General features: G+C 41.3%; 2 protein-coding genes across 3 annotated transcripts; one reads left to right on the plus strand and one right to left on the minus strand.

Annotated features, from left to right (window-relative positions):
* Positions 1 to 23,382: 23,382 nt before the first annotated feature.
* Positions 23,383 to 41,142, plus strand: LOC108551500 (neurotrimin). Its single transcript, XM_017905697.1, has 5 exons — positions 23,383 to 23,598; positions 31,707 to 31,858; positions 36,970 to 37,180; positions 38,076 to 38,372; positions 39,733 to 41,142. The coding sequence occupies exons 1-5, from the start codon at positions 23,529 to 23,531 to the stop codon at positions 39,915 to 39,917; spliced, it is 915 nt and encodes a 304-aa protein (XP_017761186.1). The 5' UTR covers positions 23,383 to 23,528; the 3' UTR covers positions 39,918 to 41,142.
* A 6,165-nt stretch (positions 41,143 to 47,307) lies between these two features.
* Kdsr (3-ketodihydrosphingosine reductase) lies at positions 47,308 to 49,303 on the minus strand. Of its 2 annotated transcripts, XM_017905699.1 has the most exons (5): positions 49,283 to 49,303; positions 48,671 to 48,822; positions 47,951 to 48,380; positions 47,639 to 47,880; positions 47,308 to 47,567 (listed from the first exon to the last, which is right to left on the minus strand). In XM_017905699.1, the coding sequence occupies exons 2-5, from the start codon at positions 48,788 to 48,790 to the stop codon at positions 47,355 to 47,357; spliced, it is 1,005 nt and encodes a 334-aa protein (XP_017761188.1). In that variant the 5' UTR covers positions 48,791 to 48,822; positions 49,283 to 49,303; the 3' UTR covers positions 47,308 to 47,354. The 2 variants fall into 2 exon arrangements, with proteins under 2 accessions (XP_017761188.1, XP_017761187.1); XM_017905698.1 differs by lacking the exon at positions 49,283 to 49,303 and having other exon boundaries at positions 48,671 to 48,838.
* Positions 49,304 to 70,826: the final 21,523 nt, after the last annotated feature.

The raw sequence follows: 70,826 nt of genomic DNA on the forward strand, positions 1-70,826 counted from the left end.
CGAACTGCTTTCTAACGACTGTGTTAATTGTCGTGCAGCGGCCACCGGGAGCCACGGGCAAAGGGAATTCTGATGGAGTGCCTCTCGATCGGGTTAGGTGGAATAAAGGAGAGCTCGCTGTCCAATCGAGTCGAATTTTGGATATTTATGCGTGACCTCTTCTCAACCCGCAGAGCTGCGAAAGAGCGCAACAGCCGGGAAAAATTCATTTGCACAGGCTTAACGCCTCCTCGCGCCATTTCCCCGCAGCTGCTAAAAGGCTCGGTCGAAAAATTGTTCGACCGTTAACCGCGATACATTTTAAACGCGATGTTTCGAAATTTCCGCGTCAAAATTTCGAGAATCTCGAATAACCGGTATCGCTTTTGCCCATCGCCGTTATATTGAAATATTTTTCCTTTTTTCGCCGATGGTTTATCCGTTTCCAAATTCTTCGGCGATTTTCAAGCCGTAAAATTTGCATTCTCGATACTCGGAATACGACAAATTTTCTCGTCTTTCGTCTAGATTTATGGGGCTTTGTGTGGCTGAATTAGTATGGCAATTTAGCGTAATTTGGCTCCCGTTTTTATCTCTATTTAATGCTTCGTACTTGACGATTTTTTCGTTGCAGGGAAATGGCGATTTAAAAATTTTCGGACGAGATTTTTAACTTAAAGTCGACGATATTTTTTGAAGTAGTAAATAAGAAATCACGCGCGAATTAACACGCGTCGTTACGCGTTATTTTAAATTTTATATGTTAATTAGCACGGGTGTTTCGAATTTTATTAAATGGCGAATTTTATTAATTTTATTACATCATGGATTGTACGATTATAAAGAAAGCAGTCGCACTCGTTCAATCATACTCGCAGGTAGGACAGATCAGAGTACCAATCATACTGTGGCATTATGAGAAATACTAAAAAATGGTCTTGTTTCTATTTAAGAAATACTTGACACCTGAATAAATAACTTTGAAGAATTTGTTGAGCGAAAATAGCGTTGATTTAGTGAAACTGCAACGTTTTAAAACCACATATACGTATCAATTTAATTCTCTTGAAAAATTTTGAGAAAGATTTTTTTTATTACTTTAATCAATAATACAACATTCCTAAAATATGTGTCGAAATTTTCAGTGCAACTCGCGAAATATCAAGGACCTTATAGCGTGTTCATTGCGTGCAAGTATGCTAGTAAACGACGCGTTTTTCTCGAAACCACTTTTTTCAAATTGGCTCGAAGATATTTCAAAAACCAGGTTACCAATCCACTTGAAATTTAGCATAAATATATTATGATGCACGCACTAGTCGATGATCCTATAAAATAAGCAAAATAAATAATTGAAACAATTTTTCTACACATAAATAGACGTCAAATTTTTGCAAAAATTTCGATCTTCTTTTCAAGGTAGCCACATTTCAACAATTTTCAATTTTTCGATATTTTTTAAGGTTCATCGACTAACTATGTTTGTAGGAAGTTTATAGAAAATTGTTCGTATTTCTGTTTTAATTGATTCGAATTTCCCGCCAATTTTAGATCTCGTTCTCGAGGTGTTACATACACGCTGTTATAATTTCGAATCTCGACGTTTTTTAATAAATAAAAAAATATTATTTTAAATTCCTATACTTGATAAAACCTCGTGGTTTTTAAAGGGATCGAGTAAATACTTTCCTCGGAAGAATGTTCCCGAAAAATACGCAAATTTTCATCGTTTTACATCAGGGTCCCGCTTTAAGCTTCGTTTCACTGGAGAATTATCGACGGAATGGCTGTTTGCTTATTGATTTTGTAATTATTCCGAGGTTTCCGCGTTAGTCGTGTCCCAGGTATGGTAATGACGGGATCTATCGATCGCAGCACCGGAACAGCTTTTTACGCCAGGCCGTTTTTCTGACCGTTTGATAATCGATAAAACGATAGTTAGCTGTTTAAGTATCGGCAGCGTGTATCACTGATTAACCTAGTTTTTACTGCCAGCCGCGCATGGGGATTTGAGTAGTTTCAGGAAGGGTAGGTTGGAAATGGTTGATTCTTATTTGATGGTAGAACTACCTATCCGCGATGTGTATCAGACAATTATAATAATTATAGAAAATAGAAAATACCAAAGGCACTTATACCCTACTTTCATCTGTGGATCATGTGTATCGATTTACGTGAAAATAAATTAACATTTAGTAGGATAAATGATAAAAAATTATGGATTTTTAATATATTATTTAAACAAATTAATTCTTCTTAATTATTTATATATGGTTATATATCTCGTATAAAGAGCTATATTTTGCAAAAAGAAATTCGAATTTAACCCTTCCGGTTTTCGAGATATTCCTAAAAATATGCTTTCAACCCCTATATTTGAGGCCTAATTTCACCCTTCCGATATGTGCGATGGCCGATAAAAAAAAAATACGTGTCGAATATTTTTTCGAGAACTATCTCTCGTATAAATTTCATCGCAATCAGCGTGCACGGGTTGGATATGATCTCTTGTAAGTACTATGCGCGTTATTGAAATGTTAATTAAAATTGTGCGACGAAAATGGCGATGTTGTTCGAATGGACATCGATATTAACTTTCGTAATAATAGTCGCATATTCCCAGGGTAATTAGATAAATAAAAAGCCCGAGATAAGTCATTTTGATCCAAAAATGGTGCTTCTAGTGTCGATTCTTCGAGAAGCTTAGAGAAACTAATTGCTATGGTAATACACCTTAACTGCTGTGGAATTAAATCTAGTTTCGAGAATATTATTGTATCTGAAATTAGATACAAAACATCGAGAACGCGTGGGTGAAGTTATGAAATAATCTGACAAACGTGGAATTCGATATGGAAATCGCTATTGCTAATTAATACCTGATACGAAAGAAATTCTCGATTTCCGATACTAGTGAAAGCTGTAATAAATATTATAGTATAGCATTATTATTATATAGTATAGTATATTATAGCTATGCATTATCCTTTTGAAAATAAAATAAATAAATGAAATAATACTATACTATAGTATACTATACTATACGCGTGGGTGAAGTTATGAAATAATCTGACAAAATTAGTGGAATTCAATATGGAAATCACTATTGCTAATTAATACCTAATACGAAAGAAATTCTCGATTTCCGATGCTAGTGAAAGCTATAATAATAAGTATTATACTATAGTATATTATAGTTATGCATTATCCTTTTATAAATAAAATAAATAAATAAAATAATACTATACTATTATTGTTATATACTATAGTATAGTATTGTTTTATTTACAAAAGGTTCTATTCACACAGAAATGTGTCGCATTTAATAAAATTCGCCTTTAATAATATATGCGCGAGTGCCATCTAGTACGAATGTTTGGAACAATATTTAGAAGAGTGCATCAGAATTCCACAGTCATCACAGAATTATTGCGGTATTGCGAGCTGGGAAGGACCCTAGCAAAGGAAATAGTATTATATTAAGAGCGACGAGTGAACACCCTAATAAAATCCTGACAAAGGGCGAGAGAGAGAGAAGAAAGGTCTAAAAAGAGCGAACTAATTTATTACTTCAATGGTATATTATTTTACAGTTTATTAAGGAGTGGGTAGTGTGGGTAGCATGGGACAAGAATATCTTTCGCTGTTTTTAACGAGAGAGCAGTATATTTGTGCGAAAAATATTTAACACGTTAACGCTAGAACTACCGATCTTTAGTGGGCACCTAACCATAAAGTGCGCAGATTATAGTAATTAACAGCGTTACGATGAATATGAGTGAATATATCGATTACAGTTCTTCCTTACTATGAGTTCGTACCAATTTTATTCTTAAAGCAGGTGTATGTGTTCGGTGATTGCGAAAAGAAAAATCCTCGGACCAGTCATTCTGACCGGGTCGGTAGTTCTAGCGTTAAACTCTTAATTTGCCTACGATTTCTTATTCATCGTTTTAAAAATATCGTCGACGCTGTGACAGGAAGCCTTCGAATTACCATTTTCAAATATGCAAAGGGTTAATACGCGGTGGCGTTACTTTCGCCGTAGAATAACAATCGAAGGGAGGAAAAACGGAAGAACGATTCGTACACTCGGTATCCGACTACTTCTCCCGATGGCCGTGCTCCTTTTTACCCCCTCGCCTCAATTTGTCCGGGGATATTAATCGCGAGCGCGATAACGTCGTTGCTGTTGCTCCGTGCATGACAAACGAGACTGATATAGCACGCCTGCACGACCGGCACGTTGGACAGAGAGGCGTATTTATTCCACGTGTTCCGCCGGCTTTCTACAAATTAACTTTCCACGGAAATGGACACAGCGAGAGAAAAGGGGGGCAGGGGCGCGAAGACAAAGACTACGGGGGGTGGAGGAAGGGTAACGAGGTTGCAACAGAAGTGAGCAAGGGTTGGAAAAGGACTGCGTCAAAACACCGTGGCTGTCACGCGGCATCCAATTACCCTCGAATCACGTACGTTACCGTAACGTTCTTAATTATCCATCCGGTGGTGTGGGAAAGTTTCGTGATCCGTAGAAAAGTTGCAGCCGGACGACGAAAATTGCTCGTCGCGTCGAATTATCGAGTTTAACCCCCCTGGTAACCGGCGGTTCTCCCAACGGTTCACTTTTACCGTAATGGCTTCACGTTTTTGCCCGATCACCGCCGCTCGCCTCTGTCCGTTCCTCCGGCGACTCGGCCGTTGTAGTTTCCGGTGGTTCGATTTCGATGGGGTGAGTCGGAACGTGGTTTCGATGTTTTGACGTTGTTACAATGCGGTGAAAATGGAATATTCTTTTTCCCCGGGGTTTTTTTTCCTGTTTTTCTTCTCCCCCCTCAAGCCGCGATGTCATGCTGGGGGTAATAGTTTCTTTGTCAACGCGTGAAAACCTTTTAAGGGTATTTTATTGTGTTTTTTTTTTCCTCTTTGTTGTATCAAGGGTGCTGTTCGCGGTTTTATAATTGATCGCGATTTTTGGAGCAGGTAGACGTATTACTTTTTTTCTTTAATTTTGGAACTATCTAGTCGAAATGATTGTGTACCTGGAATTTTCATCTTTTATTTTTGCTATTAATAAAAGTGTGTACCTGATTTTAACAGTAGCTTCAGGGACGTGTTTTATTTATCTATTTGTATATTGTCAAATTGATAGGTAAAGAAAACGACATATTTTATTTTAAAAATGAAAAGGATTAGTTTAGTTTAAAAACAATTACAATTATACCTGATTGATGATATACCTGATTTAAATAGTAGCTTCATGCACATGTTTTATTTACCTATTTGTATATTGTCAAATTGATAAACGATATATTTTATTTTAAAAAAGAGAAAGATTAGTTTAATTTAAAAATAATTACAATATTAACAGACTTAACGTAAATTAATTACATCTGTTAATATATGTATAATTGAAGCACTCCATTTATATATTGGAGAATGAATATTATTGTATAATTGATAATTGTGTGTACCTGATTTTTATAGTAGTTTCAGGCACGTGTTTTATTTACCTATTTATATATTATCAAATTGATAAACGACATATTTTATTTCAAAAAAGAAAAGGATTAGTTTAGTTTAAAAATAATTACAATATTAACAGACTTAACGTAAATCAATTACGCCTGTTAATATATGTATAATTGGAACAACCCGTTTGTATATTGTATAACGAATATTATTGTATAATTAATATTGTATAATTGGATCAAATCGACTGGTCCCGTAAATCTAGTGTTAAGAAAATTATTGGTGGCTCGTATTGTGGTAGAATTGGAATTAATATATTTATTCATTTTCATCGTACCACTGTAATTACTATTGCCTATGCACGCTATGTTTAGGTACTCGTTAAAGATCGGTAATTCCAGTGTTAAGATTCCGTCGGTTTTAAATGTGCACTAGGTCTCGCAGGCAATAATGCAATCATTATTAATTGTAGATAAAAATAAAAATTTCCTGAAGCACGTGTCCCCTATTCTAACCTACAAATTACGTACACTGATTTAGAACGCGAATTAAAATTTAATATGACAAACGAGTGAGAAGGTTGTAATTTTTAATGTATATTGCTTAAACCAATTAATATTTTTCTTAAATTTCTACATTGCAATTCCCGTTTAAAAAGGTATATTTTGGGGATAAAATTTTGCCACTAGTCTCTTTGGTTGCGGAGTTTTTAATCCCTAACTTTGGGGGTTGTTTTCATCCCTTTAATATGGGCGATGGCCGATAAAAAAAATACCTGTGAAATATTTTTTTGTGGTATATCTGTCATATAAATTTCATCAAATTCGGTGTGTCCGAGTTGGATATATACCCTCGTTGGTTTGTAATGAGATTACTTTCTTTGTTAATTCCCAAAGGTCCCAAAATATTTTCTTTTTTTCACTATTACGATGAAAAAAATAATTATAGGGCTAATGCAATTAATTTATTAATATTAATGAAAAATATTTAAAATTGTCTTTTTTTTATTTTTTTCATTTTTCATTAACACCAAGTGAGATGCTCGAGGAATTTTTATACTAAATCTACCACAACCTCGAAAAAAATGATAGATGGAAAAATGAAGGGAGAAAAATTGATACAAAAATTGGAATATTGAAAGAAGTATCAGAAAATCAAATGACCAAAGCGATAACGTTTAATACGTATGTCTAAACCAGAAATTAAAAAATGGTTATTTAGGTTGTACTATAGTTAGTGTTAACGCGATACTCCTACGAGATTCATCGTTCACGATAAGAATAATTCTAGAGGGTAGTAATTTCTTTTTAAATATTTTTTTCTCTATTTTTAATACCAAGTGAGGTGTTCTAATAATTTTAACATGGTACTTGAATGAGCTCCATTATTCATAATTATAACAGAATAATTATAAACGTTTGTGAGAAAAGAATATATAAATTTTCTAAACCCTCGATGTGTCTTCTTCCGTTTGATAAATCATTTTTAATAAATTCTTCTTAAAATTTGAATATGGTATTCCCACAATCCAGATGGGACACTCTCTCTAGTTGATTCGCAAATTTGGTTTATAGACCTTCTTCTCGGAAACATTTTCAATTCGTTTCTTCATTAATTTAGGTATGGGAACAGGTATTCGCCATTTTGGGTTATAGGCTTTTCCAAAAACATTTCCAATTCTAAAGAATATCAGTTTCTTCGTTAATTCAGATATTTTAATATTAGATGTTTTCAATTCCAAAAAGAAAATACTAGTTTCTTCATTAATTTAGGTATTCGCCATTTTTGGTTATAGACTTTTCCAAAAACATTTCCAATTCTAAAGAATACTGGTTCCTTCGTTAATTCGGGTATTTTAATATCAGATGTTTTCAATTCCAAAAAGAAAACACTAGTTTCTTCATTAATTTAGGTATTCGCCATTTTTGGTTATAGACTTTTCCAAAAACATTTCCAATTCTAAAGAATACTGGTTCCTTCGTTAATTCGGGTATTTTAATATCAGATGTTTTCAATTCCAAAAAGAAAACACTAGTTTCTTCATTAATTTAGGTATTCGCCATTTTTGGTTATAGACTTTTCCAAAAACATTTCCAATTCTAAAGAATACTGGTTCCTTCGTTAATTCGGGTATTTTAATATCAGATGTTTTCAATTCCAAAAAGAAAACACTAGTTTCTTCATTAATTTAGGTATTCGCCATTTTTGGTTATAGACTTTTCCAAAAACATTTCCAATTCTAAAGAATATCCTAGTTTCTTCATTAATTCTGGTATTTTAATATCGGATATTTTCAATTCTAAAAAAGACACTAGTTTCTTCACTAATTTAGGTATGAAAACCTATTCGCCATTTTGGGCTATAGACTTTTCCAAAAACATTTCCAATTCTAAAGAATACCGATTTCTTTATTAATTCAGGTATTTTAATATCGGATGTTTCCATTCTTTTCCCAAAATTCTTGCAATTTTGACAGGACATAGGTAATTGCCAAGTATAATACCTCGAGCTTTTTACACTTCCGCGATAAATTAGTTGATGTTACAAGGAAAATGGCGTAACGCGGTGTTCGCGTTTCGGCGAACTTGCTTCTTCGAATCGAGGTTTATAAACTTACATAAACTCCGGCGTTATTAAGTTAAACGTATTGCGAGGCTTGTTTATATAAGTCTGATGAATCTATGGCGGTGTTTTCCGCGCCGCTGCGAGACCAGATAAAATGATTACCCCGGGATATAATCTTTGGATTTCTCCTTCTCGACAGCGGGCTCCGCTGAGGTGAAATATTTCGGTGGAAACCCTTTCACCATCACCTTATCGACTTCTCGTTGAGCCAGCAGATTTTCTATGAAAATTTTCATAAACGCCCAGTCATCCCGCTGATGCCTGCAATCTATCATCGTGTCTTTCATTTGATATCTTCCTCGATATGTGAATAATCACCCTGTTGATGAAATTGAATTTGTTTCGCGCCACTTTAAAGGCACAGCCCTGGTCGTATCCTTCCAGACAGATGCATAGAAAAGGACCTCGTATTTTTGCACGGTTCGATGTAAGATAAAAATATTACGCGAATGTAATAGGCAGCCAGAGATGTTTTATTCAAACTCATGATTAAAGTATGAGATATAAAAAGACCGATCATCGAATTAATCTTAATATAACCGGGGCTAGGAATAAATGGATCGTGTTTATGTTTGCTATTAATAAACCTAGATTTGCGAATCAATATTTCATTTATAGCACGACGGGGTAGGAAATACGTTGAAATGCAAAAATACACGCCCACTGTGTGCCCTCATATTTCATTCGCTGCTCAATGAGCTTATATTTATGACATTCTGCTCTTATCTTCGGTCACGAAGCTTACTATCAAAATTGGAGAAAATAGCTGCACTATTATTAGATCAACCGAGCAGCAATTTCGTTATCTTTCATACAAAATAGCAGCAATTACTTGTGAAATGACGAAAAATTCTGTGGAATTTTGGAAACTTTTTTAAATCTTAAAAATCGGATTTTTAATACGACGTGAAAAATTTTCGCGAAATCAAAAATATGAATTTATTTATATAACAACGTATGATAGTGATATTTGTATCACTAGAAAGAACTATCACCCTGCAACGTGTACTTCTATACAATATGCACACATAATAATCGCGAGTGTTGGTTTTATATGTGTGAATGAGAATGAGATTGAATAAATGAAACTCATTTGCGAGTGCAATAGAATTTCAAGTTTCAACTTTTTATTTTTTAATATACCCTTCCCTTTTCTCAAAGTTTAATTTCACGTACACACCTTGTTCATTGTCACAAGCACTCAAATCCTGTCCAGAATCAGCGATTTAATTAAGAGTCGAAATCCAGATTTTTCTTGACTTCAAACAGTCATAATAGGTCTCTATTAAACAATCAATGAAACTATTTCCAGAGCCATACTCAGATTATACATTAAATATTCGTGTCTATATACCTCACATATAATCCAAACTCGTAGATCACACTATTACTCAGACTCCAGTAATTACATCTTATAGACAGATGTTGTGAGTGTTGGTCCATATATGTGTGAATGTATGCGTGAATATAAATATATGTGCGAGTACAGTCTAGTATGAATGATGTTTGAGAAAATGTTTAGAAGAATGTGCCAGGATAAAACAGGTATGCGGGAATCGACAAAGAGGAAACATGTGTATATAACGGTTAATAAGAGTGAGAGAGAGAGAGAGAGAAGAATTTTCTAGAAAGTGTCGATCAATTTTTGTTTAAAATAGTTTATCGCGAGTAGTTTTCGTTATTTAAATATTTGTATCTAAATATACTAACGCGTTAACTGTTAAAAAACGTAGAAGATATTGGCGTCCATTTCTATCCACGATATTTATATAACCGAAGTTAAATTAACGATGGCGGTCAACGCGTTAAGCATGACTCGAGTGCCTAGTCGCTAAAATTTTGGGAAATAAAAGAAGAGGACTGGGTCACTATGGATCGTGTGTGAGTCATATATGTATCGTACATACCAGAGTAGGAGGAATTTTTGAGTTAATGACAGTGTATGGAGGTTTATTATTATAGTGGTATTATATTATATATTATTTATTGTGGTATATTATTATAGTCTATTGCGACTTGCTTTTGTTACTTCAATATATTTCTTTAAATATACTAACGCGTTAACTGTTAGAAAAACGTAGAAGATATTGGTGTGCATTTCTATCCATGATAATTAATAATATAGTATAATGCTCGAACCAACTGTATATTTTCAACAATTAAAAAATAAAAATATCCGAAAGAAATTATTACAAATCCTCAGATAATTCTACTGTCATGAAGATGGAATAGTTATCACGTATACCGAAACAATTATCAACATCGATGAAACGACGGAACGTATACGTACCTGAATTTCATCTCGATTTATCTGCACGATCTCGTTTAATTCGTTGATGCCCGAATTTGTGACAGCGTCGCCTTAACGTGACATTAACTCTGCCGCGAGCCCACAGAATCCATTCGGACCGAGGCCGTACACCGAAATGGCGCTACGTTATCTTGAAACGTCCATCTTGTCGCATCGTAACGAGGAACGTCGCGTGACAACGGCGAACTATATTTCTGTCCGCGTTTTCATGCCACGATGAATCGCAAATCCATCGCTCCTATAATATGCATCGAAACAATTTATCTGTCCCCTGCCTGCGGATAATCTCCCGCGTAGTTAACTCTGGAACCCGTCCAACCGGTAATCACGTGACAATAAAAGAAACCACGCGCGCCATTTAACGAAATATCATCCACGATAACCTCCACGAGCACTCGTAACGCGAGTATAAATAAGTAGACCTGGCTTCATCGATGGATCAACGTGGTCGACAAAACAAGGAAAGTCCGCTTATTCAGCAGCGAATAATCCTGGAAGAGACAGGAGTCGTAGAGAAAACCAAGACAAACAGCAAAAAAAAACCCGAATTTTACGATCAACCAGGAAAATTCGAAGAAAATTCCAGCAGTATTCGAGAGAGACGGAAAAGTCCCTACCATCGAGAATTCGTTATTTACGACGTAAATCGCGCAAGGACAAGGACTTAGCTGCGAGAACGGACGGGACGGTCTCTGCGGCGCGAACTACGCCACGCCGCCTGGCGGCGGATTAAGCAACTAGCGCAGAGACAGCGGACCGCGGAATATGGCGCCGTCGGTGGGCGCAGCGACATTGAAATTTTACATATGCATGAGCCATAAACGTAGAGGAATATTTCTGCGACGGGTGACGGCGTTATCAATCGACGAGACGTAGCAGGGAGCGGAAGAAATTCAGCGAGACGGAGTAGCGGAGCCAGACGCGCGGAAAGCAGCAGAGACTCTCTCTTTCCCCGGTTGAAGGAGCGGCTGGGATGAGAAAGAAGTCCGCTGCAGCTGCAGCTGCGTGCGACGTTTATACTCGTATCGTGGCAATCCATTTTTCCTGCTTCCACCCTGCGCCCCTATCTCACTACCTCCGCCCCTGGCCCCCTTTTTACCGCGCTCCCGCTTTGCAGGGGTAGTTTTCATCCGCACTTAAGAACTCTCGGGGCTGAACGACGCGTTACGAGTATTCAAACAGAAGTTTCTCTCCGTGGAAATAGTATATCCACGTCATTGAGTGGCGACGGTGTTTTTCCCTCACCCACCGTGGCATCCGAGGCGAGCGGAGAACGAGCGGGCAGGCCAAGAATCATTTAAGCCCGGCTTGCTCTCGGTGAATAGCTCGGAAACGCGCGAAACCGCATCGCCGGATATTGGCTTCCATCCACGGGGTGGCTGTTTTCGAATTGAGTGGCGCGCTCCTACTGTCGCCGGATGGAATTTCAAGGTGGCCGTTTCGCGCCGTTGGCAGAACCGTGCAAAGTGGCAGAAATTTGTACACGACCACCGGTGACTGAAATAAAGCGCGGGACATGTCACCCTGTGATCTTTCTTTTGATCCCCGACCGCTTTGTTCCACTTTCCAGGTCTATCGGATCTGTTTCTCTGTCTCTGCCTTCTTCTTCGTCTCCCTTTCCAGCTTTTCCCGCCTTTCTTCTCTTTTTCTTTTTCCCTTGCTTTCCCAACCAGGCGCCAAAGAGTGAGCGAGTCAAAGTTTCAGTTTGCCGCATCGCACGGCGATAAATCTCTCTCTGGAGAGAGAGGGGAGAGAGACGTAATGAACCGCGAATTTGTTACGGTTACACCTGTTATATTAGGCTGGCAACTAAGTGATTGCGGATTTTAAGTAAGAAGGAGAATACAACATTTTTTGGCGAATCTTAGATTTTGGTGACGTCTGGGCTGGTTCATCTTGCATCACCCACGATCTTTTCCGATTAACGTTGTTGTAAACTATCCACTTTTCGTCGCCAGTTATCAGTCGTTTCAGAAATCGATCAATTTCGTTGCGTTTCAGGAGCAAATCGCAGATGCCAATGCGTCGCGTCAAATGAATTTCCTTAAGCTGATCGAGTTTCTTGACATAGCCAAGCCGTTTTCATTTTTTTTTTAATGCATGCATGCGATACATTGAGCTTCTCTGCAATCTCACGTGTTGTGCTATGACGATCCGAATCGATAATGGCCTTGATATGGGTCTCGTCAACTTCAACTGGACCGCCAGATTGTTGCGCATTTTTCAGTGAAAAATCAGCAGAATGAAATTTGGCAAACCAATTTTGACACTGTCTTTCTTTCAAGGCTTCATTCCCATTTACAGCACGTAACTTCTTGCGTGCTTGCGACGCGTTCTTGCCTTTTCGGAAATAAAACAATAAAATATGCTCGAAATGCGCGTCTTGTTCTTCCATTTTTAAATTGGGATAAAAACGAAACTAAATAACTAATCGATACAATTTTTCAACTAAATTAAAGGCGGAAGTCCAAACAACGAGGAAACAATATAAGTTAGGTGCCTTGAACACGTTGACAAAACAAAAGAATGTGCAAAGACCGTCTATTGACAAAATCCGCAATTACTTAGTTGCCAACCCAATATTACATTTCCGATCTGTTACAGTTGATCAATTTGCGAATTGTGTTTGGATCGGGGTGTATTTTCATTTTTCTCTTGCCTCTTCTTTTGGCAGCCTGTTCTCGTTTAATTGGTAATTTCATTGGTCGTTTCGCGATAATTGTGTCATTTATATTGGTACCTTAAAATAATTATTCTGTCCGTTATCCGTTTCGGTTATACGAGGTAAAATATGGAATATCGAGACGACGTTGTATCAATCGCGAGCAAATTGTGGCTCCCGAGCCAAATGCTGGTCTTATAGACGCCTAATGGGCCCCAAGTTCGTGAACCTTGGAGTAGAATTATCGATTGTTGATTAACAGTGCGAGGCAATGGCGTGTGTATTAATTAGGTTTATAGAATAATAATTAAACGAGGAATTAAAGATATTCGTGTCTAACGATCCGTTGAGAGATATGGGTGTCGAGATGGGCGAAATATGGCTTCAGTCGTGGTATAATCTGGCCACAGCTGTTGTACGTAATTCGTATATTTAAATTATAGTAATAACAGTAGGAGATTAAGGGAAATTTCGAGGAATTAAATTTTTAGAGGAACAATAAATTCGTGACGATATGACACGCGTGACTTGCGATATTACAAGGCCCTGGGATTAAAAATGGGAATTTTGGAAAAACCAAAATCACGTTAACATCGTCAACTAAATCGAAATGACCGACCTGACAATGCAAACTTCAATCTTGTCACGATGATAAACGCGCGACGTAATTCAAGTTTCGATTATTTTCACGTGGTACCTCATTTCGTACTGACGGTATCGCATGAATTTCGAATATAGACAGCGTACTCGAAATTAATAATTAGTCCAACGAAATGACCAACACGAACTCTATTTACAACGTAACTTGATAATTTCCCATCCTCGCGACATACGCTCAAATTTTTACGGAAATAATAGCTCTCAGGGGTGAATTTATCGAAATATCAAAATTCCGAGGTACCTCGAAGAGTTAAAAATTGAGGATATTTTAGAATTTAAGAATTCGAGACTGCACTTATTTTTTAAAATAAGGAATTCTCGAAACTTGAATAAGGAAAAATATGAAATCAATTTTTATCGATCGACGATAAAATAAAAGTAAAAATAGATTAATTTAAAGTAATTTCCTAGAAAAATTTGGATATTAGCGTTTTCAAGATTAAATCAATAATCTGAATTAAATATTTACCAACGAATTTCATCAGCACCCCAATTTTTAAAAAGCAATATTTGTCTTAAAAATCAAAGCTATGAAAATACTAATTATCGATGATGAATTTATCGAAATATCTAAATTCCATGATACCTCGAAGCGTTAAAAATTAAGTATATTCTAGGAATTAAAAATTCGAGATTTTGCACTTGTTTTTTGAGATCAGAAAATCTCGAAACTTGAATAAGGAAAAATATAAAATCAATTTTTATCGAACAACGATAAAATAAAAATAGGAATTTGTAATAATAATTTAAAAAGAATTAATTTTTGAAAATACTAATTATCGATGATGAATTTCTAGAAATAAAATTTCGAGATACCTCGAAGCCCCAAAAATCAAGGAAATCTTAAGGCTCGAAAATTCGAGGCTTCGCCTTATGTTTCGACAATAAAAATTCTCGAAATTCGAATACAATAAAATATAAAATCAATCTTTGCGGAATAACGATAAAATAAAAATGGAAACAGATTAATATAATTTAATTTCCCAGAAAAAGCTTGGATATTATTGTATTCGAGCTTAAACCAATAATCTAAATTAAATATTTCCACGCTTCTCTGAAATGACAAAATCAGTCCCCCAATTGCGAAATTTGTTAGTCACGAATATTATATTTACATGAAAATATTATGTATTTATTAAACAATATTATACGATATAACACATTAATTCTTTGCACCCCTCTGTCGAGTGTAATTCGACATTAGTTTTCATCACAGTTACACTCGACGTTTTCTGATTCCTTATTTACTAAACAAGAACTCGAATTACTTAAATTCAAAATATAAATTACAACGTTTGACAGCTACATTTAATATAACCAGCAAACAAAATTCTTTAAAATAAGTAGCAGTCGAAGAACCGTCTTGTGAAGTAAATTTCAAACAAACTACTTAAAACAGTAATATGGAATTATTGGCAACAAAATTGTGAAATAATTCGGAGTGCAAAGGGTTGAAAAATCTATGTCAATAATTACCACGAAACTTTCCCAAACATTCTCAAAATCTCGCAAAATCCCATGTCCAAGCACGAAGATCTCAAAAATCAGGTTAAAAATCAGCCTCAGCGATATTCTCATGTAAAGTAAATTTCAAACAAAATACTTAAAACAGTAATATGGAATTATTGGCAACAAAATTGAGAAATAATTCAGAGTGCAAAGGGTTAAAAAATCTATGTCAACAATTGCCAACTTTCTCAAACATCCTCAAAATCTCGCCAAATCCCATGTCCAAGCACAAAGAGCTCACAAAATCAGGTTAAAAATCAGCCTTAATGATATTTTGACCCCCCACCACCCCCCCGATCTTCGTCACAGTACAACGATAAGTCGATAAGGCCGAATGCCTGCTCAGGTTGTTAATCAAAGCGTAATTTTTGCTAAAGCAACCGGCGTCGGAACGCGCTCTCAGACGCCGGAGTATTTCCGGCGCAGCGAGAACCCCTTTCTCATTCAAACAGCAGAGAACAGAGGAATCAACCGCGTCGATAACCCCGTGTATTCGACGGCGCGGTGCGCGACGATATTAATATTTTCAACGGCACTACCGGGGGCGAAAGGGGTGAACGCAGCCACCCCAGCGCATTAAAAAGCGCGCGGCAACCCTCGAGGAAAATGAATAGCCGTCACGGGGGCGAGGGGGTGGTTTTTGCCGCGGACGGAACTTTATCGTCTGGCAAACTTTATCTTCATCGATGCGTCTCCGTAGATCTCCGCGAGTTCACGTTGTGCCGGATCTAGACCGGTGGTGGTGAAAAGCGGCAGATTTTCCGGCGGACTGGCGAGGCATCTGTAGATCGTCTAGAGGTGAAGAGACGAGCCTACGACGCTTTTCTCTCCCCGTCGACGTCCCTCTTGGAAAGTCCGACCGAAAAGTGGAATCCGTCTCGGGGTGCTCGATCTTTCCAGCAAGTTGCCTCACGCGTTGGGAAATAAATCCTTGGCCGAGAGTAACGCAAATTGTTCGAACCCCGTGGACAGAGGGACGAGACGAGGGATGCGAGACGAGTGTAAGGGCAGAAAGAAGCGTGGAATAAAAATGAGAAACGTGGTGCTGGCTGGCTGACGCAGGGGTGCGAGATGGCGACCGAGAGAAGACAATGAACCGAGGAGTGGGGAAGGCAGATAAGAAAGAAACACGCGTCGAGGGAGTCCAACTCGGAGGACACCAGCTCTCTCGCCGGTGAGAATTGGATTTCAAGGGTTCCTCCGCGTTAGAAAATATCGGGTATAATTTCTACGGATTATTAGACTCTGATCGAGGTAGTAACGTCCAAATTGCCGATACTTCGACGCCTTTGTACACAATTTCTGACTAGGGCTATCTAACGTGCGGCTAATTTTAGAAGTGGACACGAAATATGTCTACTTGGTATCTATGTCAAAGGCTCAAACGAGGTGATATACCCGGCACTTGGAACCTGGACTCGAACCTACCAACGGGAGAACTCGTTTCAAATTAACAAATTAATTTTCCAAATTAAATTTAACTGCTATGCACTTTCTATATAGTACGTTCAGGGAGCCACTGTTCTAAGGCCCGATTTCCATTATTCTTAGGATATAACGATAAATAATCAAACAATATGGCGAAAAACAAAATGGTGTAAATTATTAATTCTTGTGCTCCTGAGTTGTGAAGAGAATAAATTAAATTTGACTGCTACGCCCCTTTTATATAGTACATTCGGAGGGCCACTATTCTGAGGCCCAATTTCCATTATTCTTACAACATAACGATGAACAATCAAACAATATGACAAAGAAAGAAAAATTGGTATAAATTATTAACCCTTTTGCTCTTGAGTTATTAAGAGAGTAAATTAAATTTGACTACCACGCACCTTTTATATAGTACATTCAGAAGGCCACAATTCTAGGACCCAATTTCTATTATTCTTACGACATAACGATAAATAATCAAACAATATGGCAAAAAAAGAGAAAAAAAAAATGTTGTAAATTATTAATTCTTTTGCTCCTGAATTATGAGCAAAGTCAATTAAATTTGACTGCTACGTCCCTTTTATATAGTACAATCAGAGGGCCACTATTCTAAGGCCCAATTTCCATTATTCTTACGACATAACGATGAATAATTAAACAATATGGCAAAAAAAGAAAAACTGGTGTAAATTATTAAATCTTTCGCTCCTGAGTTATGAAGAGGATAGTAAATGCTGAGTCCTAAATTAATTTAACAAATTGAACAAAATTTCTCTCTCACCCTAAGAGATCTCAGGGCACGTTAGAACCGTAGAAGAATTTTCCAAGCTCTAACAGCTTTAAAATCTATGCACGTTTTATCACGTCCGCAGTCTGGCAGTCATATTACAGCGTGACGTCATACAACGTCTGCAGGGGTGAAGACGTTAATGTCTGCTATTCAAAGTTCTCTATTTATTTACGTTGTAAAACGTTGTGAAACAAATATTCAAAAATCGGTTGTATATTAATAAATACAAACAAATATAAATTTTAAAAATTAGCGTCAATGAACATTGGTATCCAATGGACAGATGACAGATGGTAACCATGACAGTGAACGTGCTAACACGACGCATCTAATTCTCTTTCGGCAATTTCGAATAACAATTTCGAAAGTCGAAACGCCGGTGCTTTCAGGCACGACTAATTCCGCGCACCCGCCATATCGGTCGAGCCAATCACACGAACCTACATTAGCTACTAGCTGAGAAGAAGTCAGTGGACCGTGACTGGCGACCGATTAGTAGGTTAGCCTAATCGCATGCACACGCGAGTTTCCTCGGTTAACCAAACGCTCGCTACCACAAGCCCGTGTGAACGACACGTGACAAAGAACTCTCGCCTGTCCACCGTCCCTAGCCGACTTCTTCCGAGCGCCCTATACCACGTCCAGCTTTATCTGACCCCGTTGAACTCGCGACACCCGGTTATCCGGCGAAAATGAATTTACACGAGCTGGGAACGAAGAGGAGCAAACGAAGGAATCGTGTGATGGGTGGTATAAAGAACAACGGGAGATTCTGAACGGCAACCTTTTCGGACACCTATGCACATGTTTGCTCGTCTCAATCAGGATGACAGGAGTGCAAGAAGAAAGGCTTCAGACACGCGTGTTTCTACTGTTTCAAGAATTAGAGCCTAGGAATTACAGCCTACCCCTCGATATCTCGATGTGTTCGTTTTAAAAAGAGCAGAGTGGACGCAACGAAGGCGACAGAGGGCGCTGAGCGGAAGAAAGTGAAAGAAACGGGTGGAAAATTAAAAGAACGGCGCGGGATAGAAGGAAAGGAGAAGATCGATAGGGGGCGGAGAAGAAGAAGGGAAACGGCGGTGGCAGACGAAGATAACGGCGGATCGCGGACGGAGAAAAGTTCCGTAATTTACCAAATGCCAGTCTACCGCACCATGCAAATTCCTCGACGTCGGAAACTTAACCGAGATTCGAAAACTTACTTCCGACGATGAAGGTTAATCTCGACGGGCCGCGTGGAAGGGAAACGGGGCGAAAGAGCTTACATATTCGGGACACCCGCTCTAAATTTCCCGGCGAACAGAGAGAGGACCACCCCTACTACCCCTGTCGTCGATTATTCGAAATTACGAATTCTGATCGAACAGTCTCCGGCGTATCTGGAAAGTTAATGTCGCCGGGGCTACGTTCCGAAGGGTGCAAGGCAGACTGCCGTGGGCTACGATACGAGGGTAAACCTCGATTCCGGATCCATATTTGCACGCGGAGAGGAGGCCGAGCGCGGCTTCCGCGTCCGGGGGGTGGATCGCGCTGGGTGCTCGCGTGTCGCCGCGCGATCCGAGGACTCGCGCATTATCGTAATCACGGACGGGGATGAAAAATTACGCGCGCCACGGGGAAACCGTCTACCGAACGACCGGTTTCGCCTAATAACCGATAATTCGAGAGAAAACGATCCCCGAGCTCCGTCACGTTGCTCTCGTTAATCTTCCCTTCTCGTTTAGCCAACAACCCTCCTTTCCATATTTTCTCGAGCTTGTTTCTTTATAAGGCAGAGTTAATAGTGGAAAGATCGCTAATAGTGGTATCGTTGCACGAGATATTAAACGAGCTTAACGCGGCCGGGCCACGAGGCCCGCGGATCTGTACTTATATAAACGCGAATGGCCGAGCCACGGAGTTAATCAACTATGCGTACGATAAGAATAAACCGTGGAGAAGGCCCGAGTGCCTCTTTTTCGCGAATAATTATGGCGCACGGCCGCGTGGCAGATGAAAGGAGTGTAAAATTTTCAGCGGGGGCTACAAAAGATCGTGGATTGCTCAAAAGGGCATGGCGAACAGTGATGAAAAAACGGGGGAGGAGGGGTGATAAAAGAATGAAGGGGTGTCCGGACGGCGACAATGAAAGTGTGGAAGAAAGTTTAAATGAACGGGGTTGGGGGCCGGCTCTCTTTTCCCGCAGTCGCAGGCCCTAATGGGGACCCAGGTTCTTGTCACACGGATTAGCATCAGCCCTTGGCACCTGTAACGTTTGCACGAGGTGGATGCTTATCTCCCGGGGAACCGAGCTTTTACGAGGGGCGCAGATTCGGACGGGTTAAACAGACCGACGTGTGTCGCGTTAATCCCCTGCCTTAGGATTTTGAATTCAACAGCGTGGTCCCAAAACGTAAACAGAACTGGGCAGCCTTCGAGCTATTCCACGACTCGGCGAAGCTATTTTAAATTGTACCGATCACGCACGACTTGCTAGCCGGGTTGTCGTGGCTATTAGAAAAATATAATTCGGGAAAAGTTAATTTGATAAATTGCAAAAATACGAGTGGAAAATTGGAAACAAACGATTAACCTCTTAGCCACGATTGATTTTTGTTCGGGACTGTTTCTCCGTGGAATTCAACGCGAATTACTCCGTAAATGATACAGCACTGCACACCTGACACTGGCGTATCAGGAACAGAGACTATATTCTGTTTATATATTGTCAACACTGTTATAAAACGTTGCGAAGGCAAAAGAAGCGTGAAACAAATCGCATAAACGGTAATTTAATTCAAACGGTGAGCGATTGAGCCACTAGAGTGCGCCACTATAGCGGCGCGTCGTTTAAAAAGATAACATCCGCGAAAGCCACTATAGTGACGCCTCGTGCCTAAGAGGTTAAAACTAAACGATATGTTAAATTAAACGACAAACAATGAAGGTTAACAACTGAAGCGGGCGTGACACGTGGTGTTTACATTTGGCCCGACCGACGTACCACGTGCCAGGCCCGTGATAGTCAATTTCGACCCAACCGACGTGGCACGTGCCAGACCCGTGATAGTCAATTTCGACCCGACCGATGTACCACGAGCCAGGCTCGTGATAAACAGCTTCGGCTCGAACAACTGACCACGAGCCTCACACGTGGTCATACACCAAGATCGCGATTCAATTTTTATTCGGACGCGACGAGGACGTTTCGGACGAAGTTGTCGAGGCACAATTAAACGTTGCGACGCTTTGGAACGTAATACAGCGTCACATATTTCATCCCCGCGGGAATAGTCGGCGTTTCTTCGCGGAAGACGTTTTAAAATATGTTTCGTCGAGCAAAGGGCACGCGAGGTGGAGTGGAAGAGGGGGCGGGGAGGGAAAAGAAAGTACTTCTTTTACGAGGAAATATGTAGCATTTCGGTCTCCAGAGAATAAGGTTAACGTCGTAAAGGACACACAATTTGTCCGCGACAAAAAAGAAAGCCGAGGCTTACGGGAGAAAAACCGGCCACGGAGTAGCGCTCAAAATGCTGAACTCGAAGTAATGTTTGTCATAATTAAGCCGGGGACTAAATAAACCACCCGACCGAGCGGAGGAGTGATCAGTCTGCGCCGGCTGGGGGTCTCTCCGCGTTTGCTTTTGAGAAAAAGCTTTCAGTGCAATCCAACTTGCACGGATAATGTACAATGAGGAGAGTCGACACGGAAGGAGTCGGGGGAAGGGAACCGAAGAGGAAAGAAGGAAAAAAAGAAACAGACACCCGCTTACATGCACACGCACGCGCGGAGAAAGCAGGAAGAAAGGGAACCGGGGGGCCGAGAGAGCAGGAGGAGAAGCAAAAGGGAGAAAAAAGAGGTATCGAATAAGAGACCGGGGCGTAATTGAAGGTAAAAGGATAGGTAGCGAGTCTCTGACTTTTATTACAACGAAATTAATTCGAAATCCTCCGGCCGGGGCCGAAAGGCTGGCCATTAATCACGATCGACTTAAACGTATGTACCCTGGAATTCTAACCGATGAAGATCAATTAATTTCGTTAGCGGGCTATCTAATACCCCTGGTCGATCCGGCTACCCCAATTGAATAAGATTAACGCGACAAGAAGCTGGAAGCTCGGAGAGCGAGAAGGCGGAACAAGGTGGCCGGGCTGGCGGAGAAAAATGCAATAATCGTAAGCGACCCGAAAACGGCGGGGAGAGATAACAGAGGCGAAACTAATGGTAATCACGGTAGACGAGGAAGAACAGAAGAAAGAGAAGCGACAGCGCGGGCTGCGGGCGAGAAATAGGTCGGAAGAATCCTAAGGAGGATTCATTACGCTTTCCATGGAGGCCGTCTACCAGATAATCTTCAGCTAGGCGACAAAAACGAAACAAACGCGCCGAGCCGGCCGATATTTTCGAAGGAAAATAAAAGGAAATACGATCAAATTCTGTCAGACAGAGCCAGAGACAGAGAGAGAGAGAGAGAGAGAGACTGGCCCGGGAACGAGCGTGCAGCCGCAGTCCCGGGGCTGTCTTCTCCGTCTTCTCCGCAAACTAGAGACGATACGAGCCTCGGAATACCGCGTCCGGCGGCTGGAGGGTGGCGGATGGAACAAGGCGAAGAGGCTATGAACTTCCGCGGAAGCCGGAGGCGGCCAGAAAGGAACGGAGGTGAGCTAGGTGGCGATGGTGGTGCTGTATTAAAAGCGCCGGGGACAGTAATCAGCCGCGGCTAAATTAAGAATCGTAAACAGCGAAGAAGCCAAAGCGAAAGCTGATTAAAAGACTCCGCGGATAGGACGCGGGGCGGGCCGTCGCTTCCAATCGGCCAGAATTCGTTTAAACTCCAGGCTGTGCCGGCTAACGAAACCGCTGCTGGTCAATCGACGAACCGCAAATTTACAAATCCTCCCGGAGACTCGGGGAAAGAAGACCAACAAAAAGTCCCCGGAGCCTGCTATTTTCAAGCCGGGCATCCCTGGTCGGTGAAGCCAGGACGGGAATACGAAGGTTAACATCGTGAGAAGCGTAAAATTTGTTCAGAGGATGGACGAAAGACGTCCGTAGCGGCTGGAAAGAGCAAGAAGCGTGCAAGACGAAGCAACGGGCTGCACGAGCAGCAGCACTAGCAGCACCAGCAGTAGCAGTAGCAGCAGTAGCAGTAGCAGCAACCTAGACCAGGTCGGTGGTAGTAATACAGTGAGCAGCAGCAGCAGCAGCAGCAGCAGTAGCAGCAGTAGCAGTGTCGGTGGCAGTGGTGACGACGACACAACGAGAACGACGACGAAGACGACAACGAGGTTGCTGGTAGTGGTGGTGGTGTTGGTAGTGGTAGTAGTAATCAGGGAAGAAGACCGAGAAGGAGAAAGGGCTAAGAAGGAAGGAGGACAGCGAGAGAGTAGGAGGCCTGGAGGAAGGAGGAGGCTGACTGATCGGCAGAGTAGAGGAGAAAGAGCACGCCTGCGCGGAATCCCCGGGCGGGCGCGGGCAGTGCCACTGGAGGCCCGGCGGTTTCAGAGCTTCGCCCGGGACGACGAACCGCAGACGACCCGTACGCAAAACTCGGTCGTAGTTAGCCGTGTTTGAAGGATCGGTCGGAAAAGGGGCCATATCACGCGACGACACTAGCCCCCGCGGTGACGTCTCTCGTATACCGTGTTGTTTCAATTTCCCGGTCCACGGAACGCGCCGTGAAGACCTTGAACGCGCGTTTGAAAAACGTACGCGAGCGGCTCGCCGAGGCAACGGGCACGCGAGCATATATCGCGGTGGGATCGTAATAGGTGCGTAACCGAGGATTCAATTGGGAGATAATATGTGATCAGTGCGACACCGATCCGCTGTGGTGTATCTGTCAGGGGCAATTGTGCGCGGCCAGGGAGAAGGGACGTCGGAGGTGAAAAGAATACTATGCACGAGGTCTGGTAGCGCCGAGTCCAAGGAGGATGAACAGAGTGACGACTGAGGTCTAGGAGTGAGACGGTGCACCGGGCTTGGTGTGCTGGTTGTTTTGAGATGTCAGTGGACCCGTCGAAGGTAACTGCGTCGTCGTTGTCGTGGTCGTCGCCGTCGTCGTCGTGGTCGTCGTCGTCGTCACCACTGTCTTCGTCATCATGAGGAGATCCTCTTACGTGAACTACTACGTCCTGTGCCTCGTGTACTGGATTCTCCTCGGCATCACCGGTAAGATCTATATCACCCGCGCGACATATGTTCCAGTCCACTGACGAGTGACAACCTACTCTCTTTCTCTCTTTCTCCCTCTCTCACTCTCTCTCTCTCTCTCTCTCTCTTTCTCTCTGTCGCGGATCGTGCATCGATCTTTCGAGATTCCCGCGGGAAAGTGTCCGCGCTGACTCTGATAATCGCGAGGGTCGAAGAACGTGCTCTCTCCGGTAATCGTGCCATGTAGTGTGCCCTAGGTCCAGGTCTCCGGTGGACTGCCAATATACTTCTTTTTCGGGCTGAAAAAGGGGGGCCGGGTGACGCGAAAAGGACCGGAGAAGGGGGTGGAAGGGGCCAGGCGGGGCTGTACCGGAGACTTGTACTGCGGATGGATCGATCAGATTTTGGGGTGTAACTGTGCGTACGTGAATTAGCACGCGTGCAAGCCCGTGTGCTGGCAAGGTGCGATTCCGCGTCGAGGATTTGGCAGCTGATCGTGCGTATTCGCGATCGATGAACGCGAGAGAGGATCGAGATACGCGAGTGGAGGGAAAAAGGAGGACTAGTAGGCAGGAGGAGGGAGGGGGCTGCTTCCGGACCCGGTCCAGGGCTGTATCTAGCGCCACCCTTGTTTGTCGCCGCGACGGTATTGTATTTTCCCTGTGCTCCTCTTTGTCCTACCGATCGCTCCGTTCCTCTTTTTTCTTCGCCATCCTTGTCGGGTCACCGTGTCGACTCGATGATTCCGTCATCGGGGAATATACAGGGGGGCGAGGTGAAGGCAGAAGGGTAGCGTGTTCCCTCATCTTCGCTCTGACGTCGTTCAGGGACGTGTCTATCGATTTCATCTCTCGCGCGGCTGCATCGCCGCGATACGCTTAGCTTTTCTTCCTTTTATTCCATACACTCTCTTCGCTCAACGTTTCCCTGCGAGCAGCTACGACTTTTCCACGCGATCCCGGGCTTATCGCGGTGATTATGACAGTCGATTGCTAGAACCCCCTACGTATCGGCGTTCTTCGTGCTCTAGCACACTGTCGCGACTTTAAACTTAATTATATCGGTCACAACACAGGCATTTACTGCCATCCAGTTTATCGTGCAGATATTACAGCCGGATCCGTTCGTCTCTTAAACGGGTCACGCCGCGAATCCGTGCAATTACCCGCGTCTTCGTTGCAGGCTTACGTAACCCTTATGGAAATGCCTGTCAGCCGCACCATAAGCGTGTTAATTGCATCGTGCGTTTTTCTGCTGATTCAATGGCAGCTCCATTAATTCACGGATCGCTACCCTCGACATGTTTTATCTTAATGATCTTCCAGGATACCGGTTCCCCCTTGATACAGAGGCTGCCACAGCACACCCTCTCGTCCGTCTGCCAATAATTTCTCCTTTATGCTCAAGGACTCTTCTCAGGACTCTTGTCTCGCGGGGAGAAACAAAAAAAAATGAGAGAGAGAGAGAGAGAGGAGAGAGAGGAAGGGACCCGGTTAAAGAGGATTTATCAAGCACGCCTCGTGTCCGACGGTGCTTTTTCTTATCGATCGCGCGCAGGCAACAAGGAACCATTTCAGTATGCAAAGTGGGCATCGAGTTGTTGTCGATCGGCCCGTTCATTATCCGTGTCGGTCGCTTTATAAATACGTTCCATTCGTCGCTTTCGACACGGCTGTTATCGAACGAACCGCGAGGGTGTAAGAGAGAGGAAGCGGGAACCGGTGAAATACACGCGAAAGGCTGCCAAACCGCGGACTAAACGACACTCGTAGAACTTGCGAGCGGAGCACAAATCGATCCCATTAACGCAACTAACGTGCAGTAGGTAATTTTGTTAAACAATTTACCGAATTCTCGCGCCGGCCGCTCTCTACCCCCGGAACATACTCTTAATTGGTTTCGAACTGGGCGCCCAGCCGTATTCCAATCCGCAACACGAAAACAATTTCTGCATCGACAGGACGCCATTGTGCACTTTCTATCCGTAACATAATCGCGCCGCACGCCCGCTGATTATACCTCCCAATGATTAACCGACCAACATAGTTACCTTTGAATGCGGATTTCGGGATTTCAACCACCGCCGCTTACACGGCTTCGCTTCCTAGATCCTCCTCTCCAGTCTGACGTGTGCCGCGGCTAACTCCTAGCGAATGGATCCTGCGCCGCCATTATTTACGCGTTGTTATACATCTCGCGATACTTTGCTTCGATCGCTGTGAAATCATAGCCAACGTACTCGGGCAATCGTGCGTCGTGATCAGACAGTGCACGAGAATTTATTCGGTCAGAAGATGAAATCTTGATAAAATTACGGGGAAAAATTGGTAGCACAACGTACGTGTCGTGCAAGAGGGTGGTTTCGTAATTTTCCTATTCGCGTAGTGCTATCCCTGGGCAAAATTTTTCGGTCAAAGTTTAGATGCACATAGGTGCATTTTGTACTCGACGTTTAAAAACGACAGTGATTATTATAATTTCGTGGTACCTATTATACGATATTCGTTTTAGCATGCAACCAAAGCCTGCCGGGAATAAATAAAATTTATTTCTCGATATTGGACACGGTTAGAACGATATTCCCGTGAAATTAATCAAGAATTTCCACGTAATTTTTGGATCATCGCCTGACGCCATTCGCGGAGTGTTAATTAAATTGGATGAATTTCCAAGCCTAGGCGAGACGGATATATTCCTGGTAAACAATTACTCCTTTAATATCCGGGGATCAGCAGACAATCGAACGACAAGCATTAATTCGACGCGCGACGGAAGTAGTCGGACGTAAATGTTTGATGAACTGGTAAGACAGAAAATCGAGTTAGCCTGGCTGGCAGGACGAGAAAGAGCGATCTTGAGGATCCAGATTTATGTTCGAGTTTAGTGCCCGATGACGGCGTAAAATTACACCGAACACTCGTACGTGTATCGTAGTTCTAATAAAGCGGGGACGCGGTTCCGCATCGGCTCCCCCCGCATGTTCTCATGGGAAATATCTATCAGAGATCCTCTTTCTATTTCCGAGAAATTTACCGCGCGCTTTCCCTTCGCCTTTTATTATTTTTCCGGACGATTTCGCGGCACCCGACCGAAACTCTACCCCTATCTGTGCGTAATTGTTCACACTTGACGACCTACCCCTGCCTTCGAACGCACGGGGGCAGGTTTTGATTACAGGAGGAAACATAATTTCGTTAAATGGCGATTACAGCGGGACGAGATACGCGTGTAATTGACGTTTCGTTCACGAGCGGCGTTTAAATTTCGCGCGGATAACCATCGCTCGTGTGAAAATAATCTAGATCCGACGCTACCCCGCCGGAATTTATGGCATGGCCAAACTCCGCGTGTTGACATAGCAACGATGAGTTCTCAGGAACGCAACCGTCCGGTCATTTATTTTCGGTAACAACGTAATTCGGAAACGAGTTATCGTTAACTCTATTCCTCGTGATAATCGTAGAAGAGGAGAAGCAAGATTCGCCATTTTTCCTGGAAAATACGCTCGCTGCGAGGATAAAGATGCAATTACAGTAGCCGATGCAGAATTGGCGCGGCGACGGCAGCCAGCGCGCCGCTCTATCGCTAACAACTTCAACCTTGTGTTTGCCTCTGTGAATGATTCATTCCCTCTGAAATTTACGAACGGTCATAAGCGACGCGTTGCAGCGACCGCACAATCGGCCGCTTTGTTCCTCTTCCTCCCCAAGCTTCCACCCTTGCCCTCTCAGCCGGCAGCTTTGTTCCTGCAGCCTGGTAATCCCGGCGTGAAACATGATTTCCAGGAACGCCGGGAACGATAATCGCCAGCACATGGAAACAATTCAGCCCGGGGTTTAAAACCGCGACGAAAAACGGTGATAGAGCTGACGCGAGAGGCAGCCACTACGACGTCTATTTATGCCCATTTCGCGAGCTTCCTCCGCCACCCCCGTGGCGCTTGCGCCGCGAAATTTTGCATCCCTGAAGGATCCTCTTGTCCGTAGGATCGGGTGTCCTGGGAGGACGGGCTAGGATTGGTCGTGCGCGTCGCCGGTGCACGCGATGTCGGGTCGGTGCGCAATGATTGCCAATCCAATTCGCGCCGTCTGAACGGAAACGCGTTGGCAAATCGATTCATCGAGCGTGCAACGATTGGCAGAGATGCAGAGTTAAAAGGATATCGGCGCGGAACCGGGAATTAGCGCGATCAGGAAGAATCGTCGATCGATCATCGGTTGACAGAGGTTAGGGTAGCCTTCCGCTTGGTCGGACCGTCGTGCGCGTTCCGAGCTGGCATTTTCGTCCTCGAGATGCTCCTTTAAGCTTCTCCTTCCGCCCCCGAGTGCTCGATGAAACTTTATCCCCGAGGCACTCTGCCGGGGTGTGCCTTCGAACCGCTTCCGAAGAACGGCGAGCTAGGTAAACGACGTTTAATCCATCCTCGAGGCGAGAGGCACGATAACTTCCGTCGCGGGTTTAGAATCTAGCTGGAAAATAGCAGCCATTCCGCCTCGGCGAGAGCGTAATGCGGCTGATCGCTGCATTTCGCCACGCTGTTAAAAACCGGATGCGCTCCAGCCGGCGGAACGCTTCCGTAACGGGACGCCTTGAACGAGCAGCTGAGCATTTGCCACGTCGGGACGGAATGGTGACGATACTCGAGAGCACGGAATTGCGACGGACAATTGCGGATATCGCGAGTCGTGGACGTAACTGGCGAGAGCCAGCCGCTAGCTCGCGCGAGCCTGAGCTCCTGGTCCACGTTTGACAGCGTTTAGCTCGATCACGCGACGTCGATAATCAGTGCGCGATGATAATGTCGGCATTATTGAAAGGGTGCGGATTTATCTGGCCGGATGCTATTTGCCAATGCGGACGTTCGATTTTTGCCGACGCGGCTCTGCGTGCCCTGTTTTCCGTCGACCCAGCGTCGCAGGACATTCTATAATTCACGATGTTTTGTTCGTCCCGAATTTTATGTCCCGTCGAATTCAACGGGAATAAACGGAAGTTAATCACCTTTGTCCGCTTTCAACTCGGCTCGCGAACCAGACCCGACACTTTGCGAGTAATTCCGCCGGAGAGCCTGAAAGACTTGGAAGCTTGACAGCGCGTAGGTAGAAAAGAGGCCCGAATCTGATGCGAGTTGCTCCTGTCGCAAATTTGTCATGGTTTCGTGTTCGAAATTGACAGACAGACAGAAATTCACGGACACATGTGCCAGTTTTCTGATATCCAGTATTTCTGAGACAATTACCGGACGACGTGCACACCACCTCGTTGGCGATTCTATCGTAAAAGCAGTACGACGTGCGTGGCACGTCCTTCCAGCGCGAGTGGTTAAATGGGACATTTTAACACCGAGTCGTAGAAAACGACACCATTTCGCGCCCAGGGGAAGATTCAATTTCGCGGCTGTTTCGCGTGGGAGTTCACGCGTTAAGTATGGAGATGTGTATTTTTCCGTTCCGACAACGAGCACCTTCCTCGATGCTATAAAGTTTCCGACAGAAGAGAGGAATGCTGGCCAGACATTGGACGTAATTCGCAGGAATTAGTGCGAGGCGTGTATCGCGAGCTTCCTTATCCGCTTCGTCTGCTGTCACGATGCATTATCATCCTGGCTTGTCCGCGGAAGCACCCACGCGAAGAAGAACGGGCACGATATCAGCTTCCTTCGTCGTTCTTTCGTTCTCCCGGTTAAAATATGTTGAATAATACAGCGATACCTCTAATGCGTTCTCCTTATACTCCCATAACACGTTCCCTGCAGTGACGTCATTTGCCAGCGACACGAAACTTTTTGTTTGCACTGCGGTAATGACTGGCACTACCTCGAGCTGGTGAAATAGCCGCGACGCCATTTTCAAACGTACAAATCGCTGAGTTAACTCCGACTGCCGTAAATCTGTCTCCGCGATTGTCGCCATCTTGATCGTTAAAAATGGCGCTCGGGATGAACACCAATCTTTCCTCCGCGTAGCAACAACGGCAAACAAAACCCCGTGATTACAAAAATTTGTTCGATAACCTGACAGAAATTTGCATCGTTAGACTGAAATTACTTTTACAGTGTTCTGTCAAAATCGGTTCTTCAGACAGCAAACATCCAATTGCAAAATAACACCAAGGATGAAATAATCGACCGATCAAACACGCGAAGCTTCTCGTCCCTACGTATCAAAATGAAACAAAATATCGAATTTACCCGAGTAAATAGTACCGAACGTTCACGCTAGATGGTGTCACTGTGTTACTCACCGCGAAGAATTAATCTCGAGTTAATTGGCACCACGCAGGGTTCCCGTGGACCAGAGACGTAATAAAAATTGCGGGATAAAAGAATGGAAGCAAAGAATCGATGACAGGAGCAACGGCGATAATGCCACGATCGGAGAAGAGGGCAGAGAAAAAGTAGGTTTCGCAGTTTGTCGTGGAAAGGCCAAAAAGTAGCGAGGAAACGTGAAAAGTAATACGTCGATAGCAGCTATTTTCGAGCAGCAGACCGGGAAGAAAAAGTTGTTGATGACCTGAATAACTCAATCAATAGAGCGGCGGTCCAATAAATGAAAGAACCGTATCCGAGTGCCGCTTCGGCCAATTGTTTTCCTCGTTACGAATGCTACATAAATAGCCATGAGACCGCGCGCACCGAGCGCAGGATGAATACCTCGGTTTCACGCAATCCGCCGTTACCATGAATCTTCGCGCGAGGCGCCGATATCCATCGAACGTTTCCTTTATTCCCGCTAAATGTTCGTGACAACGCAACGCGTTTAGAGTCATTTGGCAAGCCCGTGAGCCGAGCCCCGTTGACGCGCGCGACCAGCTGCCAACAGTGCCTCTGTCCCTGGGCAGGCGCAAAGAAACTTCCTGTTCGAGTAGCTGTTTTATCGAGTTCCTCTTCTTTTCCTCGCCTCCTCCGTGCAGCTCTCTATAGACTTTCGAGAGACTCGAAGCGTGGACGATAAATCGGAAGGCTCCTTTTCAATTCCCACAGACACCGTGGCGCTACGGACTTTCTATGCACCGCGATATCGTTCCCGGTCTTTTCGATGCGTCGCTTCCCAGGCATTGGTGCCCGATGCTGTGGTAATTTCCGGCACACGCATTTCGATCTTCCGCCGATATTTCCGCTCTATGTATCGCTGCGAAGCGAGAAAATGGAGGAACGTCGAAACGCATCCTCTCTTCGGTGACCGCTAGACCGGAAGCGGGCCCTCAAGGTCGTTGGAACGAAGCCCACGGTTACTTTCCGGGCCGAATAGCTGATCCGACTTTGGATACCTCGGATCGGAATCCTCTGGATTAGTATCCATTTCTCCGTTGCACGATGGCCTGGCAGAGAAGCTCTCTGATAGGATTTATCCCCAAAGGCAAAGAGTGAAAAGGAGATGCGGGCTGCGAGTGAGGAGGAGCGAGAGAAGGACGTGCATGAACGTCACGAATGCGAAATACGCTATATTCCCGCGATCCTTTTATTATTCCATCATGGAAACGCTACCGGTGCCCGTACAATGTAAATTCGTTCAGGATAACAAGCTCGCGCGCTGCAGCCGCCATGTTAATGCATTCTCCTCGGACTTAACCGACGTTCGGGGGCTCAGTTAAAAGTGAACCTTGCCTGGTATTCAACGTTTCGTGTCTGCAATAGGATTACGGGCAGGGAGGAGGAAAAAAAAGACCTCGCACCCTTCTGCGAATTTGCCGAACGACGATGTCGCCACACTGCTGACAAGTGTGCCACGATGAATATTTCTCGTCGCGTGAAGCGATGCTTGCAAATTTCAGATGAAAACCGGGCATCTGAATATTTCTTCCTCGATTTATCCGTTAATAATACACTAATATCGGGGTTTACATTAAGGTTGGGTGGAAAAACCACTCGGAGCGCCATTACTATTTCAAGTGCTAGATACAGGTCGCGGGATCGTTATTTTTAAGTTATTCGTACGACAGAGGTCACGTGGGATTAAATTTCCCCCGTGTAATTTGAACAGACACATCGAAAATACTCGAACGTGATAAAACGGGTTTTAAAAGCGAAGCCTTGTTCCGTGAATTGCTATTTAAGTTGGGAATACAGGGGTTCTGTGACGGACATTTTGATACCGCCTTGACTAAAACTCGATCGAATATTTCAGGCGTGAGCACAAGATCCCATTCGTTAGTGAAGAGGTTCGACGGGATTTACACGGAGCCGCACTTCGACTCCAGCACCCCCACGAACATCACGGCTCAGTTGGGGAGTCACGCTTACTTGCCGTGCAAAGTGCGACACCTTGGTAATAAATCGGTAAGTCTTTGTCACGAACCATCCAACACGCTCCAAATGAAACACCGCTAATTAAATCCTCCGCTGTCCACCTAACTTTCCTTCCACGAATCCACCACGACCGTCCACAATTCCAAACCTCCAAACCGTTCTTAAACTAGACACGAAGCGAATGACCGAAAGAAACGAACCAAAGGACAATCGTGCACAGTGAATCGCGCAATTACGAATTCCTCAATTCTAATTCCTCCCGAAAAACGAAGGGACCCCGCCATCTCGTTCCCGTTCCTTGGAAAAAGCAGGAACCGGAAACCGACGTCGCCTGCTCGTAGATAAAGCGAATTTATTTGCACGCGAATGCCCAGTTTGCCCGTGAAACCGCGGCGACGGAGTTAGCGGCAGCGGCGGCGCTAGTGTCGAGCGTGGCGATGGTATCGTAGCCAGGCGACCCGTCGGTCTCCATGAAGCCGCTGATTCGCCATCAAAAAGTTGCGCTATCGGTTTCCGTTTCCGTTGATATTTCGCGTCGGCAACCCGTCCGGTTCGCGCTATTACAATAATCGAAATGGCGGCGATAAACCGTCGATCCCGATACATACCGCGACTCTATCCGCGACGGAATTTATGCGTGCTATAAAAGTCTAATCCGTCCGCGGTCGCGGCCGTTAGAACGGATTATACGAGCCGCGTGAATTTCACGATTCGCGAGGGGGAAGAGGGTTAAAGAGAGGACGGGAGAGAGGGTCAGAGAGAGGAATGATCCCTGTACAGAGGTAACCCAGATTGCGACGACGGGGAGCCTTCGGAGGGCAGGTGGAGGACCGGTAGAGGTTTCGCTACGCGGTATCACTCGTCAGAGAAGTTTCACCCGAGCCGGTGTGTACAACCACGAAACATGTACGTCGAAAGAGAAGCAGGACTAAGTGTCTGGTGACACGCGACCCTTGTATAATCGTCCGATTGCGTACTTAAGGGCCGCGAACCCATAGAGCCGCGACCCCTTCGCACCCCCGCGTCCCCCCGCTTGTTCTTCTGATACTTATCGCGCGTGGAATTAAACGTACCTTTGCCGCTGACTTTCTGTCAACGACCATTGTGCTTCGCTACCCTGGAACACGATTGAAAACGATTACTCTTGCGGCACTCGCGGTCGACCCGGTGACTCTGCATTTGTTCCCGTGTTTTCCGTTCTATGCGATGCAAGTGCAACGCGAAACGTGGTTTAGAAGCGTGGTTTAATCGAGTACCAGGTACCGAGGAATAACCAAAGGCTTCCATACGACTTTATTCCTAGTAACGTGGATTTTATCCTCGAATCCGTGATAAATATCAAAGCTACGAACTCAGTTGCTTCTGCTTATCACGGAGTGCGAGAAAATACTCTTTTAAAATTTTAGAGCCTATACCTATTCAAAATGTCAACTCTCAAAGACCAATTGGACAGCTATCAAGCGTTTGTTAGCAAAAATATAAATCCAAATTGTTATTTACCACTCGTGATTCTTATTTACCCAAAGTACTGTGCACTGCGCTTAGCATCAGAGAACGGAATAATCGTTCGGGGGACCAAGGAACGACAAAATGGCGGTGGAAAGGATTGGAAGACCTGGGATTCGAATGAAATCTTCTCGTTCCTGGGGAATATCGGCGAGGTTAAAAGTGCCGTGAAAGTTGCGAAAGGAATTCTCGAAAAGCCCGCGAGCGATCGATGGGACATAACGCAGGAGCGAGAAGCGGGATTTACTAATTTATCGCTTTCTCCGCGGAAATTAATGGCACGACAATCGTAATTGAGCGGGAGCTGGCGCGAGAAAGATAGAAACGCTGGTTACCCACGACTTCAACGGACTCGGTTCCCAGAGATAAACGAATTCCGTCCGGTGTAGAATTTCCTAGATCACGATTGCACTTCGGCAATCGACGAAGAGATTACTCGCTCCGCCAAGTTACCATCGAACATCGGAACAGAGTTGTACTTGCAAATTTTTCCCCGCGGCTTGAATTATAGCCCTCTTCCCGATCGCTGTATCGCGAGACACGAACAAAGAGGCAATTACTCTACTTTGTTGATTGCGACCCGGGCTCGCAGGTCGCCCACCACGATCCACCTGGCTCGTGGGTTACATCGGGTGAAAAACAGCGCGTGGCGCGTGCTGGATCGACCTGTTCTGACGATACTTATCGTGCAAATAAATTGGATGTACTCCTAATACGCTTTCTTCCACGAACCACCTTGGGTCCTAGCTAGAGAGGAGAGCAACGACTCCGGCTTGCCCGATCGACGCACGATAAATTAACCGTAGACAAGGGAAAGAAGATTGATCGCGCGAGATCGGGAAGTCGGGCCAGGTCTCTCTCTTTTTCCAGCCACCGTATTCCACGCGCTTTTTCCACCGTGCTCCCTCTGTCCGCATTCAGCCAGGAGCTCGCGAATTTCCAGCCAGACACGGTTGAATTTCACTTCGTCACTGGGAACGTGTCTGTTGCTTTATTTCGCTTTTTGTTCCATCCGACGAGGAAGAAACGTCCGCGCCATAGACCAAAAATCTAACAATAGACCGCGTCACGTATCGGAGAAGGGATTAATAATTCTCGCGATGCGTCCGTTGGCTGGATGGTAAAAAGCTCCTACCCGTTCGTCGCTTTTTGCCTGCCTCGAATTGATGAGGGAATCGTATACGACCGCTGTTTCCGGCTTTCCAATTTCGTCCTCTGATCGCTAATAAATATTAATTACCGCGTTTCTTTCGGCGCAAGTAGAAGAAGGAGCGTAAGTCTGACGGAAAGCCACGGTGTTTACATTCTTACGGACTTGCATTCTTAATTTACGAGCTTGCGTTAAGTACACGCTTAACATGCAAAGACGGTAAGAACAGTTAGGTCTCGTGCAACTTCGTTTCTAAGTTACCCACTGGCCGCCATTTTCAACGAAAGAGATCACAGAAGTGGAATAATATCGTATAAAATCCAGCAGAATATTTTAGCAGATTTACCGAATGGACGCCATTTTTATTTATTTATTTAATAATAATTCACCCGTAAGTAGAACCCATTAGTGTATAAACAAAATATTTAAACATACGTCACTCTGTTAGTGAGAGAAAGAATATAGGTTAGGTTAGGTTAGATATAGGTTAGATATAGCCGATATTTGACAATTGACAAATGGCAATACAATACATGACAATGGATATAGACAATTTGCTTACAGATTTAAGATCTGGTTTTTAAACGAAAAGATACTATTGCCAAAAAATTGAAAGTCTGATGAGAAATTGTTTGCAAGAATGCATATTCTATCGATAGGGTCTACTAATTCGAGTCGTGCTGGTGGTATTATGCTGATCAGGTATAAAGATTCGAAAGCCTCTTAAATTTCTTGAAGAAGCATGAAAATTAACGAAAGATAATAATTTTGGACTGCATATAATAGCAATATTCATAATTTTGAAGAGAAACAAAAGATCGTCAGCGATTCTTCCCGATTCGAGAGATTTAAGGTTAAGCTTGCATCGAAGAGGTCCACAATCATGATCATAAATACTACATTTTGAACGAATGAGATCCAAGTAAATATTTCATAATATAATCTTAAATTGATATTTAATTATCTCGATTACCAGAAGAAGGGAATTTAAGTGCACAGTGTGCACCGAAATTAAGAGATCGCTGATTTTAGACTAGGAAACGGATTTCTTAGCAGATTTGTAACGAAATTTAATTTTTATTGGATAGCAATGTCGGCTCGGATTTATCTCCCAGAGAAAGTTGAACGGGATAACCTCTTACGCCACTGAAAGTTGCCATATTGTCCTTGCATGTTAAAACACGGTGTACAAGCATCGTCGTAACCTTTACACGTTTATCTTCGAAGAAGGCAAAATAAAAAAGGAGGAAAGAGACACGGACACGCGAACTCGTTTCGAATATAAGAATATAGAAGACGATCCTGAAGTAGGTGACCAAACTTTCCAACCATGTTCTCTAGTCACTTTAACGATGGAAAAAGACCATAGAAACATGGCTCCGGGAACTCTTCCTGTCCGAGTTCTAAACAAGTTTTAAACACTCTTCGTCTGTGTCAAAGTTTCGCAAGGAACGCTTCGCAAGTTTATAGCCACGCGTGTGTTGATGCGGTGCAACGTTGATACAAGTAAATGATGCGTGTGCTGGTAAGCGGAATAATTCAAGTAATATTATCGTCTACCCCGTGTACCATAAACGTCTTCTAACGCAAATTTATCCCCGTCGAGAAGCGCTCCTCCACTTATGCAATCCTATTGTTAGTTTATCCTTGGAATAAGTGGAACGCGCTTTCACGGCTACTGTCGCGTATTTCGAACGAAAAATGTCGAATTTACGGCCAAGCCTTATATCACGATCCGAACACAGCAGTGCCGAAGATTTACGGTGTTTAATTCGATCGAAGTATCCTTGAATTCGAGATTCGCCCTGGGAATGGATCGAAAGCTTCGAAATTCGATATATTAAATTTTTACATCACCGAGGAATATTATAATACGAGAGAGAAAAATAAAACGTGGAAATAATACGGTTAGAAAATATAACAACTCGATAATTATACGATATTTACATAAATGTGTTTATTACAAACAAGCGGTATTGTATGAGTTAAAAATACCGTTAATAGGAAAATAAAACATTTCAATACGGTATTGATCCATCCCTTGTCAATATCGCAGACCTACGAGTACACTAGCGCCACCGTGGTCCATATATCTAACGAACGTATCACGAATGTCGCACAAACGGTAGAATTATTTTCCAATTTCACTGGCATTACCTAACAAATGCTTTCTTGCTATCTACATCGCGTTGTTTTGAAAATTTAACGCAAATATCTTCGCTATGCACAGTGAGCGTAAGCTTCGTGCAAAAATACATATTCCAAATACACCACGAACGCGATTCTTTGTTCCTCTTTTCACCAAACTTCCGAAAATCCTCGAATTCTCGATATTTGCAAGTTCCCTGAACCTGGAAAAGATTCTTTACCAAATTTCACGTACTCGGAATATTTTTAAATATTCTGAAAGCTTGTAAGATTCGCACGAAATGCTTCTATCGTAAGTTATGTTTGACGAAATTAACATGTTTATTAACTGTGAAAGGTGTCGTGGATCAGAAGAAGGGACTCGCATATCCTCTCGGTAGATAAAGTCATGTTTATCCCGGACGAAAGGTTCCAGGCACTTTACGTAGAGTCGACGGAGACCTGGACCCTGCAGGTGAAGTACGTGCAGGCACGCGACGAAGGCGAGTACGAGTGCCAAATCTCGAGCGATCCGAAGAAGAGTCACATCATCAAGCTGAACATCGTCGGTGAGACTACGCGAGAATTGCTGTACATGGATAACGAGCGTCATCGATACGAATTTAATTATTTTTCGAGGGTGCGCGTCGGTGTGCCTACGGTGCATTTAGAAATTGACCAGCGGCCATCGTCGCTCAATTCCACGCCGGCGTTATTTTTATGTCGCCAGAGAAGAGCTCTGTGATCGATCGTCGGAGCACTTCGCGGACCGTGTTCCAACGACGTGGTAAAAAATTATACGAGCGTAAAATACAGACATTCTCTCTTTCACGCAACTCGTACGTGTAAGCGCTGAAATGTCCGCTCGGATAATCGCTCGGTGTGTTTAGTGATTAATTTTCTTTGTCGTTCGATCACCTTCTTGCGTCGCATTTAACACGTCCCGCGCCATGTGGGGCCACGGACGACCCTACCGCTAATTTTTAACTTCCGTCCAACGCCAGCACACCCCCATGCATCGTCCGGGGGTGGAAGAAAGATCTTGGAAAGCGATTAAAATGTCGAGAATATGGCACGCTCGTTATTTCTCTCTAATTAACACGTTCCGTGCTTCGAGATAGCCCGCGATAAGTAGCAGACGTTGAGCTTTCAACCGGGAAAACAAAGGTACCTTTGTTGCAGTATTCAGTTGACTCGGATCGATGCAGAGATCGGATCGTTGAGAATTCTACACCGATATGGTAAATACGATCCAATCGAACGATTCTAACAGATCTTTCCCTCAAATTTTATCTATGCTACCTAATTTCCTAGGAAACGTTCCTCTTGTTAGCCCTAACACGCGTAACGTGAGGATTCCGAATATTTCGAGTCATGGAACGTGTTGCATCGATGTTCCTTTTATTTATTGCGGTGGGAGTCGCGCGATAGGGCGATGATAAACACCGACTGTCGATTTTCCAGTGCCAAAGATCGAAATCATAGGCGACCGTGACATATACGTGAAGACCGGGAGCAGAGTAGCCATACGGTGCGTGATCAAGCAGTCTCTCGAGGTGCCTTTCTACGTTTTCTGGTACCACGAGGGTGACCGCATACTTGATTACCAATTAAGCAAGATCGACATCCAGACGAACAGGATCGATGACAACACGATCAGCAGCCTCATGATCCACAACGCGAGGCGGGAAGATTCCGGCAATTACACCTGCAGCCCTAGCAGTTGGGATAGCGTGAGCGTGCAGCTTCACGTGTTGAATGGTAAGCACTTTCGTGTTCCAATTATTCAAATTACCTTCGTGAGTATCGAGGAATAAAAATGTATTTTTCCCTGACTTCGCGTGACCTACCGTTTATGTGGAATTTACCAGAATTTTATAATCCAGGTGTACTTTATCTGTTCGAGCATTATCAGATTTCGAAATTCTCTGAATTTTTCTAATTGGGTACTCGAGAAATTTTCAATATACAGCTTTCATTTTGTAAACCATTCTTCAATCTGCTTAACCCCTTCAGAAAAATATTTGTTTGATAATATACTGCACGGCTTCTGGCAGAGACAGTTCTTCACGTCTCGGAGACGTGAAAGTCCAGGGAATGGCACGGGAGTTGAATAACGTCTCCCAGACGTTATTTTATATCAAGGGATTAAACAAAACGAAAACATGACAATATGGAATAATATCTAATATTTTTCTTTTCACTGCGTTTCAGTGCATCGTTGATGATGGCGTGATGAGAAATTGTTGTTGAAAGTATAAATTCTGGAATTCTCGAAAGAGGAAATTTTTCGTGACACAGTTGTCAGCCTGTATTCCAAAGACGCTAATTCGTTAGACACGATGGGAAGTTTCACTTCGGATTTTAATACGGAAGTCCCGATTCGAAACTCTTGGCGCAAATATAATAGTAAATGCAAGCGCGAATAACTCTTACAGAAGGGGTACCAACTCGCTAAAACTGGTTCGCTAATAATTTAACACGGTTTCTGTTCAATCCATCATCAACTTCTTGGTCTAAATCCAATCGTGGGAATAAACGCAATCTCGGGGCAACGCGAGTCTCAAAGAACTTTGCTAACCCTTATTTACAACTCGCTAGAATTACTCGATTAAACCTGTATCCGAAATGCTACGGGGCAAAAATAAAAGTAACACATCCTAACGTGCTACATCGCACCACCCTGCAACTTTATTAAAACTTCCGAACCTACCAAATTGAGAAAAGAAGTCTCCCAACTCTCCAAGTTCGACGAACTTAACTCCTTGCCTTATGACTCTCTCAGGAGCTGCTCGAGTGAACTATTATATTTGCTGTTAGCAGAACCATCTCGCGATATTTCAATACCCGTAGTAATCTCTGGAATTTAATCGAGTTAAAAGTAAAAAATAATCCCCCATAGGGGTATCACTCGATGTCATAAAGCAAGGACATAACCTAAAACGGAGCACGTAAAAAAGATTCTTGCAAGTCTTTATGGTCGGGGATAAAGATTCGCATGTAGCATAAAAAAGAAAAAAGAGAAAAAAAAATCCGGTTAGTGGAAAGAAAGCTGCTAACTACGTCGCATTAGCGGCGCGATAAAAGTAGCCATGGAATAAAAATCGATTCTCTGATACAGGCGAGCATCCTGCTGCGATTCAAAGAGGGATCAGCTCGGCACCGGGTGGCTGTCCGACGCTGTGGTGGCTGGCAGGCATCATGACGCTGTATTCGAGTCACGGCAGTCGCCTATTCGTCCTCGCCCTTCTGATCCTCATGGTTCTTTATTCGGAGAATCCATCTTACTTCGCGCCGGAACGATAATCAGAAACGGGTGGAGGACTATGTCGGAAGATGATCGATTATCTCCTGCTACGAGACCCAGAAGGCGCCACGGGAAACGTACCGGCGAGAAGATACGGAGGAAAGTGCACGTGGAAGGCTTCTTCGGAAAGACTTCGTGAAGACTCGGTGAGCGATGGAGGGGGAAGCGCGAAGAACCACGGGAAGAGAACGCGACGAGAATCAAAGATGGCCGTCGCGGTAGGACACGCGACGCTTCGGCAGGCTGCTGGCGTCGTTTCACGTTCAACGGGACGCAGGGAAGCGAAAGAAACCTTGAAATTCTCGGTCGACCGCTGCATCGCCGATTTTTAACGCCGCTCATTCCATAAACATGATTTCGCATGATCGTCGGTTTTGCTCTTTTCAACGGTGGAACAGCGGCGATCGTTCGTGGAAAATTATCGTGTTCCGAGGGAGAAATCTTCAACAACGAAGGATCGAGTCCCCTTTTCGAACGGCTCGATCGTGATCGAGGTCGAACGCGATCGAGGCAAACGTGATCGCGACGATCGCGGGCGTCCCAACGACGATTTTAATCTGCGTACGTATCTGAGAAACGGAGGGGAGTGGACAGGGAACGCGTTTCGCGTGTCGAGATAGTATGATCCGGCCGTTAGTAATTAGGGGTTAATTAATCTCGGGGGAACACTCGCGAAATCGCCGCGAGTCCTTCACACGGTCGAAAAGCGGCAGCTCGAGGAGTGGGGGTAACGAACGACACGAAGTTCGCGGACAACCTAACCTCTTCTTCAAACGCGAGGAGGCAAGATGAATTTTTTATAGGAATTATACATAAAGACACGATCTTCCAGGTATTTCAAACACGCGCGATATAGAACCTTTTATACCCTCGTTACGCAACCTACATCGTTCTAAACAATCATTCTAAATAATCGCTAAACGTCATACGAAGTCATTGTATATATTTGCCTAACGGAGCGACACCACGGAGAGAAAGGATCGTGTAAAAATCCCAATAGCCCGAGCAAGGGACGAATGAGACGTACGCAATTTCGAGACAAGTTCCCCTTCTTATTCATTATCCATCATTGTCAAAGGTGTTTCGCGATCTTCGTGTCTATCTCGTGGGAAGCCAAACAGTAACGAATTCTTCGTGATCGATCGCGAGATTCTGTCGGGGACGTCGGGAGGGTTTCGTAGTTTCTTTCACATCGAGATTAACTCGACGACGAGCGAGTGTAACTCTGCCAGAAAGGAGAGAGGGTAAGGCGTAAGGGGTGGGGAGCGAGTCGCAGGACGCGGGGTGGGTGGGGTCGAAAATGGGAATGATAATAAAAATGCGTGTATGGTAATTGTAGAATGCCGACAGAACTTCGTCCGCGCCGCTTCGATAGAATTGAAACTTGTTCGATGAACTTCTTGAAAGCGATGTGATTAATTATATTCGACTAGGAAGACGATTAGCGAATAGTGTCTATACTCGACCGTGTACCGCACGCACTCGGGATCGTCTCGAAATATGGATGCATCTCGACGATCGTCTCCGGCAGACGATCCGTCGAAATCATTTGATAGCATGTGGTACGAGCGAACGAATAATTTCCTCGTTTATCTTGATTCCGTTTCGAAGCTACGAGAACGTTCCATGAGGACCGTATACATCGAATGAACAAAATTAGAAAAACTTTGCTGCGTAATATGAGGCATGGCGATAGTGTAAAATCACGATTGTCAACCAAAAGTCGAAATTTATCGAAATTCGTAAGAACCACGATAGGGAATAGAATATTAGAATCTCACTACGTAATTACAACTGTTTCTTCTTTAAACGAGTGATTCGGAATATAGTAGAAAAGAAATCGTTTAATTTTAAAGAATGATTATCACGCTTACCCTTATGCGTACTTCTCGCTGGCAAATCGTGAACGTTGTAGCCATTTGCAATATGGGGCGATCTGCGTTGTACAACGAGGTTAATTCTTCGTATTACAGTTTCTCACAGTTCCTGGATATTCTCACGAATTTAAACACAAAATCACACACACACACACACACACAAGATGATCACGACAGAAATTATCACCGTTTATCGATTCTACAACGTAAAACGTCACTGCCTGTATTATTCAAAGATGTTCAATTTCGAAATACGTTATACGCGATTAGTTCCGATTAATGGCGCGATCATTTCTAACGACGAAAACCGAAAAACTAAGATGGCGTACCGATTGCATCGAGACGACCCATGGTGACAAATTTTGGTACTTGAAGCGCATTGAGTATAAACACGAGCCAATAAGAAAATGTTATATATCCGTGCATGCGTGTCAAGTTTCGTAACGGAATGGGTCGCGGGAAAGGAAGAAAAAACTTATCGATTGCTATCGAATAATCGCTTCGATATAAAACTTACCAACGTTAGATATGCAACAAATTTGACATGCAGACTTCTACAGCGACATTTGTGCATTAGAAATAGTATCAACGATTTGTTTTACCCTCTTCGTTAATTCCAAAAATTTATTACGAGTTTCCATCGATCGGTAAGGTTACCTACGGATACGTCATGATTTGCAGATTCTTATCTACATCGTGCGTAGTCTTATTTTATCGCTCGATTGGTAACGATGGAAAATAAGAAACAGGAATCGATTCGAAACGACCGCGAGGAAGATATCATTCTAATCGACTCTACAGAGACCCAGACCGTTTTCTCGTTCTGCATGTTCGGCTGTATAAACATACGGACGGACAGCTTTTTGGGTCGCCTGAGGCGTCCTATAAATTTGCTTTCTTCTCGCAAGCGTTAGGAGATACTGTTTTTTATATTATATATAAATATATATATAAATATATATATACAAACGACAGATAAATATATATATGTATATGTGTGTACGCGCGCGAATACGTTGCACAACGGTGTTAAAATATTGAACAAGTTTCAGCTCGAACACGAATAAGCGGCGCAATAAATAACACGGGGAAAATATGAAGAAGGTACAACCGGGGTTACAGTTGGGAATAAGCATTTTATTATGTATGTACGCGACGATATAATCACAGATAATTGTGAGTAATGATCGTGAAGAAAGTGAAAGAAAAACAGGGGCGGGGGCAGGTTAGAAATGAGACGGCAGTGGGAAGGAGACGAGTCGATTAGTCGAACGAGACGAACGATACGTTAGAATATCTACGATTCATGTGATTGTAAATATATAGTATATAAATAACGTAACGTTAATTAACGATATGCCGTACGTGTTACACTAAAGAAACAAGAAAAAAAATAAATAACGTTACTGTGTAATTTTTCGGATCGTAAACGCATTCGAATGGGTCTGGCCGCCCGTGCTAACCGGCTCGAGATCGTGTTTCAAGACATCTGATTGTGAGAACTAGAGAATTCACGGTCGAACTTTCTCGATCTGTCTTACCCTCTCACATTCCACGCAACTTTTCAATCGATCGCTTACCATACTATCACGCACTTCTGTTTATCCTCTCGATCGATAACACGTAAACATTTCCTGAAATTCACTAAAATTTATCACGAAGACATTCGGGTGTTTCTCGATATACGAAAACGCTTGCAAAAACGAACGCAGCAAAGGAACACGTAAACGTAGTGGGAAAGAATAAGAAAAGAACTTTACGGACGACAGTGCGGAGAAATACAGAAGAGAAAAGGAACACAGAGGGTAGCACCGTCGCGCATGCTTTTTCCGGCACATCGGTGTATCGAGACAACAAAATGGAGCGCAGCTGTGTTCAGTGCGTTCCTGGATAGCACGGGCCGGCCACACGCGACTAGATGTAACACTAATTAACGCCTAGCGTAAGAACTAACGGATATAAATGAAGGATTATATTGTCTGATATAATAACCAGGTGTGGACGTACACGCGTATACGTGAATGTGTGCATGAAATTACACGCGTGTGATATATGCTTGCAAGAAAACGAATAAGATTGGTGGGGAGAGTGTGTACGTGTGAAACCAGTTAAGAAGAACGGGAGAAAATGAAGAGAGAGAGAGAGAGACAGAAAGCGTGAAAGTGTAAATGAAAGAAAAAGGAACGTATACACACGCGAAGAGTAAAAAAAGGGTTGTTCGTTGGACTGACGTGCTAAGGCGTTGGTCGAATGACGCACTTTAAGATAAAAAGGGACGACCGGGAACAATCCTTCTTGTACCGTTTCTTCCCTTTCTTCTTTCCGCGCCTCGCGAGGCCACTCGTAACGAAAGATAAAAAGAAAGGGCTAAAGATAGGGCTCACCTCGAGGCCACAATTAAAGCTTGCCCGCTTCCTGCACCCTTTCTTCTTACAACAACCGGGGCCTCCCCTCGCCAGGTGGAAGAAGGAAGTTGTAATTTCCGCGCTCGTCCTCGTCGCCCCTTTATTATAACAGAGATAACAAAGAGGAGGCGAGAAAGATGAAGATGGTGACTCTGATGGCGGTGATGATTATAATAATGATGATGATGATTGAAATAAAAACGTCGTCTAAGGTATACTAACGTCGTAGGCAGCATTGAATTTTTGTACCATTGTCTATAGTAGCTCTTAAGTGTCGCGGATTTTTGTGTTCTTAAGATGCCCGCCTTTGCAGGCTTGAGTACGTACTTATGTATTCTCGGTTTTGTCGATTGCTCGCGGGACGGATATTGATTTTCAATCGTAGCAAGTTACACGAAATTATATTTAATCATTCCATTGTTTGCTTCAAAAGTATTTCGAGATCCAACCTGTATCAGTGACACTTTGTCAGAAACATAACCTAAAATTCATTCATAATGATTTGAAATATCAAATTCAAATACAAAAGTACGCTTGTAATACTTTTCTTCTTATTTCGAGGTTATATCATTTCTGAGATCAATGAAATAAAAATAGAGATACAAGTCGTAGTCAAAAACAACTGATACCTGTAATTACATACTGCCACTTGTATACTGCCAATTTGCATAAATATTTGTGTAATATCTGAAAATTTTATTCCAGGTAGACAGAATTTGGCTATATATATTTTATATCTCTACAATTAGAGATTATACCATCTATGTCAAATCCGCCCCAGCGACAAATACGTACCCGTTCCCGAGAGTCGCGGTACGCGAATATCGAAAGATCCTTTTTCGTGTGATGATTGACCGTCCTGACAGTTCGTCGATGTGCTCTTATGCGTAGATACTCGAAGTTAGTTTTTTCGATAGTAGGTAATACGAGTAACAGATGGCGGTACGATTCTGTCGAAGACAAATCGGAATCAACGAGCCGGGAGTCAGTTTCACAAGTGAATTTGCCAATTCGATTACTGAAAAGAAAGAAGAAAAACATTGAACATGATGCTGCTAATGCATTATGCGATGAAAGTCGTGATCGATGGTTGAAACTGGATTACCGGTAAGACAATTTCATAAAGTAAATTTTGTCAACACAACATTGTATACTGGTACGGTGTGAATTTATTCCTCATGGAATAATGGATGAGTATTGATTCCGTGAAAAGCGTGCATGAATGATTATTGTGATTTTAACCCTCTACAGCTTATTACTGTTGTAATAATCATAAAGATATGTCATAGATCATTTTTTAAAAGAAAAGTAAGTATGTAACATATACAAATTCTATATATTTTTATTTAATATATAGCAATATGATTCCACTTCTATTCTTTTAACACTAATATTTTTAATTCTTTCTTATCTTAACAAATATAGGTTTATCATGAATTTACCATTCCATCTATGAATTATCTCATCGTCTTATTTGCGTTCTATCTTGTTATATTTTTCGTGATTATTTTGCATTTATGTATTTTTTAGATGGGGCGGAAAATAATTTCAGCTGTAGAGGGTTAAAAATATATAAGAGGTATACAGTCGTCGATCGAAACCCTCGGGACGGAGAAGATTTCATCAATCCCTCATTATCGGCGATATTAATATACGACTCGTCGCGCTTTCCTTGTTGCACGACAAATAAATAGGAAGCCATTGAGGCTCCTGACTCTTCGGTGATACGTGCGGTTCTTCGTTCTAAAAATACAACGAAGAAATAATTAATTAAAGCTGGAAAATAATAGGATGATTTCCGTTCGATGAGAAATGTGAAGGATTTAATATCAGGAGTCTCGATCGCGACAGGAGAAAATCAATCTATCATGAACGTGTTCAGTTTACGTGAAACCTTCCATAACGATAGTTACGTTTCCAATGCGCGACAGATCACACGTAGCAATGGGTCTAATTAATCGTTAACGCGTGCCGTTTGCCGGTTCGAACGTTCGACGAAGCTGATGACAATTTAAATCATACGCAACGTACAATCGATTTAAAACATAAACGATCAGAGAGGGTGGGGGATAATCGACGGAGAAAGGAGTGGAGGGGGAAAGCGTTTGTCGAGCGCCCGAATAAGCGAACATCGATTTAAAATTAACCTAAATAAATTAAATGAAGAGAAAACTTGAGAAACAAGATGGCCCTCGAAGCAAGCCTCGTCTCGCAGATTCTCAAATGTACACCTTGAGCGCTTTAGGGTAAATCGGAATAGACTTTAACGAATCCGCGAGATGATGCCGAGGGAAAACAATATAGCGTGGATGAACGGAGGATGAGAAACGAGCGGGAGTACGAACGCGTGGGTGCAACGTGTGCGTGAAGAAGATCGAGAAAGAAAGAGAAAGAGAGAAAATGATCGAGCTGAGAGAAAGAGAGAAAGATAATAAATCAATGTTAAACCGATCATTACCGATTTACAATTTTGAGAGACACATCTTCGTTATTCGCCATTTCTCTGCATACGTTCAACCTCGGTTTCATATGCTGGACGTTGCCCTCTCACGGGCATGAATCACAAACTGAATCGACCGATGCTTTGTGCGGGTTTTTTTCCTTTCCGAAAGAATTCAGAACTAATGAATTATTCAAAATATTCTACATCGATAAATGCCTGATACGTGTGTTATCAATCAGTGGGGCATCGTCCGCATCGGAATATACATTACACACAGAGTCTCAGCGTTTCCGTTTTTTCAAAGTATCGTGACAGCAGGGACGAGGTGAACTGTCCCGTTCTATGTGTGTAAGAACCATAAAGCTTAATGAAGAACATTATACTATGAACTTACGGGATACTAAATAAAAGTAAGCCAAACCGTTATTGATTGTAATGTGTCTTTTTACCTTTGCGTAATCGACTACTTCGTTTTTATTTAAATTCTTATTCTATTATCTTTTGAGGAGTTCACTGTAGGTAGTTTATTAAGAGGAAAATTTTGAATCCTTAAAATAAAAAAAAAAACGTGTCAATGAATTGGTCACATTGATAAGAAAAAACAGCGATTTTTGTAGTTGCACATTTATTATGCACATATCGAAAAAGTTATAAATGGTGTATATTTTGTTCATTATATAAATTCTTTTACATTAACTAGTAAAAAAAACTTTATTCAGACCTTTTATTTCTATTGCGAGTCTTCATACAGTTCCGAATAATTTCTTGGAAATGTACAAGATAGTAGGCACTTACAAGCCGAAAAATACCCATCAACGTCGACTGTAGAAGTAGATCTAGAATCGAATGAAATGGCGACATTCCGGAACATAAAACAGTTAACATAAATCCTTCCACACCAATAGAAGAGAAAAATTTTCCAGCCTAAAACATATTTTAGTCTATCAATTATTTATCATTAATTGCATTGATATACAATTCTAATTTTCTTTTACCAATGCATCCTTAAATAGTCCTTTTGCTACTACTTTTGGACTGACAAGAGAACTAGTTTCAGATATAAGCTTTGTTTCAAGAGGCTTAGATAATTCTTCTATGGCAAAACCTGGAGTATCGGTATCTGGAGGTAAACTAAGAGTTACAGAAATATTATATGGTGCAACTTCCATAGATATACTTTCTGCCAGACCACGAAGTGCAAATTTTGTACTACAATAAGCTGAATAGCCAAATATACCTAAAAACAGAAATATTAAAAGTAGGGTATAGAATACAAACACATTTAACTTGAATATTGCAGTACATACCTAATAATGCAGCCTGAGAAGAAGTTAATACAATGATTCCTTCTTGAGAAGCTTTCATTCTTTGGATAACAGCTTTTATACAATAATATGATCCTAAGAAATTAGTATTAATCATATTTTGTAAGTCTGCTATCGAGGTATCTTCAATTTTGCCACCAATTGCAGTTCCAGCACAGTTAACCAACATATATATCGGACCCATAGTTCTTTCTAACTCGTTAAAAGCTTTTTCTACCGCATTATAATCTTCACCAATATCTAATGATAGATATTCCACTTTTTGAACATCCTTGTCTCTGCATGCATGAATGATTTCATTTCTTGCAATTTTTAACTTTTGGATGTCTCTTGCAATTATTGTTACGTGTGCTCCATGCTTGGCAGCAAGAATTGCAACACATTTTCCTATACCACTCGATCCACCAGTTACCTAATAAAAAAAAATATTAGAAATGTTTTATATAACATCTTCATAAATATTTCCAACTTATAAAGGCATGTAGTTATAATTAGTTTGAAAACAACTACCTAGATTCTTATTATTTATAAGTAAATATTTATAAAAAGAAATAATTCATAAACGAAACGATAAAAATAAGAATTAATAATCTTTTTATATTATTTACATAAAATTTTACTGTTTTATTCGCGTTTTAACAGTACTGTGTCAATAAGTAATCTCAGTGGAGGTTAGGTACATATTAAGTCTTCGTTACTTACAACAACATGTTTGTTGTTAACGTCCTTTAGTTTTCTTCGGAAAAATGCATATTGCACAAACAAAGCAACGATTGGTATGGCAATAATTATTAGTATTATGTTAGATACCTCTACCATCATTTATATTCTACAAAGCTTTGACAGTGCTACGTCTTAAACAAAAACCAATTCAATTCATACCTTTAAGTATTACTATCACTAAAACATAATTTATTTAAGGAGGAACATTCCGGCGAAAATCAACTACTAGTAACTGTCCAGGCAAAATTTTGAAAATACACATCTTAATAGCATTTTTTACACTGATTCGAAACGTGCACAGAAGATTATACGAATGATACAATTACAAATAGAACAAACTCTATACGAAGAAGATCCAACATACAGTACAGGTGGATTATAATTACAACATATCAAAACAGCCATAGCGCAAATAACTATCACTAAAATTGAAAAATGTTAGAAACAAAAATTGGTTGCAAAAATAATTTCAACATAAATCGAATAAGTGTAAAAAATGTTATAAAAGTGAATATTTTCTGAATTTTATTTAGACAACTATTAGTAATTTTATATTAAATTAGTCGTAAATTTCGAACAAGTCAAACATACCCACTGTTGTGCCGGTGAAAGAGCAATTAAACAAGTGACTCATGCGAGTTATTAATCTAATACAAATTTTTCATATCTATTGCAAGTCATTAAGTAAGATACATAAATAACGATAGGTACAATTTATTAATAATCATCGCGCAAAAATATCTTATTTTTATTTCAAATATAATTTTGTAAATCAATATTTCTCTTATCTCTATCATCGATGACACTTGATATATTATCAGATGGTGTTCATTTTTCTTCATATGAGTGTTTCTTCTGTTTATTAATTCCGTTTAATAAAAATAGGAATATAACTTTCTTAAATAATGTAATTACGAAGTAGAATGCTACAAAATATAAAACAAATTTATTAGTGTAAACAATGTATAAGTTACACATATTACCTTGTAAGACTAAATTCTGAAATACCGACTGTGGAGAAAAGATTTGTTGTGCCCTCTGTTATGCAAAACGAGAAATTTTGTAATTACGTGTAATTCAACTGTCGAAGTTCGTATAGCCTCGGATTTATATCGTCGTGTAAACATTACGTTGTTAAAATTCTTAACGTTTTGTGATCAATAATTAGGAATTTATACGTGATATATCGTCGCAAATTAAAAAATACTAACATTATGTGAAATTTGTTTGATAAAAATAAGTTTAAGTGCAATTTTGTTAAAATTACAAATATTAACATAATATCATCGGAATATTTATAATATCGGTATCTTTAAGAAGGTTAGGAACACTTAAAAAGCAAACTCATTTTTGTTTCCAATAAGTTAGCCTATTCTAAAGCTTATATCTAATTTCATAATTAAATTTACTTGTAATTCTAGCCAATACAAATGTTATAATCTTATTCTATACTGAATCGGCAACATTGAACGTGACGTTGAAAACAAATTGGATAGGAGTTTCTAGAACGCCCAATGCGTGCGACAAAAACGATGCATTAGGTAATGAATCTATCTTATACCTCGTTTGTGTTGATAGGTCTATCTTACATCTTGCTCGTGATTTTATCGTACTACAGACTCATTTGTGGTTATAATCTTTAAAAGGGTTACATGAAAAGCAAGCCTGGAATATCAAAGGACCAGTAACCTCCTGAAACACGAATCGAAGAATTCATTGATTAATCCTGCATATACTGAAACCTCGTGAGAACTGTAAGTGAGTTAAAAATCCCAATTTAATCAGTTACTGCATTAAACAAAATTATCTTCATAAATCCTTAACGTGGGCAGTTATTGATAAGTGGCTCCACGCGGCCATTTCGTAAACTACATCGGAAATTTCCCTCTGTTCCGTAGGTAAAACAGTCCGCAGATATTTTTCCCACAGAAATTACTAACTCATTTCTCGCATCTCTGCGGCTGTAACCATTGCAAATGAATCTTAAATCACGTACGCAAATAGAACATAACACGCCTTTCTTTAACACGACTCTGTGGTGAAATAAAATTCACTTATCCGCAGTGTTTGTTATCGTGAAATTTATTTTCACAAAGGCACATGGTGCGACGAGAAAAATCTCTAGAACATTACAACGAAACATATTTCGGAATACGTCGCTATTGAAATCGGCAGCTTAAATGCATCGCGCGTGGAATACGGTCGAGATGAAAAAGCTCCCGAAACACGGATCGATCCTGCGCTCGGTGCACTGCTCCAGGGCGGGTTGCATACAAATAGGTTGCAACGAAACGCAAGGAACTTGGGAAGTTGTTGGAATTAGCTTGTTGTCAGTGCATGACCGAGCTTTTTCTCCTTAACCAGCGCCGATCGAACGCAGGCCGAGTTGACCGGAAAGATTATTAATTAGCCGACCCCGGGAACTTGAATAGTTCGGTGCTCGCGGAAAGGGGTGGGGGCAGATGGGTCGTACGTGCATTCACCCCCGTTACCGAGGGGCAAAGTCCCCGCTTCACCCCTGCCGTTATCCTTCGAGCAAAAGGTCACGTACCACCACCCTGTCGATCGTTCACCTCGTCCTGGGAGTCGCTCCTGTTAGTCAGGTTAAAGCGGAAGGTACGAAGAACTACTCTGCACTTCGGATATGATCGACGCTAACGCGAAAAGGACTCAGCAGCGCTATCTCGTGATAATTCTTACATAATCAAACCGGAACTATCCTATCGCTCCGAAATAAAAAATACAAAATTTTGAATCATATTTCTCGTCAATTATATCAACGAGAATGGATGCATTATCGAATATGAATATTCATTTTTCAGAATTAATTACGTCGTTAAATATCGCGTATTAATTATAAATAATATCGAACCAGGCTGACATTTTAAATAAACGAAAGTGTGAAAAGTGCGTTGTATAAATGATTAAGTATAATATAAATGCAAAGTAGAATTTTATTACGTAAATCATGTTATTGTTTTTTAGAAAAAACGGTGATATTAAAATTATGATAATAATTTTAATTTTGAAATTATTATCATAATTTTCGTATTAAACCTTGAGGGTATATTGAAATCGATTGTGTCAACTAGAAGGTATTAATTATCGAAAATGAACGTTCATTTTTGAGAAGCAATAACAGGAGACCGTGATGTTGAATATTATTATACGATCGAATGTAACCATGATACTTTATTACTGCGTAATTGAAATGAAAAATGGCGAGATTTAAACGGGATATTTGTAGGAAGGGAGTGTAATGCACGGCTGATTGAAAATGAATATTTATTTACGGGAATTAATAACGGGTGTTATTAAATATCATTATAAACAGTATGAGACAAGGTTGACACCCTGTATAAACGAAATTATATCACGGAGTGTTGCAAATGATCGAGTATAAACGCGGAATAGAAATTTATTGCACCCGATGCTTATTTCGCGCAAGGTAAACGTACACATCGCGATATAAATTACCCATTACGCTCGAACGTATTGTATGAGAGCGTAATACATTAGTTCTTTAACACATCGCGCGCCATTCGCAGATTGCCGTGTAGTAAATAACAGTTCTGCACCGGAACGTTAATGAAAAGGAACGTTTCCTGTATTTTTCTCACGCATCCATTAGCCTTTTGCGGCTGGTTGCTGGAATATTCGCGACATAATGATTTCGCATATTTTTTTTTCCCTCTTTTAAATATAACTTAATTAGTTAACCTTGTTGGCAGTGCTTGCATGATTTGTATTAGGTGTTTGTTATCTCTTTTTTAATTTATGCCTGCTTATTTCTCGTTTTATACATGTTTTATCGGTATTCGGGACTGTAAAATTTGTTAGATTCGGTTTTGGTGTAAATTAAAGGAAAATTTGTAGGTTAGGTTTAGATATTTCGCGTTAACCCTGGTAAAGGTATTTGCACCTTTTGTATTAGGTTATTTCTCGTTTTATATATATTTTATCAGTATTGAGGACTGCGAAATTTATTAGATTTGGTGTAGGTATAAATTGAAGGTAAATTTGTAGGTTAGGTTTAGGTATTTCGTGTTAACCCTATTAAAGGTGTTTACACCTTTTGTATTACATGTTCATTGTCTCTTTTTTAATTTATTATTGCTCATTTCTCATTACATATATATATTTTATCAGTATTTGGGACTGTAAACTGTAAAATTTATTAGATCTGGTTTAAATATAAATTAAAGGTAAATTTATAGGTTAGGTTTAGATATTTCGTGTTAACCTTATTAAAGATGTTTACACCTTTTATATTAGATGTTCGTTGTTCCTTATTTAATTTATTACTGCTCATTTCTCGTCCTACGTATATTTTATTGTAAAATTTATTAGATATGGTTTATTAGGTTATGTACAGAATACATCACTGCAGAGATAATTTTATATTCGTTGTTTTCATCTGTATCTTTTCATTTCCATGATTTTTCTCGATTTCTTGCTTCCGGTGATTTATTCCTGTTTATTTATGGTATTATTTCTGTTATTTATTTTATGCACCTAATTCATATTTCACGAGGTGTATTTCTGCGCGATTTTGAATTTTGAAGTTGATTTCGTAACACGGTTTATTTGCGTTACGGTTATGCGAGTTTGAAAATCGGCAAGTCCAAGCAAATGTCGATAAAAATGTCTGCTGCAGGTGAAATATTATTCCACGCTTGCTGTTTTCGTTACGTTTTAATTTGTTAACTGTTTTTGCACGTTGTTTCAGCATTTGCACATTTTTCTTCCCATTTATTGCGTTATTATACACGCGTTTATTCGATAATATATACATGTATGCATTGTATTTATTAAATAGTACGTTGTGCCGTATGCATTTGCATATTTTCTGTTACATGTGTTAAACAAGTTTTACACTCTGTTGCTGATCGATATTTGCTACATTTACAATATTTGCATGACAGTTTTAATAACTGTAGGGTCAGCCATATATTCTGCTCTGTTCTGTCGTATCATATCCATTCTCTGATTTAAGGGATGAAATCAATTTTCTTCTCATTTTAATAAGGAAAAAAAAAATAAATAAAAAGAAAAATTAAGAAAATTTCGAGTATTCTTCATAATAATCCAAAAATGGAATCAATTAGCTCGTTACATATATAATTTATGTCAGAACGTTCTACCAATTACTACCAATTACTTAATTTACTACCAATAAGGAAGAATTTTAATTACAAAATAATATTTACCAAATAAAAGTAAAAAAATTCCTGGAAAAATAAATTATTATATATGTTGTGTTTGTCAAAGTAATTTTCGGGCAACTTCAAAGCAGAATATCTCGGCAGAGAAAAATCACACGATCACAAAACAAACTTGATTTTACAGAAGGAAGTTAATACTATATACCGCAATGGTCAGAAATATTTTTAAAAAATAACCCCTCGCACTGGACAATATTTTCGTTACAGGGGAATAGAAATTCAGAGATTTTCTGTTATAATTTTATTTCAAATTTAATGTGCCAATTAATACCGATTTTTCAAAGCACCTATCGATTGCAGGGGGTTACCATGCCCCAATTTTTTCGTTACAAAAATATACCAATTCGAAAATTCTCTGCGACGTTTTATAAAAATCCAGATAAAAATCTGCTCTTTAATTAACAAGTAGAATCATTTTATTTCGATATTTCCCGCATTGTTACGTTATTTCGAATTTAATATGCAAATTAATACCGATTTTTCGAATCCTCTGTCGACTGCAAGATATTACCATCCCCTAACTTTTTCTATGCAAAAATATAGCAATTCGAAAATTTTCTGCGAGGTTTTATAAAATTTCAAATAAAAATTCGCTCGTAAATTAACAAGTAGAATTATTTTATTACAAATTAATACCGATTTTTCGAATCTTCTATCAACTCTAAGATATTACCATCCCCTAAATTTTTCGTTACGAAAATATATCAATTGGAAAATTTTCTGCGACGTTTTATAAAAATCCTTACGTAAATTAACACGTAAAATTATTTTATTTCGATATTTCCCGCATTGTTACGTTATTTCGAATTTAATATGCAAATTAATACCGATTTTTCGAATCCTCTGTCGACTGCAAGATATTACCATCCCCTAAATTTTTCGTTACTAAAATATACCAATTGGAAAATTTTCTGCGACATTTTACAAAAATGCAAATAAAAATTCTCACGTAAATTAACACGTAAAATTATTTTATTTCGATATATCGGGGTTACGAATGTTTAATATCTCTGGAAATTTAATCATTCCCCGAAATATCGCGGGGATCGATATTTTCCTATTTATTTACCCCCTGAACCTAACCTGCCCCTACCGATAATTCAGATTCGGAACACGAACATGCAAATACACAGTCTGCCCGACGAGTTAACTCGTCATCCTCGGTTTAACGGATTCAATTGATCGTAGCCCTTCGCGCTCTACCTTCCAATTAGAATCAATTAATTCACCCGAGCGCCATTTGCATTTTTATCACAAGTCGAGAGCACGATCTCGCGAACAGCAAAGAGCAGTTCGATGGACTTCGATATCGTGTTTCGTGTGCCTACCGGACGGACGATCGAGCACGAAACTCTCGACACGGGACAAAGACAAGGAATAATACGACGGTGGCAAACAATGAACCCCCTCCCACCCCCACGGTATTATGTTCCCCGTGAAAAAAATATCCAGTGTCGTTCGACGGCCACCGGAGTCCTCCGCGACGCGCTATTTCGGACCGCGAGGAATAATCGCTCGATACCGTCCAATTTTATATCCGTCGCGGTTATATTTCGACTGCTGTCGCAGACTGCCCTGTCACGGTTGCTGGGAACCGACAATGGCCGACCTATGTTCCGTTGTCACCCGAGAAAATTGGGGGTGTTAACTCCTTGCGCTCCGCCGCCATTAAATATAATAATAAAATAAAGACCGGTATTGGTTGATATATTAAATTTGAAATGACGCGACGATGCGCGAAATGTTGTTATAAAATTATTCCACTTGTTAATTTATACGCGATATTTCAAGAAATATCGTCGAATTTATGGTGGAAAATTTTTGGATTGTTATATTTTTGTAATGGAGGAATTTGGGGTGCTTGGTATTTGCTCTCAATGGGCGATTCGTGGCCGCCATTTTACCAAATTCTAAAGATCGGTATTAATTAGTATTTGAAGTGATATAGTAATTTGTGAAATATTGGAATAATTTTTAGAAAATATCGTAGAAGCTATAACAGAAAATTTTTGAATTGTTATATTTTTGTAATGGAGGAATTTGGGGTGTTACGTACTTAGTTGCATTTAACGGGCGATTCGTGGCCGCCATTTTATCGAATTCTAAAGATCGGTATTAATTAGTATTTGAAATGATATAGTAATTCGTGAAATATCGGAATAATTTTTAGAAAATATCGTAGAAGCTATAACAGAAAATTTTTGAATTGTTATATTTTTGTAATGGAGGAATTTGGGGTGTTACGTAGTTGCATTCAATGGGCAAATCACGGTCGCCATTTTCTGCAATTCTAAAGATCGGTATTAGTTGATATATTAAATTTGAGATGATAATAATTTATTTCATAATTCGCGAAATATCGGAATAAAATAATTTTACGTGTTAATTTATATGTGATATTTCAGGAAATATCGTCGAATTTATAGCAGAAAATTTTCCAAATTGTTATATTTTTATGACGAAAGAATTTGGGGTGCTGTATATTTGCATTCAACGGACGATTCGTGGCCGCCATTTTATATAATTTTAAAGATCGGTATTAATTAGTATTTAAAGCTATATAATAATTCGTAAAATATAGGAATAATTTTTAGAAAATATTATCGAATCCATAACAGAAAATTTCCGAATTGTTATATTTTTGTATCGAAAGAATTTGGGGTGCTGTATATTTGCATTTAACGGGCGATTCGTGGCCGCCATTTTATCGAATTCTAAATTCGAAAATTGCCAGGTCAACCATACGCTTCAGTTCGTTACACAATTACGAAACGAGAAAAGAATAGAAAATGACGCGATATTAACATGTACCATAATTAACACACCTAGTCAAGAGTCTTTGACATGAACTAGAAACGTGTCGATATTCGAATCTTCAAATACCAGAGTATAACAAGGCTAACAGTCACACCATCGTCTTTCGATTAATTCATTCGACCAAGCTCTTCAAGGTCAGTCTCACCTCTCGTGGGAGCTAGCTCTAACTCTAACGACTTCAACTTCTCTATCTATTTTACACCCAAATGGCATTCAAGAAAGCCTCACAGTTAGTCACTCAACGTTAACAGCGTTAGCAGCGATACTCCCTCCGCCCCTCAGATCAGCCAACTGACTCGGGACCAGTAAACAGATACAAAACGCGAAGCCAAGTCTTCCAATCTCCCAAGAGTGGCTAATCCTCGTAGAGGAGTAACTCCATTTCCCACCACTCAGCTTCCCCATAAAACCCCGGAAGGATCACGAGCGTTTTAGCAACTCACGAGTCTTCCAAACCATCCGATCGTTCGGAAAATCCAAACCAGTAGACGTCACAGAATAGTGAACGCTGTAACAGGCCAAGATTCTGCCAAAACGTTTGACCGTTCGGAAAATCAAGAAGGTTGGACTCTTCGGGACTATGAACATTAAGTCAGCTCACGATTCTTCCAAACTTTTCAATCATTCGGAAAATTTAATCGAGCGAATTGTCCAGGATCACGAGGGTTGGACCAGGTCACGACCCTTCCAAACATTCCGAGGGTTCAGGAAGTTAGGACAGTTGGACACTGAGGCATGACAATAGTTAGGTTAGGACACGATTCTTCGAAATCTTTTGGTCGTTTAGGTAATTCAGAGTGACACGAAAAGGTCCAGGATTCTTCCAAATTTTTTGATCGTTTGGAAAATTTAAACGGGCGAATTGTTAGAATCACGAGGGTTAGGCTAGATCAAGACTCTGCCAAACTTTCTGATCTCTTGGAAAATCAAGACAGTCGGATAGGAAAGGATCACAATAGTTAGGCTAGGCCACGATTCTATCAAACTTCACAATCATTCGAAAAATTAAGATTGGACACTTCGGGATCACGAGTGTTAGGTCAAGTCGCGATTCTTCTAGATCTTATCGGAAAATTGAAACGAGTGAACATGCCAGGATCACGAGGGTCAAGACAGGTCACGACACTTCCAAATCTCCTGGATGGTTTGGACGATCAGGACAGTCGGACAGGAAAGAATCACAATAGTTGAGCTAGACCAAGACTCTGTCAAAACCTTCTGCTCATTCGGAAAATTTGAATAATCCCGGATCTCGAGGATCAGACTAGGCTCGCAACTCTCTCAAAACATTCGAGGGTTAGGAAAGTCAGGACAGTTGGATAAGAAAAGACCACAATAATTCGGCTAGGTCAAAACTCTGCCAAAGCCTTCTGCTCATATTCGGAAAATTTAAACGAGCGAATATTCCTGGACCACGAGGCTCAGACCAGGTCCACGACTCTCTCAAACCTTCCAAGGGCTAGGAAAGTCAGGACGGTTGGTCACGAGGGGCTTACAATAGTTAGACTAGGCCAAGACTCTGCCAAAACCTTCTGCTCATTCGGGAAATTTAAACGAACGATTAATCCAGGATCACGAGGATCAGACTAGGCTCACAACTCTCTCAAAACATTCGAGGGCTAGGAAAGTCAGGACAGTTGGACAGGAGGGGATCACAATAGTTACACTAGGCCAAGACTCTGCCAAAACTTTTTGCTCATTCGGAAAGTTTAAACCAACGAATAGTCCAGGATCACGAGGGTCAGATCAGGTCCACGACTCTTTCAACCCTTCCAAGGGCTAGGAAAGTCAGGCCAATTGGACAAGAGAGGATCACAATAGTTAGACTAGGCCAAGACTCTGCCAAAACCTTCTGCTCATTCGGGAAATTTAAACGAACGATTAATCCAGGATCACGAGGATCAGACTAGGCTCACAACTCTCTCAAGACATTCGAGAACTAGGAAAGTCAGGCCAGTTGGACAAGAGAGGATCACAATAATTGGACTAGGCCAAGACTGCCAAAACTTTCTGCACATTCGGAAATTCAGATAAGTAGCTACAGAAAGATCAGCAGGGTTCTTCAAACCCTCATCAACTCGCATCGGACCAAGTGTGTAAGATCATGGTGAAAATCCAAACGACACCTGGACCCTCGACGGCAGAATCCTCGTGATGGACGCACCCTGTGCGTGGCGCTGCAGAGGACGCAGCCCGCGAGCGGCCGAAGCGAAAGGGACCGGGCCACGAGGAGGATCGCGCGCGTCGCTGCGATTTCGGACAGAGAGAAGCGTACGTTGCACTCGCCAGAAGGGAGTGTCCCGTGCGACCCACCCTCCACCCTCACCTCCGCGTCAGTACCCCTCCTGTGATACCCTAGCTACGACCCTGGGTTCCGTGTCTCCCGGGCTGCACCGGGGGGTGAACGCCCTCGCCTGACCCAGACTCAGAATCGATCTCCATTCGTTGCACTGTTGGCAACCCTCACCCACCCGCCGCACCCCCTCCGAGGCACCCTCTCTCCCAGGGAGGCTCGTCACACTCGTGGAAAATCCACGGAACCAGCTCCGCGGAGCCTTGGAAAAAACCTAGGCCTGCTGGGCCTGTCCTCCTCCCACCCACCATCACCAACCCTTGATGATCACCAACCCACCATCACCATTCCACCCCTTCGTTCCTCCTCGCCCTACTCTCCCTGATGGATCCCGATTTTCGATCAGGTGTCACGCACAGTCCCAAGCTCCACGACGCGTGAACGATTCGAGATCTTCCAGCTGGAGGTTCCGCGAACTTGCACGAAGCTGTTGATACTTCCTACCAGCTGCAAGCTCCGCTCGTTCACCCTTATAAACCACCAAGGATCGAAGGCGTCCCGGGAATTTCGTTAAATTTGGCCGATGATGATCGAAGAATTTTAATGGCCGACTGGCTCTGTTCCTGACCCCTGTGGCCTCGTGAATACTTTATATACTGCTATTCCGACTCGCTCCTTCTCTCTTATAGGCTTCTAGAGCCGCCTCGGAAATCCTGGCAGGACGTGTATAGAACCCCGGCCAGACGGGGGTGGAAAAACGGCCGATCTATTTTCCTACGGCACACACAGTCCACGTGTTCGTATCTCGTTCGCGTAATTTCAACTACGGCACACACAGTCCACGTGTTCGTATCTCGTTCGCGTAATTTCAAACGGCGCAGCAAGGTTCTCGGATAAAATGCCGCGAGTGTGTAAAGCTGCTGGCGAATATGATCACGCAGCGGACATCGTGGAATTTCATATCGCCGGTTCTCCAAGATACACGTAACTTCGTCGGCATTCGAACTGCGTCATTTTTGCGAAAATTGGCAAATCGTTGGTAAATAATCGTCGAACAAATGGGCAATGTTGCAGTGAAAACGAAATATTAATCGGTTAGCTGTGATTGACGAGTATACTCGTCATCGCTCGATTTTCGCGACACGTATAGGTGCGAGCTCTCAAAAGGGGGCGCCACAGCTAACTGGTTAAAATAAACTCTATATCCAATGATGCAGAGGGGTTGCTCTGCATTTTGTCTTTTGGCAGCGCGTTGCTTTTGTCTCCCGTTTTCTGCAGACGTCTTTGACCTATGTTGATCTAAACAGGCAGACCAGTTCTAACCGTTCGCTCGTTTAATATTTTAACTGTCACGTTGGCCATATATGACCGGCCACGGTTTCTTCTGTAACGCAACGGTGGTCATTTAACCGGAGCGCTTGAACTACATTGAACTACGTTGAATGAAAATTGACAGTTAGTGCATTTTCAATATAACCGCTAATTAGAAGATACTTTGAAATAAAAAGTGCCCCATTGAGCAATTAAAAATTTGTATTATAACATCAAAAACATATTAGAACAAATCTTGCATTTAGCGGTGCACTGTTATAGTGAAACCGTGTTATAGAGTGGCGTGTTGTAGGAGGGCTACCTGTACTTAAAATAAATAGGAAATTGATATTTTTAATTTATTTGCAATTACTGTTTTTTAAATCCTACAAATGGTTTCAAATTACGGGGACTGTATTGGTCACTGGTCTGCTCAGTACAACTTACGTTCGAATATCGCGCCATCTCAGTTGATGTACTTACTCCCAGGTGGCGCCACAGTGAACGGGTTAATAAACATCTATACAGTTCTTCCTGCAATTCATAAATCGTGTTATATTGAAACCGTGTTATAGGAGGGCTACCTGTACTCAAAATAAATAAGAAATTGATATTTTTAATTTATTTACAATTACTGTTTTTTAAATCCTAAAAATGGTATCAAATCTACAGGGACTGTTTTGGATACTGGTCTGCGCAGTACAGCAATTTACGTTCGAATATCGCGCCATCTCAGTTGATGTAATTCCTCCCAGGTGGCGTCACAGTGAAAGGGTTAATAAACATCTATACAGTCGTTCCTGCAATTCATAAATCGTGTTATATTGAAACCGTGTTATAGGAGGGCTACCTGTACTCAAAATAAATAGGAAATTGATATTTTTAATTTATTTACAATTACTGTTTTTTAAATTCTAAAAATGGTATCAAATCTACAGGGACTGTTTTGGACACTGGTCTGCGCAGTACAGCAACTTACGTTCGAATATCGCGCCATCTCAGTTGATGTACTTCCTCCCAGGTGGCGCCACAGTGAAAGGGTTAATAAACGTCTATACAGTTTATCCACCATTTCCAATGCCTACTATTTCTTCGCATTATAACTCCTCAATTATCACTGTTACGAATGAGTTACTTGTATCATCGAACATCCAAAATGTCCAGGGATGAAATTCTTCTTTTCCCTGATTTTTCCCTTTTCTTTTTCCTCGTTTTTCTCTCTCCTTGTTTGGAGACAGAGCGCGCGTACGGGAGCGGTTTCACGTGGTCGTAGCGGAGACATTATCCGCTGTATCATCGCGCCGTAACTCGGTATAAAATTATTAGCGCAAGCTTTATGTAAGAGCTGGCTAATGAAAATAAATCAGAGATAATGACAGGCCTCCTAAAGTGTCCTCGGGGTGTAAAATGGTGGGAAGTTTTCAGCGCGTGATATACGACGGTGAATTAAAAAGGCAGCTCGGAGATCGCTGTATCTTTTGTCGCCTGTGCTCTCGGGTTCGGTGGAAATTAAAAGGGAGGGTGCATGCGTAATTCGTTCAGCGAAATTAATTTCCTCGCGGAGGTCGCGAATGGGAAAATTCGACGGAATTTTCGCGAATTTCGAAATTTTTCGAAAATTTATTTATTTTTCGTGCTTCCTATAGAACGTTCTCGATCGAAGGTAGAGGTGGATATTATTAACCTATCGTATCCAAAATTTTGTCCAAATATGCCTGAAGTATCGTCTTTTATATTATGTACGAATCGTGATTTGTTTTCAGTCGTTCTGATATATTCAGACCTCGACGGAATTTTTGCGAAATTTTCCGAAAATTCGCGCTTCCCATAGAACGTTTTCGATCGAAGGTAGAGGCGAGTATTATTAACCCTTTACACTCGAGAAGTGACTCTCACTCACCGTTTGCTTCAATGTTATAACTCAAATAACGAATGATGACAATTATATTAACAACTACGCGCGAAATATCGAAATAAAATAATTCTATTCGTTCATTTCTCACTCAAATGCACGATTTTCTTGTTTTATTTTGGCATAAAGGGTATCAGCGAGCTTATGAAAATCTAAGGAAAGCTTCGAATTGCTGTTTACGACGAAAAAGTCTTCGATTCGAAAGGATTAGGAAAGGTATCGAATAATGGTAAGATGATTGAAATCAACAGTACCAATTCCACGTTTAACGTGGTAGAAAATGCAATTGGTTGTTCAAATTATTATCCCTGTGCACTGGAAAATTTCCTCGTTGTGAAGATATAACAATTCGAAGCTTTTCTTATATTTTTCTTATCTCGGTGATACCATTTATGTTGAAATAAAAAGAGAAAATCTCGTGTATTTCGTTTCAATATTTCATGTGGAGTTATTTCTAATCTAGTAATATTTCATACTCGTCAGTCAGGCTTCCAGGTATTGAAACAAACGGTGACCGACAACGAGAGTTACCTCTTGAATGGAAAGGGTTAACCTATCGTATCCAAAATTTTGTCCAAATATGCCTGAAGTATCGTCTTTTATATTATGTACGAATCGTGATTTGTTTTCAGTCGTTCTGATATATTCAGACCTCGACGGAATTTTTGCGAAATTTTCCGAAAATTCGCGCTTCCCATAGAACGTTTTCGATCGAAGGTAGAGGCGAGTATTATTAACCCTTTACACTCGAGAAGTGACTCTCACTCACCGTTTGCTTCAATGTTATAACTCAAATAACGAATGATGACAATTATATTAACTACGCGCGAAATATCGAAATAAAATAATTCTATTCGTTCATTTCTCACTCAAATGCACGATTTTCTTGTTTTATTTTGGCATAAAGGGTATCAGCGAGCTTATGAAAATCTAAGGAAAGCTTCGAATTGCTGTTTACGACGAAAAAGTCTTCGAGTCGAAAGGATTAGGAAAGGTATCGAATAATGGTAAGATGATTGAAATCAACAGTACCAATTCCACGTTTAACGTGGTAGAAAATGCAATTGGTTGTTCAAATTATTATCCCTGTGCACTGGAAAATTTCCTCGTTGTGAAGATATAACAATTCGAAGCTTTTCTTATATTTTTCTTATCTCGGTGATACCATTTATGTTGAAATAAAAAGAGAAAATCTCGTGTATTTCGTTTCAATATTTCATGTGGAGTTATTTCTAATCTAGTAATATTTCATACTCGTCAGTCAGGCTTCCAGGTATTGAAACAAACGGTGACCGACAACGAGAGTTACCTCTCGAATGGAAAGGGTTAACCTATCGTATCCAAAATTTTGTCCAAATATACCTGAAGTATCGTCTTTTATATTATGTACGAATCGTGATTTGTTCTCAGTTATTCTGATATATTCAGACCTGTTCTTGCGCCATCTACCGGAAATCGGCACGAACTATCCCCACAACCCAATACTTTCCTTGCTTCGGGTAAGAGGGGTTTAAGAGTGGAAAGGGAATAGCAAATATTGTTCACTGTATTATTCACCGTGATCCGAACACTGGGAAAATTATTATTCAATTTTTATTGCTCGCGCTGGCAACCGGACCGTGATACACCTGGGATTCTTTTTGCACGGCGGAACCGTGGGGTATAAAAGAAAATCGTGCAAAAAGTCGTAAAACAATTGTTTTGGTATAGAATATAAAAGCCGCGTTAAGCAAAGCAATTTGGAATAGAGTATTGTATTCGATAACAGTATTTTTCGAACAGCCGGCTCTCTGGCGAGTCCTGATAAAACTCGCGGACGAAATTTCGCGGGAATAATAGTGCAAGCGAAATTATGCAAATGCGAATAAAACACGCTTGAAAAATTGGATAACCGAACAACACGTTTGGAAAGATTCCGGTGTACTGCGCGATTTTATTTCGAAATATACGAATTTTTAAGGAATTTTAGAAACCAACTGTAATTTTCTGCAATTTATTTTAAAGTCGAGGAAATTTTTCGTTTCAGATATTGTTAATCTGTGGAGAGAAGTGGAATAAAATATTTGTACATTAAAAGATACGTTTAAAATTTAAAGTTTTTAAAAGAGCAGTAATTTGAAATCTCTCGTTTTATTAATTCGATTATTTTCGGTTTTTAGTTGGAAGTCACTAGTTTATCGGTGGAAGTAGAACAATGCGTGTACTTTCATATCGAAAAATATAATACGTTCGAACTCAATCCTGCGGAATAAATGAATAAAATATTTCTGAACTAACAGGACTCGATCGAAAACAGGAAAAAAGAATTCTGTATTTCATCAACTATTTCGATGTATCTCTGCAAATCAACCACTCAATTAAATTAAAACCAATTGAACAACCAAAAAATCCAGCTCACATTAATCCAACAAATTAAAACATTTCACCCCTACTTTCAATAATTCTTCATGGCGAAACTCCGTTGAAGAGGAAATACAAAATTACACTCGACAGTTCTGAATCAGGCTAGAAAAACACTGTAACAGAGTGTTTCGAAGAATTGCCTGAAACGAGAAGGATAATCATAAGACTCACAGACCTCGTGCAACCCCTACAACGCTTCACTAACCACTTTACCGTCTTGGGTGTCGGTAAAAGATACGTGAAACCAGAAATAAGCAGCATTAAATTAAAAAATAAACAGGAAGCACCAACCACGAGAAGTGTAACAGAACCCTGACCAGGGTTAACACGGAATAATTCATAATTAAAACAATGAAAATAAGTCGTTCAACGCTAATGGCACAATTAAATCCCAACGCAGCTCATCCAAGTCTCAACGCCTCGTTAACCTCTTATAAACAATATATGATGCATACAAGCAACAAACACCTATCACGACAAGTGTAAAAGAACCTTGACCAGGGTCAACACGGAATAATTCATAATTAAAAAAGTCAAAATAATTCGTTCAAGCCCAATGGCACAATTAAATCCCAACCCAGTTCATCCAAGTCATCCCAGTCTCTCTCAAACCACCCCCAATCACCCCCCAAACCACCCCAACAGCGTGCATTCTCAAGCAAATCGAAAGCGTTCATTACCCCAAAAATCCCTTTTCAACCACTTCGCCTTGGATATCGTGTGAGACTCGTGGTAAGGGAATCGGGTCGAACATAACTATCACGTGCGGGAGACGTTGTTTATAGACGAGGCCCAAGGTAAACAACACGAATAAGACTCGTAGTTAGTTTTTCGCCAAAAATCCCTTTTCAACCACTTCGTCTTGGATATCGTGTGAGACTCGTGGTAAGGGAATCGGGTCGAACATAACTATCACGTGCGGGAGACGTTGTTTATACACGAGGCCCAAGGTAAACAACACGGGTGAGACTCGTGGTCAGGGAATCGGGTCGAACATAACTATCACGTGCGAGAGACGTTGTTTATAGACGAGGCCCAAAATAAACAACACGAATGTGACTCGTAGTTAGTTCTTCGCCAATGTCTTCCCATCTCAGCTACCTGCCATCCTTCGCCATCTTCGGACGAAATGGCTGGTCACGTGACCAACTCTGCCGTTGATTAGGGCACACGCCATCGGAACTTAACTCGTAAGGCAAGGGGTTAATCGTCTCACCCGGCGCGTCCCGGACCTAACCTCTAGGTAGCCACCGTAGCTAGAAGCTGAGAGGTAGACACGGAGCTGGCGCATTGTCTCGATTAATACCCAGGAAATAATATGGCGCGTAAAACGTAAAACGGTTCCGATGGCGAGCGAAAGAAAGTGATTTACCGATGCTGTCGCGACTGAATCGCAGGAGTGTGGCGTCGGAGTCAAAGGGACGCATCGAAGCGTCCTGCTCGTGTATTACCCCTCTGGCTAACGATTTCATCCCTTGCCGGGGGTGCGGAGGGGTGCAGCCGCGGAAGAAAGAGTCGGAGAAAAGCGGCGGAACGGGACGGAAGTGGAACGAGAGCGAGCGAGAGAGACAGGGAGAGGGAGAGCGAGAGAGAGAGAGAGGGTGAGTCGGGGGAGAGGAGGCGTGCAAGGGGTGCAACGCCGCGTAAGTAAGTAAGTGCAGCTCGGCTCGGTGCATTCTTCCCGGTTCTCTCTTCGTTTCCGCGGCCGTTACGAGTGGTCCAACGGACTTTTTAACGAGCCGAGCCGTTCCTACGCCTTCTGGCTGCTGGTGTTCGCCACCTCGAAGGGGTGGATCGCTATCGCGGCCGGGAAACATTATGCCAGCGCCGTCTGCGAGACATTGTGCGCGTCAGCTTCCACTGGAATATTACGACCGAGGAAAGAAAGATATGCAGAAACAGCGAGGGTGGGATAAGGGGGTGGGTGAAAGGCGACGGGGTTGCCTTTCGATGGGCCTCGCTTCCCCCCCTCTCTCTCTCTCTCTCTCTTTTTCTCTCTCGTTCGCTCGGGCTTTCTCTTGTCCCGATATTTCCGTTGCCCCGAGTCTTTCAGCAAGCTCGTGGGAGTGGTCCCGAGGAAACGCGACGGGGATGCTTGTTTATTTATTTACAGCCGGGCGTGGAACGGTTTTGATGGATGCGACGCAATGAATGGAGGGTTAAGCAGCTTGCTGTAACGTTTCGTGACTGATCTCGTGGGTGTCTCGAGTGAATTAGGGGTGAAAGGGGTGGAAGAGAGACAGAGGTGGAGTTTTATCGCGCTTCTTCGCAGGCTGGCCAAGGTGCTGATCGAGGTGTCATCTTCACCTTGCACAGGGTATCTTTCATACGTGTCTTTGCATTTTTAATACTTAATCAGGAATAATTATATATCCTGATGGAAAGGCAGGGTAAAGATTAAGAGACTCGGAGCTGGATTGCCGAAAATTATTATGTCGCGGATACTTGCTGAGGAATTCGAAACTACCTGCCTGAGATCACTCGAATGCAACCACTGTCAACGAATCATATTCTCTATGATACTGAAGATGCGAAATTTCAAAGTCGTGACTCTATCTTCAGAGAAACGCGTCAGATAATTTCATTTTTTCAGATTTTATTTTATTTTTACGGAAATTATGTCAGATGTGACAGAGGATAGCCAATAGTTGGGGTTGATCTTCGATATTTTCATGTTTTCACCCTTAAATTGTGACACTAGGTTTATTAGAATATAACAATGATGTCAGACATGTCAGGGGATAGCCAATAGCTGGTGTTGATCTTCCAGTGCTTCAGCTTTGTGTTCCCAAATTGTGACACCCGGTGTGCTAGAATAACTATTTATTGTTAGAATATAAAGACGATGTCAAACACTTCATATGACAGCCAATAATTGGTCTTTATCTTTGACTTTTTCAAGTTTTCATCTTTAAATTATGACACTAGGTGTATTAGAATATAACCACGATGTCAGACGTGTCAGAGGGTAGCCAATAGTTGGTATTGATCTTCGAGTGCTTCAGCTTTGTGTCCCCAAATTGTAGCACCTCGTGTGTTAGAATAAATGTTTATTGTTAAACTATAACAATTATGTCAGACGTGTCAGAAGATAGCCAATAGTTGATGTTGATCTTCGAGTTTTTCAGCTTTGTCACCCCAAATTGTGACACCTGGTGTGCTAGAAAAACTATTTATTCTTAGAATATAAAGACAATGTCAAACACTTCATATGACAGTCAATAATTGGTCTTCATCTTTGACATTTTCAAATTTTCATCCTTAAATTATGACACTAGGTGTATTAGAATATAACCACGACGTTAGACATGTCAGAGCACAGTCAGTGGTTCATGTTGCTCTTTGATTTCTGTAGTTTCTCATCCCTAAATTACCACATAGTTATGTTATATATCTGCAAGAGACCAAACTGTACCACCAAATCTAAAGACTCTGTCTGTCACCAATAAACAAAGTATAATTAAATAAAACGACGTAATTAACATCTTGCACTACGATTTCATTCTGAAAACAGTTGTATTATAAAAGTATTTAATTTCAACTAAAATTATATAATACACGAATTTTAAAATTTCTCCAAATCTTCTACACGTATTTTGAAATACGTTAAATATGATTTCGGTTGTATATACAAGCTTGACAAGTATTTCTGATATTCGACAAGAACTCGTGACTCGTTGTAAAGGGTTGTTAGAGAAGTGCTGATGAGGTGGCATGATTTACTCGAAACTGACTAATGCAGTACTTTGCACCAGTTCAAACGTTTGTCGAGTGTTCGTCGAGCTTTGTATCAGTGCATCTCAGAAGACAAAACACTCAGAAAAATTCGCAAATACTTTTATGACTTTTATAGCGACCGTAGTTCTCACACTCGCCGCTAGGTGGACGCCGACTCGAAGGAGGTCCGAGGACTTTCTCGCAAGTACTCGGAGGTACCTCCAACTCCTATATATACAACTTCCAGACCTTCCAATAGTATCCCGGACAATTATTAACTCATCTCAAACTTTAAAGGTAATTATCACCTTTCAACATCCAAAAACTAATCTTGCTTGCAAGTATAAATTTGCAAGTTTATTGTAGGAAAATCAAAATATATTCCACGGTACAAGAACAACGCAAGATATTATAAAATCCCCACAGATAAACATTCGAGGAAACAATAACTCAGCTTTGAGTGATAAATAGCAAAAGAAGAAGAAACAACAAAATGAACAAACAATAAACAACACTATGTATATTTGAATATCCGGATTGCCATTGCTGGGGAACTGAGAGAAGGGAAGGTAAACGGAAAATTCACGATATCGTGGAAAACATTGGCGGAGGAGAGAACGAGTTGCGATGAAATATCATTGTTTCCCATTACACAGTGTAATTGCAGCCATAGTTGCGGGCTCTGCGACTCGAATTTCCTAATCCTCGATTTACCTTTGCGAAGAAATCTCCGGATGGAAATCCGCATCGATGGAACGTTGTGTGTCTGTTTGAATAATTACCATTCACATTTACACGTTCGAACGAACAGCGTGGGCCCATGGGGGCCAGTTATTTGGCTTCCACTCTGTTACTCTCGTGAAATCCTTTTCGAAATCAGAGTGCAAATATCCCTCGTCCAACACGGATTCGCTTTGTCACGGGCGAGTGGCTTCGTATAACACGGTATTTCTACAACACGGATTCGTTCCAACATGGCCGATGGGGAAATCCCGTGTAATTGGGATTCACCTTAACACAGGTCGAAGTTTGTTATTTTATTTTTTTATTTTATTAATATGTACCGAAATTCGTTATTTTATATTTTTACTTTATTAATACGGATCGAAATTCGTTATTTTATTATTTTATTATTTTATTTCGATTTCGATGTCGCGTGATAGAAATTCGCTTCGATAATTCGCTGGAAAATTGAGCATATTCTCATACAAAATGGAGCGTAATGAGAATTTAGATTTGGTTATGTGTACAATAATAGTTATATAGAATAATTATACAGATGTATGAAATAGATGTTGAATATTTAAGACGGTTATATAGAACATATAATATCGTTAAAATTCGAAATTTGTTATTTTATTTACACGGTCGATTTTATTTTATTAACATGGGTCGAAATTTATTATTTTACTTCATTTTATTTTTCATATCGTATAGATTCGCTTCGATAATTCGATTCGGTCGAAAATTAGGAATATTCTCGGTCAAAATGGAGCGCAGTGAGAATTTTGCCTTGATTATATGTACAATAACAATTATCTAGAATAATTATAGAACATATAATATTCTTAAAATTAGCAATTTTTCGAACCCACCTCTATATTCCTTACTGATTAACCCAATAATATCACTGTCATAATAAAATTTCCATTATTCTTAAAATATAATGAATTAATTTAATTATCAAACAATGTGACAAGGAAGAAAATTAAAATAAGCGTTTCTCAAATTTTTCAAAAAATAGTGAAAATAAAAAAATATCGTGAGTACCATAGTAATCAAGCGATTTTTAAATTGCAAATTAAATTCCTCGTTTCTTTTAATAACACGATCCACAATTTAATTGCAAAACGCGACTCTGGATCATAACGAGTCAACTCTTATGCGACTGGACCATAGCATAGTGTCCTGCCATACTAATTGGCAAGAAATTTTCGCTTTTCCAAAATTAAGCAAACGTGAAAGTGCCTGGTTTCATCCACGGGACACGAATGTCCACCGAGCTGTTGCATTCCTTTTTACGACTACTTATTATTTATAACTCGTATTATTAATACTCAGCGCGTCTCCGACACACCATTAGCATGTATTGATTTTCGCTGCGCCGCGTTGCTCGTTATTTTTAAGCCGTACGTTCCGGCCGTAATTAATTCGATCGAATCGATGCACTCTCGCGACGTGATCATACTGAAAACGCCATAAACCCCACTGATTTCCTTCGGAAATCTCGTATCGGCCATAGATGAAATTCCTCCAGCCTTGGAGGAGACTTTTTCAGTTCGAACGAGAGGTTAAATATATTTCATTTTTCCGAAGGTTTTTCTTATTTTATTTCTTCCTTTGTCAGTCATTCGATCGGTCATGGTAGAGTAATAGTCTAATATGGTAGAGTCATAGTCTAATATAAATAATAAATAATTCGGAATTTGGTTAAACGGTGACTTAGGGTCGTCTCTG

The sequence above is a fragment of the Eufriesea mexicana genome, unplaced genomic scaffold (assembly GCF_001483705.2).
Source record: "Eufriesea mexicana isolate 0111107269 unplaced genomic scaffold, ASM148370v2 scaffold4331, whole genome shotgun sequence".
Classification (NCBI taxonomy): domain Eukaryota; kingdom Metazoa; phylum Arthropoda; class Insecta; order Hymenoptera; family Apidae; genus Eufriesea; species Eufriesea mexicana.

Excerpts from the sequence above, each read along its gene's own strand:
- Kdsr (XM_017905699.1), bottom strand. The coding sequence starts at position 48,790 with ATGATGGTAGAGGTATCTAACATAATACTAATAATTATTGCCATACCA. Across the intron at positions 47,881-47,950 it reads TTCTCAGGCTGCATTATTAG|GTATATTTGGCTATTCAGCT; the intron begins GTATGTACTGCA and ends TTCTGTTTTTAG. Across the intron at positions 47,568-47,638 it reads GACTATTTAAGGATGCATTG|GCTGGAAAATTTTTCTCTTC; the intron begins GTAAAAGAAAAT and ends AATATGTTTTAG.
- LOC108551500 (XM_017905697.1), top strand. The coding sequence starts at position 23,529 with ATGAGGAGATCCTCTTACGTGAACTACTACGTCCTGTGCCTCGTGTAC. Across the intron at positions 31,859-36,969 it reads GACACCTTGGTAATAAATCG|GTGTCGTGGATCAGAAGAAG; the intron begins GTAAGTCTTTGT and ends TAACTGTGAAAG. Across the intron at positions 37,181-38,075 it reads CATCAAGCTGAACATCGTCG|TGCCAAAGATCGAAATCATA; the intron begins GTGAGACTACGC and ends TCGATTTTCCAG.